The following is a 59503-nucleotide window of genomic DNA, read 5'->3' as shown; positions in this document are numbered from 1 at the left end:
TCAACATTAAAAAAAATACCGTGTGTTGCTGTTAGCAGTATGCAGCATGCTTTCAAAAACCCTCCACCTTCCACAGCTCCACCTGTATAGATCTGCTACGGGGGTTTATCAACATTGCCATTACCATGAGAGTTGCCATGACCGAACAATTTTAACAATGTCTTAACTACCTTTCTGGGCCTTGAAAGTTGCAATGACGTTGCTGCCTATGGCTGGTTCAGAAACCTCTCAGATTTCATTAAAAATAATCTGCAATCTTTACTGTCTTATAGATCGCTACGGGGGTTTATTAACATTGCCATTACCTTGTTAGTGCGCCCGCCTTCCATGCTGGCGACCCAAGTTACCCAAAATGAATGCAAGAACACTTTTGGAGCCAAATTAGCATTGAGTCCTAGGGTACACAATGAGGCATCTGACGAGGAACATGTAGATGTAAAAGCAGGCAAACACTTTGCATTCAGATCAACAGATTGGGCACACTCACCTTGCCAAAACCTGGGGCACAATCACATATAAATCAATTTTCCCCCACACGGACTTAATGGCCTGTCCACTCAACTATGATTAGTTAGAAACTTTAATGCTGCTATACCACTAATTACTTGTTGGTTAGGTTGCGTTTATTTATATCAGTCACTCGCCCATCATGTAATCCTGCAAAACATATGTCAGAAATTCTGTTCCAATGATGTTAATCCAATCTGAAAATTAGCTTTTCACTTCGTACTTATCAGCGCCACAACACAAGCAGCTTTAATGAGCCAAAATTAACTTAAACTGAAGCAGGACTGATATGGTATGACTTGATATCTGTGTCCCGTAAACAGTTCAATAGCGCGAGGCAGTAATAGATGAGTATCCGGAGGACCTTCCAAAGTTTATTCCTGTGTTGATTCGTTTATAGCTAAACTCATTCCGCTGGACAAAATACTTGTACAAAATACAAAATATATCAATATGAATCTTAGTGTATCACTGAAGTGTGTGTGTGGTCCAGGTAAACTCTACGTTAAGGGGACAAAAATGTCCCCACAAAGATGGAAAATTGGAAATATCTGAGATCCTTTTGGCCCCATAAGGTAAACGGCTTTTAAATCATACTAAATTATGTTTTTTGAAAATGTAAAAATACAGAAATTTTTCTTTGAGGGTTGTATGTAGGGGTAGAGGTAGTGTAGGGGGAGAGAATATACAGTCTGTACAGTATAGAAATGTGTATGTCTGTGTGTGAGAGTGAACATAAAAATATGCAGAGACCTATATTTAAAAAAAAAAAACCGATCATTTGGCAAACTAGTAGGATAGTATTTAAGGGTAGCCTATACACATTTATGGCAAGCGTCCCCTCTGGTAATTTAATCTGCATTCAAAACATGTTTGGAGTCATCAAATTATGAATTTATTTATTTGTTTATTAGGTTGATGGAATTACAGATTAAAGTATAGGCTAACTAAACATGTCAGGTGTATATTTCTATATAGTTTCCAAAGTCCTGTTACAAGTCATAAAAAGCTGTTGAATTGTGAGCTTCAGAATTATCTACACTTAAGTGAGACGCCCACAGACAAGAACTTTGTTTGATAACAGGCCATTTCAAAGATAGCACACATTTCTCAGCAAGGCGTGGCAAGAATTATACGATGTTTATTTGACAAAGTTCATTTGGAATAATTTGATTAAATCAAGTCATTTTATCATATTATACAAAATATAAAAAATACAAGATAATCGAAAGAAAGAAAGAAAGAACAAGAAAAACAACAGAACAAGCGTGCTATCATGAAAAAGTGTAATATTTAAATTGCTTGTATGTGGAAAGTTATATGTTTTGCTGTGGAGCTCCTCAATGTAAAACAAAACAAAATAAAATGGATTCAATAAAAAATGGATAAAAATACAGCTTTACAAAGTATAGCCTATAGTAAAATATAGTGTGGCATTCAAAAGTTGATAAGTCTTCCAAAGCTTGATAAGTCATCTTTGGGGGTGTGAGGAGGGTCTTGGGTGTTTCTTCCTGATGCCAGTATAAAACAGCCAGTCCTCTTGTCAGAAGTCTACAGAAGTTTTCTGCAAACTAAAGTCATCCTTCCACGATGAGTCTCACTGCCAAAGACAAAGCTGCCGTCACAGCCCTTTGGGCTAAGGTCTCAGGAAAAGCTGACGAGATCGGACATGATGCTCTTTCTAGGTAAGGTTTATTATGGTGTTTTGTAATATGCTAATAGTCATAGCTTAATGTTTTCTCTTGGCGTGTATCTGGAATTTAATTCAACGTGTCTGCCTATAGGATGCTGGCGGTCTACCCACAGACCAAAACCTATTTCTCTCACTGGAAAGACCTGAGCCCCGGCTCTGCTCCAGTGAAGAAGCACGGGAAGACTGTGATGGGTGGCGTTGGTGAGGCTGTCAGCAAAATCGATGATCTTACTTCTGGACTTCTGAACCTCAGCGAGCTTCATGCTTTCCAGCTGCGAGTTGATCCCGCCAATTTCAAGGTATATATAACCATGAAAGTTTGTATTAATTTTGTCATACTCTCGTAGTCGCGGTAACCTGAATTCGCTGTCTGTGTTTTCCCATAGATTCTGTCCCACAACATACTCGTGGTTCTGGCCATTCTGTTCCCCACCGATTTCACTCCTGAGGCCCATGTTGCTATGGACAAGTTCCTCTCTGCTTTGTCTCTGGCTCTGGCCGAGAAGTACAGATGAGCGCGCGTGGTTGTTCAAGACCAGACGGATGCCTGTATAAACATTCTGTCTTATTATGATGCAATAAACGAGTATGAAAAACTTTAACTAAATTTCTTTGCTGCATATTTTATCAAGTCATAAACCTGCCGCATTTGCATATTTAAACAACATTTCAGAAGTGTTTGCCGTTTTTAATGTAGGTAATCAATCAACCGGGGAAGTATGGTGATTATTTTTTATTATTAGCCTATTAGTTTTTAGTTGTTTTAGCTACCCTATTCACCTGAGGTGTCTTGCCTTTATCTGTCAGTGTCTGCTTGTCAGTAAATTAATGTTTTAAAACACCACTTTGTTGTCATGAAATGAAGACAATTAGCGAACGGAGAGAGACGAGATATGGCGCAGTCTCACATCAGAACACCAATATTGTTTATAACTGTTTAATACATTCTATAAGACTGCCATCATGAACATGAAAGTATAATGCTGTTTTAGCATGATACCCATTGTAAACCGTTTTACTGAAAAGTTTAAAATAAAATAAAACATAAAACAAATAAACTTAAGCAAATAAAGGTAAACAACTTTAAACTTTAAAACCTTCAAATTACCAAGCATTGCAAAACAATTTCTCTTATTGAGTAACATCGGTCTATAATTTTGGGGGGTTGCATAATTGTTACAATTTTATTTTCAGCGTATTTCACCGGTCATTATAACATAAATATATCCTCTTATTTAAAATAAATATATAAATACATATATAGGCTAAATGACTATATAATTTTGCCCGATGTCGTTCTGAGCTCGTGGCATTAAACTTTTATTAAAAATAAACGATTAAATCAATTTCAGTGTAAAATATAGTCACAGATGAACAGTTTATTTGAATTAAAACATATCCATCATTGAAACCTGTTCAATTTGAATTGTAATGTGAACACGGTCGAACGATTAGTATTTACAATAGTGTTCTAGTATCAAACAAAATCAGCCTTTGCTGAAATTAATATGCGCATATAACAATAGCTTACTAAAATCTCTCACACATTTATGTTATATTTGAATATTTCTGTAAATAGTTTCATAGGCTTCAGTTTAATGGTGTGTCCTGAATCTATACATATTCAACATTGAGAGAATTAAGTCTGAACAAAGTAGAATAATAAATAATACAAATATATATATTTTTTTATATTTTAATTCCTTTTTTCTTTTGAATACTTTAAGAACAAATAAACTAGCCAACTTTAAGTACAACATTAAATTAGTATTATTTGTTTGTGATACTTTGACATTTAATTAAAGAAATGATATTGACCAAAACTAATTGATAAACGTAAAAACAATTTCTCGGTAGGCCTACTTTTACACGAGACGGGTGGACTTTCAACGTAAAAATTGGATGAAGGACTTTTCCTTAAATCAAATTATAATTTTATTTCTAATTATTCTATTTGATGAAAATAACATCAACGATGAGTAAATTGTAGGCCTATTTGGTTATGTTTAGCATAGACGATTAAAACATCAAATACGGCAACGTGTATAGGCTATAAACATTGAAAAGCTGATACTTGTCTTCATGAATTTGTGTTAATATTTGTATCTATTTTTAATAAGCTCCTTGGACTATTTAGGCTAAAGGCTAAATTAACTGTAAACACTCAAACTCTATTATATCTCTGAAAATATATTTCAACATTCTGTATATAATTATAAATTAATTTTAGTTTGAGATGGCACAATGCAATGTTGAGGACATTATTCTTTTACAGAATGTGTATTACATCCTGTGCATTAAATGGTTCGTTTTATTTCGTCTGTTTGTTTAAATAGAACTTGAAATACAGCCTAGACCTAATCTGCATTTATTAAAGTTATTTCAAGTATTATTATGAGAGGTGTTCGGATTAGGTTATGCACGAACTTGCTGCCTATTTTAATATAAGAGATGATCTGTTAGAAACAGTTGTTACCAAGGTTTGTTTTATTTTCTAATCTAAGGTTGTCTGCAGCAGAAGCAATCTCAAAGACACAAAGAGTGAATTCATGCGAATATAAAAGAACACACAATGCACTGAATATTGCATTCTGAAATATTTATTTTCTTCAACTCAGAAGAACATATTCTAAACATCAGATGATCCTCTGTGCACAAGCAGGTTTAGTGATACTGTCTTCCAAGGGCGGAGACCACGACGGCGATGAATTTCTGAAAAGCGGCCTGGACGGCAGGTGTGAATCCAGCACCCAGTTGTGCAGCAACAACGATGGTTAAGCAGTCAGCCAAAAGCTGTGGGGGGACAGAGAGCAGTGATACACAGACGAGATGCGTGAATATTGAAGTCAGAACAAGACTTAGCCTATTAGTGAACGTTATTTGAGCGTCAACTTACCCTGAAGTTGTCAGGATCTACGTGGAGCTTCTCGGAGTGCAGCACACTTAGTTCAGCATAGGTGCCTTTAATGTCGTCCATGTTCTTCACAGCCCTGTCCAGGCCACCGAGCACAGTTTTACCGTGAGCAGCAACCATGGGGTTTCCCATGATGGCAGCGGCGTTGTAGAGGTTTCCAAAATTGCCGAAGTACCGCTGGGTCCAGGGGTACACGATGAGACATCTACGAAACACAATGAGAAGAAATCATTTTATCAGTGCACAGTTTCAAAAATTAGTCGCCTGCCTTAAAGTTAAAGTATTGCTAAGACTCAATACCTTGCCAGGGCTTGGGGACCAACGACGTCGTAGTTAATCTTGGAGAAGATGTCCTGGATGGTGGCCCTCTCAAAGTCTGTCCACTCAACCATGTTTCTGACTTTAGATGTTCAGACTAAACGCCTTTAACAGAAGCTGAAGAATCCTGTGAAGAGAGAGTTCCAGAGATGTACTTTTAAATGTGTTTCTTCACCACACCCCTTGGCAGGCTATTGGGTGATAAGTTTGTGGGTTGGTTCAACCACGTCCATCCAAGAGATGCATATCATAGCCTATTTTCTTTTCTAATATCTACAAATACTAAACTTAAACAGTTAATTCTAACAGTAGTTTGCCGAGAAATAAACTGAAACAACAAAAGGCCAAACGAGACTGGATTCTGTTCAAAAATTAATATAAATGTCATCAGTTTTTAAAGTACAATTATTGTAATCGGGTATGCACAGTTTTGTCCGGTCCGATTTGGCGGACTCGTTGACGACAGGCAAAAAGCGGCAAATGAGGCGTCTCTATGAGAGAAGAAGCAAATAATTTGTCTAATAAACACGTCAGAGGAAAACGAAGAGGCAGAGATCTGAGAAAACATACCCTCTTTTCATATAACATTCTGTTCAGAATTTATTCTTTCACAGGCTATAGCCTACATTTATGTCGCCTAACTGTAGAATAACATATCAATACAAATAGTAAATAAAGTAGTGATTATTACAATATCATAGGCTACTAGGCCTAAGTAATATATAGGAGGTACGTCCACGGACAGGCTCTCTTCAGCCTTCCTTGAGGTTTGTGTTGTCCTGCTTGCCACTGGATAAAGACAAAGATAAATGGCCACGATTTGATGACAAGCTAAAAAAATCGCATATTCTTTGGAGATGAGTTGGGTAACTGAAGACATGGTTTAGCCAACATCAGATCGGGCTGGGTTTAGCTCTGTCTCTAATTCTGACAGCCTGACCTGTCCTGTCAAAGTCACGTGCTCACTGCACTGCACGGAAGACTCACTTGCGATTTAGTTTAGATTCTAACATTATAAGCTGAGACTTCATAAGAATCATAAGCTCTATTTCTTTTAAAGTATCAGCTTTCTAACTAGCATTATCGCTAGCTATTAATAGTCTGACTGTGGTAGTCAAGCTGCCAACATGATGTTATGACCAACAACCAGAAACGACTATTCAGTCTTACCTGTGAAAGGTAATTCCCCGAAATATGTTTTGGATTGTGCCACGGTTTGTATAAACCCAAGGCTGCAAAGCATAGGCTACATCAGCCTGTTCTCACGTAAATGCGTCTCTATAGCACGCATTGTGTATTATCGTGCAATTTATACGCGAAAATGAGTTTTTACGTGCATATGATACGCAGTTTTCGCGTGCATTTGATACGCAGTTCATTTGCGTGTAATACACACGCACCCCACACCACTAATTCTACCCAAACGTATAATACACACGCACCCCACACCACTACTAAACCTACCCTAACCAACCCATGCGTATCCTTTACACGTAAAAACTCATTTTCGCGTATAAATTGCACGATAAACACACTGCGTGCTATAGAGACGCATTTAATGTGATCGGGTTGGCTACATTCTTCAGTCCTCCAAATCCCTGCCTTGTGGGTTTTTCTGAATTGTGTCTGAATTATTGTTTTAGCTGAACGATTCAGTCTTACCTGTGAAGGGTAATTCCCCGAAATATAAATAAAACCCAAGGCTGCAAGGCATAAGCTATATTCTTCGGTCTTCTAATCCCTGCTTTTCTGAATTGTGTCTGAATTATTGGTTTTATAAACACATCAAACTCCTGATCTGTAATATGTCCACATAATAATGTGTAGTGTGCGTGCATGTCTATCTTACACTCTTGTTTTTTTCTTGACCTGGTGTTGGTGGCGCCAGTGCTTGATGGTGATTATTAAATTTCCTTCAATTGGATGAATTGCTAGGTAATTGAATAAAAATGAATAAAAAATACAGCTTAAAGTGGGGCATTCAAAAGTTGATAAGTCTTCCAAAGCTTGATAAGTCATCTTTGGGGGTGTTGAGGAGGGTCTTGGGTGTTTCTTCCTGATGCCAGTATAAAACAGCCAGTCCTCTTGTCAGAAGTCTACAGAAGTTTTCTGCAAACTAAAGTCATCCTTCCACGATGAGTCTCACTGCCAAAGACAAAGCTGCCGTCACAGCCCTTTGGGCTAAGGTCTCAGGAAAAGCTGACGAGATCGGACATGATGCTCTTTCTAGGTAAGGTTTATTATGGTGTTTTGTAATATGCTAATAGTCATAGCTTAATGTTTTCTCTTGGCGTGTATCTGGAATTCAATTCAACGTGTCTGCCTATAGGATGCTGGCGGTCTACCCACAGACCAAAACCTATTTCTCTCACTGGAAAGACCTGAGCCCCGGCTCTGCTCCAGTGAAGAAGCACGGGAAGACTGTGATGGGTGGCGTTGGTGAGGCTGTCAGCAAAATCGATGATCTTACTTCTGGACTTCTGAACCTCAGCGAGCTTCATGCTTTCCAGCTGCGAGTTGATCCCGCCAATTTCAAGGTATATATAACCATGAAAGTTTGTATTAATTTTGTCATACTCTCGTAGTCGCGGTAACCTGAATTCGCTGTCTGTGTTTTCCCATAGATTCTGTCCCACAACATACTCGTGGTTCTGGCCATTCTGTTCCCCACCGAATTCACTCCTGAGGCCCATGTTGCTATGGACAAGTTCCTCTCTGCTTTGTCTCTGGCTCTGGCCGAGAAGTACAGATGAGCACGCGTGGTTGTTCAAGACCAGACGGATCCCTGTATTTAAACATTCTGTCTTATGATGCAATAAAGTATGAAAAACTTTACCTAAACGTCTTTGCTGCATATTTTTAAGTCATTAACCTGTATCTGCTTGTCAGTAAATTATGTTTTAAAACATCGCTTTTGTTGTCATAACTAGAAGACAATTAACGAATGAGGAGAGACGAAATATAATATCAGAACACCAATATTGTTTATAACTGTTTAATACTGCCATCATGAAAATGAAAGTGATGTTGTTTTATCTCTCATACTCATTATGAACAGTTTTGGCTACAAATCTGGCATTTAAAATACAATAAAACAACCAACCACAAAAATAAACGAGCAAATAAACAACTTTAAACTTTAAAACCTTAACATGAGACCAGACATTGCTTCATAATTTCTCAGCCTTCAGCATAGTTTGTGTATTTTAACATAGCCTAACACTGATCATTACAACATAAATCCTCTTATTAAAAAAATATTTTGACTGAGGCTACTTCCTAGACAGCAAGATGTCGTCCCAGATCCGGCCCACATCTGGTACATACACCGCACGGTCCAGATGTGGGCCGGATCTGGACCGACGCTATGTTGCTGTCTGGGTGACTTTTAATGGAGTAAATTAGATTGATTAAATGTAATTGATAAACAATTTCTCGGTACTTTTTACACAATTTACAAGACAGATGGACTTTTAAACTAATTTAAAAAGAGGATGAAGGCTGAAAACTAAATTCGTGATTAATATGATTTCAAACCCATGAAACAAATCTCTGTTTTGCGTCAATTGTGAACCATTTTTATATTAACAAATGGGGCGTCTCTCGCTCGGAAACAACATTTAAAGGTATTTTTCAACGTGCAATATGTAAATCTAATATTAATAATAGGGTTAAACCCCATCGAAACTGTTCATTTGGTGCATTCTATTATTTAATTTCCATTAAAATACATTCAAATGTCTTCTATTATTCTTATTATTATTATTATTGCCTTTGGTTATGAATCAGCACTTTTACCATCATAAACCTGAAGGGGGTGGATTGGAATCCACTGCTGCTTATATGTAATGATGAGTAATTATAATCAAGGTATTAATCAATATTTTTCCTTCTAAATATTAAATGAGTTGAATGACTTCTCTAGACTTGTGAGATTTTACTTTGTTATAGAAGTTACCAGTGTGATTACTGAAATGTTCTTTTCATGTATTCTTTAAGGTCTGTATTTGATATCTGAATGCAGTAACAGTGCTTGCTTATTTAGCCCGGCTTCCAGAGATGAAATAGGGACTTTTTTTGTGTTTGAGAAAGGTCTTCAACGTGTTAAAACATATAGGGGTCATTGAAGCCAATAGTTTAAGGGACCATTTCTTTGTTAAAGCCTTACTTTCCAGTTAGACTAAAGTTGAGAGAAAGAATGCATTATCTTGATGTTTTGAGAGGACTCTCCTGTTTATAGTTAGAGCCTGGCCAAATCCAACCTTGGAAAAGCTGTGTGTCGGTGTGTGTGTTAGTCTTCTTGGTTACAGGTTAAGGAACCACTGGCATTATTGGAGATTGAATGAATTGTTGTTCGAGACAGGCTAGCGCCCAGAAACCCAAATCTGCGACCATGACGTGCCTAACTTCAGGGTCTGAGTGTCAGCTGCATAATCGATGGAGATATTCTTCCGTCTATCTGTATATGTGTGGAAAATTACTGTGTTTATCTGTTTCTTAGCCAATGAGAATCATTCGACCTGTAAGCAATGACGTAGCTTAGACCTTGGAAATGGTATAACTGCTGTGATCTTTGTAACTGTAGAGGAGGCGGCCTACGAACTCCTGTGTGAGTCTTGAAGCTGACTTCTGTTGATGAAACTGCAAACTATCTTCAGTAAAACTTTTCTTTATTTTTTTTTATAATTCTGACTCCGGGTCTTCATTCTTCATCTGGTTCTGGGTCTTTAACTGTATACCCCTTACAAACCTCATTATTAAAATAACGGACTTTTTCCTGAAATCAAATTATTATTATAATTCGTATTATTCTATTTGAACAAAATAACATCATCAGTGAACTCTGCAACAACAAGCAAATTGTATTTGGTTATGTTTGTGGCGTAGACGATTAAAACATCTAATATTATAATGATTTTTCAATGAACATTGAAAGGATGATATTTGTCTTTGTGTTAATATTTGTATCTATTTCTAATGAGCTCCTTAACTATAGGCTAAATGCACTGTGAAACTCTCAAACTCTATTACCTCTCTGAAAATATATTTCAACACCCTGTATAAATATAAATGAATTTTAGTTTGAGATGGCACAATGCAATGTTGAAGACATTATTTGACTAAATGTATATTATATCCTGTAGGGCCTACATAAAGTGGTTCATTTTCTTGTGTGTGTTTGTTTAATTAGAGCTTGAAATAGGACTGATCTGCATTTATTACGGTTATTTGGTTCCACTTTATTTCGATAGTCCACTTTAGACATTCTACTAACTATAAGTAACTTTGCAACTACATGTCAAGTTACTCTCATTAGAGTATTAGTAGACTGTCAGTAGACTGTTAGGTTATGGTTAGGTGTTATGGTTTGGGTTAGTAGAACAAGTAGCTAATTGTAGTTGCCAAGTTACTTATAGTCAGTAGAAAATCTGTTGGTGGAGCATCAAAATAAAGTGTTAGATATTAGGCAGACATACTAATTCTCTAATGACAGTTAGTTGACATGTAGTTGCAAAGTTACTTAATTTAAAGAATGTCTAAAGTGGACTATCAAAATAAAGTGTTACTGGTTATTTCAACAGTATTATTAGAGAGGTCTTCATATTAGGTTATGCACAAACTTGCTGCCTATTTTAATATAAGATGATCTGTTAGAGACAGTTTTGGTTTTATTTTCAAATCAAAGGTTGTCTGCAGCAGAAGCAATCCCAAAGACACAAAGAGTGAATTCATGCGAATATGAAAGAACACACAATGCACTGAATATTGAATATTGAAATATTTATTTGCTTAAACTCAAAAGAACATAATCTAAACATCAGATGATCCTCTGTGCACAAGCAGGTTTAGTATCTAGTGATACTGTCTTCCAAGGGCGGAGACCACGACGGCGATGAATTTCTGAAAAGCGGCCTGGACTGCAGGTGTGAATCCAGCACCCAGTTGTGCAGCAACAACGATGGTTAAGCAGTCAGCCAAAAGCTGTGGGGGGACAGAGAGCAGTGATATATACACAGACGAGATGCGTGAATATTGAAGTCAGAACAAGACTTAGCCTATTAATGAACGTTATTTGAGCGTCAACTTACCCTGAAGTTGTCAGGATCTACGTGGAGCTTCTCGGAGTGCAGCACACTTAGTTCAGCATAGGTGCCTTTAATGTCGTCCATGTTCTTCACAGCCCTGTCCAGGCCACCGAGCACAGTTTTACCGTGAGCAGCAACCATGGGGTTTCCCATGATGGCAGCGGCGTTGTAGAGGTTTCCAAAATTGCCGAAGTACCGCTGGGTCCAGGGGTACACGATAAGACATCTACGAAACACAATGAGAAGAAATCGTTTTATCAGTGGACAGTTTCAAAAAGTCGCCTGCCTTAAAGTTAAAGTATTGCTAAGACTCAATACCTTGCCAGGGCTTGGGGACCAACAACGTCGTAGTTAATCTTGGAGAAGATGTCCTGGATGGTGGCCCTCTCAAAGTCTGTCCACTCAACCATGTTTCTGACTTTAGATGTTCAGACTAAACGCCTTTAACAGAAGCTGAAGAATCCTGTGAAGAGAGAGTTCCAGAGATGTACTTTTAAATGTGTTTCTTCACCACACCCCTTAGCAGGCTATTGGGTGATAAGTTTGTGGGTTGGTTCAACCACGTCCATCCAAGAGATGCATATCATAGCCTACTTTCTTTTCTAATTTCTACAAAGACTGAACTTAAACAGTTAATTTTAGCAATAGTTTGGCGGAAAAAACCCCTGAAACAACAATAGGCCAAATTACACTGGATTCTGTTCAAAACTTAATTTAATAAGTCAACATTTTTTTAAAGAACGATTATTGTAATCGGAGGATAGGCTATCGATTGCATATAGATATAAATGCATAGGCTTTGAACGAATATTTTTGTACATCTCTGCCTCTTCATTTCCGCTGACATGTTTGTTTATAGTAGGCTATAGAAGTATTGTAACAACTAATAATAACAGCAAATAGTATAGTTTTAACTGTAGAATAACATAGTCAATAAAAATAGTAACTAAAATAGTGAGCATTACAATAATATACTATAGCCCTAATTAAAATACAGGAGGTACACTCTTTTGGAAATTCAGAGAACAGTCCAATGACAGACTCTCTTCAGCCTTCCTTGCGGTCTGTGTTGTCCTGCTTGCCACTGGACAAAGACCAATATAAATGGAATAAAAATAACATTATATAAGCTGAGACTTCATAAGAATCATGCAAACTTATATAGTCTCACCTTTCTATCATTATCGCTAGCTATTAATAGTCTGACTGTGGTGGTCAACTAGCTGCCAACATAATGTTATAACCAAATGTATAATACAACCAGAAACAAGTCAGTCTTACCTGTGAAAGGTTATTCCTCGAAATATGTTTTGGATTGTGCCACGGTTTGTATAAATCCTAGGCCTATTTTCTTCAGTCCTCTAATCCCTGCTGTGTGTGTTTTTCTGAATTATGTCTGAATTATTGGTTTTATTCAACACACCAAACTCCTGATTTGTGTTATGTCCAAATAAGAATGTGTGTTTTAGTGCGCGTATCTATTTTACACTCTTGATTTTTTAAAGTCTTAAACCACCGGGTGTATTGGTGGCGCCAGTGCTTGGGCACGTCATGGCGGCTTGCAGCTATATGTAATTAATTATGATGTAATTAGTAATTAGTATTGATGGTATATTATTAAATTAACTTCAATTCAATTAATTGCTAATTAAAAAAATACAGCTTTACAAAGTATATTGTGAAATAAAGTGGGGCATTCAAAAGTTGATAAGCTTGATAAGTCATCTATGGGGGTGTGAGGAGGGTCTTGGGTGTTTCTTCCTGATGTCAGTATAAAACAGCCAGTCCTCTTGTCAGAAGTCTACAGAAGTTTTCTGCAAACTAAAGTCATCCTTCCACGATGAGTCTCACTGCCAAAGACAAAGCTGCCGTCACAGCCCTTTGGGCTAAGGTCTCAGGAAAAGCTGACGAGATCGGACATGATGCTCTTTCTAGGTAAGGTTTATTATGGTGTTTTGTAATATGCTGATAGTCATATAATGTTTTCTCTTGGCGTGTATCTGGAATTCAATTCAACGTGTCTGCCTATAGGATGCTGGCGGTCTACCCACAGACCAAAACCTATTTCTCTCACTGGAAAGACCTGAGCCCCGGCTCTGCTCCAGTGAAGAAGCACGGGAAGACTGTGATGGGTGGCGTTGGTGAGGCTGTCAGCAAAATCGATGATCTTACTTCTGGACTTCTGAACCTCAGCGAGCTTCATGCTTTCCGGCTGCGAGTTGATCCCGCCAATTTCAAGGTATATATAACCATGAAAGTTTGTATTAATTTTGTCATACTCTCGTAGTCGCGGTTACCTGAATTCGCTGTCTGTGTTTTCCCATAGATTCTGTCCCACAACATACTCGTGGTTCTGGCCATTCTGTTCCCCACCGAATTCACTCCTGAGGCCCATGTTGCTATGGACAAGTTCCTCTCTGCTTTGTCTCTGGCTCTGGCCGAGAAGTACAGATGAGCACGCGTGGTTGTTCAATACCAGACGGATGCCTGTATAAACATTCTGTCTTATGATGCAATAAAGTATGAAAAACTTTAACTAAACGCCTTTGCTCCATATTTTTAAGTCATTAACCTGTATCTGCTTGTCAGTAAATTATGTTTTAAAACATCGCTTTTGTTGTCATAACTAGAAGACAACTAGGCCTACGAATGAAGAGAGACGAACTATAATATCAGAATACAAATATTGTTTATAACTGTTTAATACATTCTATAAGACTGTCATCATGAACATGAAAGTGATGTTGTTTTATCTCTCATACTCATTATGAACAGTTTTGGCTACAAATCTGGCATTTAAAATACAATCAAACAACTAACCACAAAAATAAACGAGCAAATACATTTAAACAACTTTAAACTTTAAAACCTTAACATAAGACCAGACATTGCTTCATAATTTCTCAGCCTTAAGCATAGTTTGTGTATTTTAACATAGCCTAACATTGATCATTATAACATGAATCTATCCTCTTATTAAAAAATATTTTGCCTGTCGGTCTGAGCTCTTGTCGTTAAACTTGTATTATTAACAATACAATGAAATCAATATCATTGTAAAATATAGTCACATATATGGACGTCTCATGCAGTTTATTTTAATTATAACTTATAACCATAAATGAAATGATGGTCACGACCGAACGATTAGTATTTAATAGTATTCAAAATTTGAATATCAAAATAAAATCAGCTGTTGGTGAAATTATGCACATATAACAATAGCTTACTCAAATCTTTTCTTTTAATATACTTCAAGAACAAATAAACTAGTCAACTTTAAGTCCAAATGATAATTTTAATTTCCAGTATTATTTTTTTGAGATAGGCTACTTCCTAGACAGCAACATGTCGTCCCAGATCCGGCCCACATCTGGTACACGTGGATTCCACACGGTCCAGATGTGGGCCGGATCTGGACCGACACTATGTTGCTGTCTGGGTGACTTTTAATGGAGTAAATTAGATTGATTAAATTTAATTGATAAACAAGTTCTCGGAACTTTTTACACCATTTACAAGACAGATGGGCTATAAAATTAGTTTTAAATAAACTAATTTAAAAAGAGGATGAAGGCAAACTAAATTCGTGATTATGATTTCAAACCCATGAAACAAATCTGCTCTGTTTTGCGTCAATTGTGAACCATTTTTATATTTAACAAATGGGGTATTTTTCAACGTGCAATATGTAAATCTAATATTAATAATAGGGTTAAACCCCATCGAAACTTTTCATTTGGTGCATTCCATTATTTAATTTCCATCAAAATACATTAAAATTTCTTCTATTATTATTATTATTATTATTATTATTATGGCCTTTAGGTTATGAACCAGCACTTTTACCATCAAAGACCTCATTATTAAAATAACGGACCTTTCCTGAAATCAAATTATTATTATAATTCGAATTATTCTATTTGAACAAAATAACATCATCAGTGAACTCTGCAACAACGAGCAAATTGTATTTGGTTATGTTTGTGGCGTAGACGATTAAAACATCTAATATTATAATGATTTTTCAATGAACATTGAAAGGCTGATATTTGTATTTGTGTTAATAATAGTATTAGTAGACTGCCAGTAGACTGTGTTATGGTTAGGGACGGGTTAGTAGAACAAGTAGCTAATTGTAGTTGCCAAGTTACTTATAGTCAGTAGAAAATCTGTTGGTGGAGCATCAAAATAAAGTGTTAGATATTAGGCAGACATACTAATTGTCTAATGACAGTTAGTTGACATGTAGTTGCAAAGTTATAGTTAAAAGAATGTCTAAAGTGGACTATCAAAATAAAGTGTTACCGGTTATTTCAACAGTATTATTAGAGAGGTGTTCGTATTAGGTTATGCACGAACTTGCAGCCTATTTAATATAAGATGATCTGTTAGAGACAGTTTTTGTTTTATTTTCAAATCAAAGGTTGTCTGCAGCAGAAGCAATCCCAAAGACACAAAGAGTGAATTCATGGGAATATGAAAGAACACACAATGCACTGAATATTGAATATTGAAATATTTATTTGCTTAAACTCAGAAGAACATATTATAAACATCAGATGATCCTCTGTGCACAAGCAGGTTTAGTGATACTGTCTTCCAAGGGCGGAGACCACGACGGCGATGAATTTCTGAAAAGCGGCCTGGACTGCAGGTGTGAATCCAGCACCCAGTTGTGCAGCAACAACGATGGTTAAGCAGTCAGCCAAAAGCTGTGGGGGGACAGAGAGCAGTGATATATACACAGACGAGATGCGTGAATATTGAAGTCAGAACAAGACTTAGCCTATTAATGAACGTTATTTGAGCGTCAACTTACCCTGAAGTTGTCAGGATCTACGTGGAGCTTCTCGGAGTGCAGCACACTTAGTTCAGCATAGGTGCCTTTAATGTCGTCCATGTTCTTCACAGCCCTGTCCAGGCCACCGAGCACAGTTTTACCGTGAGCAGCAACCATGGGGTTTCCCATGATGGCAGCGGCGTTGTAGAGGTTTCCAAAATTGCCGAAGTACCGCTGGGTCCAGGGGTACACGATAAGACATCTACGAAACACAATGAGAACAAATCATTTTATCAGTGCACAGTTTCAAAAACTAGTCGCCTGCCTTAAAGTTAAAGTATTGCTAAGACTCAATACCTTGCCAGGGATTGGGGACCAACGACGTCGTAGTTAATCTTGGAGAAGATGTCCTGGATGGTGGCCCTCTCAAAGTCTGTCCACTCAACCATGTTTCCGACTTTAGATGTTCAGACTAAACGCCTTTAACAGAAGCTGAAGAATCCTGTGAAGAGAGAGTTCCAGAGATGTACTTTTAAATGTGTTTCTTGACCACACCCCTTGGCAGGCTATTGGGTGATAAGTTTGTGGGTTGGTTCAACCACGTCCATCCATCCAAGAGATGCATATCATAGCCTACTTTCTTTTCTAATATCTACAAAGACTAAACAATATTTTGCCGGGGAAAAAAATAGAAACAACAATAGGCCATATGGGACTACTGCACCATGTTTGTAGCCTAACATTTTAATATGTCAATGTTTTTTAAAGAAATATTATTGTTATCGGATGTCATAGATTGTATATGATAGAAATAAATAATACATGCATATAAATTAATATTTTTGTAATTTTATAAATGCAACTCCCATGAGAGTTGCAAACTACAGAATAATTACAAAATCGAACAGCATATAGCCTAGAGACGTATTTGACATTACAGTTTCCTAAATAAAAAAATAATTTGAATAACTGTTTATCAAAAAATCAATACTGAAATTAAAAGAGACTATCTCCTTCATTTACATTGAATATTATTTGCAAAGTTCGTAAAAAAGTTATTCAGTATAGGCTATATTAAATATGAACATAGGGAACTTTTGCTATATCATATTCTCATATCCTCGCACAGGCTCGCAAGTAACGTCATATTGTACAAGCCTATAGACATGTCTTGCATCACAGAACGAAGTCTTTTAGTGACCTCTGCTGTTCACATCTATTCATTTTGCTAATAATAAATACAAATTAAACAGAACTTGTTCATAACTTTAACCAGCAGGGGACGCCAATCTCTCTCTCTCTCTCTCTCTCTCTCTCTCTCTCTCTCTCTCTCTCTCTCTCTCTCTCTCTCTCTCTCTCTCTCTCTCTCTCTCTCTCTCTCTCTCTCTCTCTCTCTCTCTCTCTCTCTCTCTCTCTCTCCCCCTCTCTCTCTATCAATTCCATTTTTTTCCAATATACCCCATAATTTGAATTACTATATATTCATAACCTTTGTACATGTTACTTTTTATATTATTACAAGTAGGCATGTGCTATATAATACTATTCATATTTGAAATCTTTGCTATTCAGTCCACTATGTGCAGTACATCCACTGATTCCTTTCGAGAACATAATTGCCTAATGCCCAAAGGCTTTACATGCGGTCTCAAATGAATAGGCCTATGTTACTTATTTGTTTACCAAGCCACAGTCCGGCCACAATTGGCTTTTGAAATCTTGATAGAATAAAGTAATATACACTCACCTAAAGGATTATTAGGAACACCATGCTAATACTGTGTTTGACCCCGTTTCGCCTTCAGAACTGCCTTAATTCTACGTGGCATTGATTCAACATGGTGCTGAAAGCATTCTTTAGAAATGTTGGCCCATTTTGATAGGATAGCATCTTGCAGTTGATGGAGATTTGTGGGATGCACATCCAGGGCACGAAGCTCCCGTTCCACCACATCCCAATGATGCTCTATTGGGTTGAGATATGGTGACTGTGTAGGCCATTTTAGTACAGGGAACTCATTGTCATGTTCAAGAAACCAATTTGAAATGATTCGAGCTTTGTGACATGGTGCATTATCCTGCTGGAAGTAGCCATCAGAGGATGGGTACATGGTGGCCATAAAGGGATGGACATGGTTAGAAACAATGCTCAGGTAGGCCGTGGCATTTAAACCATGCCCAATTGGCACTAAGGGGCCTAAAGTGTGCCAAGAAAACATCCCCCACACCATTACACCACCACCACCAGCCTGCACAGTGGTAACAAGGCATGATGGATCCATGTTCTCATTCTGTTTATGCCAAATTCTGACTCTACCATCTGAATGTCTCAACAGAAATCGAGACTCATCAGACCAGGCAACATTTTTCCAGTCTTCAACTGACCAATTTTGGTGAGCTCTTGCAAATTGTAGCCTCTTTTTCCTATTTGTAGTGGAGATGAGTGGTACCCGTTGGGGTCTTCTGCTGTTGTAGCCCATCCGCCTCAAGGTTGTGCGTGTTCACAAATGCTTTGCTGCACACCTCGGTTGTAACGAGTGGTTATTTCAGTCAAAGTTGCTCTTCTATCAGCTTGAATCAACAATTCTCCTCTGACCTCTAGCATCAACAAGGCATTTTCGCCCACAGGACTGCCGCATACTGGATGTTTTTCCCTTTTCACACCATTCTTTGTAAACCCTAGAAATGGTTGTGCGTGAAAATCCCAGTAACTGAGCAGATTGTGAAATACTCAGACCGGTGGGCCGGCCCGGTACACACATATAAAAAAAAATGAATATGACGGAAATCATAATATTACATTTCTTTTCTACGCAAATGGATGAGGTAATTGATCGCGCGGGCGCGGCCGACAAGGAGTGTGTTTCGTGTGCATGCATGTGAGTGTATTGCCCTCCCTCCCTGTTAAGTTTGGTCTACTCCATTGCGTATCTTGAAACACGCCCTCTTTCACGTCCTGGAAACACACCAAGCCAACGCCGATGAACTAGCGCAGATGAAAGCCGACTGTGTTGTCGCCTCGCATCGCCGCGTCGCCTGTGTCGCGGGAAAAAAGCTGCACTTGAACACACCGAGAGAACTACAGCCGACTGTTAGCTAGAATGCGCATTCTGCGCCTGCATGTAAATGAGATAACTGTCTATTTCTGCAGATAAATTCGTCTATTTTCGTCATTCAAAAAGAGAAACCGACGCTGGCGGCTGCAGATACACACCGTAAACAAAGCAGTGCGTGCATACTAGCCTGGATGCCAGCCCGAACCCCGCCCACAACATTTTTTGATCGGGAAGTTCGGTCTGGACTCGCTCCATTGAGGAGTAATTATGATCGGTTCAGAAATCGTCGGGCCAATCAAATTGCCAGGGCGGGCTTTATACGATGATGGACAGATGATCTGCAGGGACGTAATCCTCACGTTATCAAAGAGCACTTGGGTTGAACTGGTTTCCCTCAGAGATCACTGCCGCTGGAGAACTGAGATGTAGAGATTCCGCTATCGCGTCCGTTGTAAAAGAAATCGACAGCGCATTCATTTTAAAAGACGAACATAGAACTGCAATCAAGGCATTTGTCGATCGTCAAGATGTGTTTGCCGTCCTTCCTATGGGATTCGGCAAAAGTTTAATTTATCAGCTGGTTCCGATGGTAACTAAGAAGATGGGACGCAATGAAAACCCTGTGGTCGTTGTGGTTTCTCCTTTGGTCGCACTCATAGAGGGCCAAGTAAAAGAAGCAACACTCGTTATTTAACTTCGTCCAGCGTGCGTGCATTTGAGTTCTGTAGTTGACAACTGTGCTATGCAAAGTAGTTGACTTACTGCGTTGCTCTCATTGGTTGTAGGTCTATCCAATTGAGTGCAGAGTTTTTTTTTTTCCTGGTTCGGTTAAGACACGCCTCATAATCAAAGCCCTATGAAGCAGTATCAAGGCTTGTTCGACTTCATGCAGCTCTGCGCAGACCGATCGGCGGCTGACTTGAAGCAGTGCATGCCGGTTAGAAATGTTGTCCGACTTGATCAAGGGGGTAATCCATCGACCGGAAGTTGAAGCCGGCCGGGTGCCGCCATCTTGTAGCAGAACTTCACTTGCGTTAGCATTTCCATTGACTACCATTCATTTTGGCGTCACTTTGACAGCGAATAACTTTACATCTGAGGCGTTCAAAGACTCCATTTGTCCATTATTTATTTCTAAAGAAACACGACAATGTATAAATGGCTCCATTACCTTCTATGTTACATTATGGCCCCGTAGAAACAGTTTTAGTAAAAATAGGCTAACGATTGCGTCATAACCACTCGACTCTCTGTCGCGCTGTACAGAAATTACCGTACAGACAGGAGGAGAAGCTCGCAGCCAATCGGGGGGACGTCCCGTCAAGAGAGAAGCCCATAGATAATGAGTCCATAAAAGCAACGGAATACTTACTCCTGCTCACTCACGATAAAGGACTCTTTGCTCAAGTTCCCCGTCTCTGCAAGATTAACGTTGGCAATTTTCACGCACAGCTACTAGAAGATTCACGTCTGTCAGACAGGTTGCTCACGTCATCAAGCTTAGTTTGAGTCGGTCTGAGTCTGCGCGTCAGGAACGGAAGTTCTCAAAAATCGCTAAAAGTGGGCTTCAACTGTCTCAACTGAGTTCCAATGAGATCGCTCTGTCCATTTCTTTTACTGTCTATGGACTTGATACAGCGCCGACGCCACGTGACTGTGACGTATGCCATCAAAATACCGCGAGAGCGATTCGAGAGCAGCCGGAGAACTCAGCCAGCGCATATTCTGAAGAGCGGCTGCTCGGGGCTGCACAAGCTCTGATGACGACAAAGCTGTTCCACGATTGGCCGGATTCACCGCATGACAACGATCACGTGCGTTTCGTGTTTATTCTCACACCTTTAGTTCCACTAAAGCTCACAAATCAGTTTTTTATAACAGTAAACACTCTTTTCATGTAGTCGTGATGTTAGCTATATTGTGTTATGTTTATCAAAATAAAAGTGATTAAAAACGTCGACTGCACTTCATTGATAGTGGCTATTTTGAACTTTATTCTTGTTCAAACAGATGCAGTATGAAGCAGTACATAAAGTAATGAATGAAAATGTGTCTGAAACATCTGTGCATTTGGCAAATATTGAATTTATTTCACTTCAGCTGTGGTAAAGTATACAAACACCACGTGAGCTGTCACTAGGGGAACCAGAAAGTGTCCGACTTCAGGTCTCCATTTGCAGCTCCTCCACCGCCTGCACGCGGCTACTCTCGCCGATCGGTTACATCCAGCCACAGCCGATGTCGAACACACCTTCAGACTCACATTCTGACTAGAATATGAGTATGACGAAGTCAGGCTACGTGCATACAGTTCTAAATATCAATCCTGCTAAACACTTTCTTTATTCTACTCCTCTCATGTTAATATTTAAATATTCGCCAAGGAACACTCAGGTAATATGACGTAACATTAGAACAGCCTTCTATCTGTGCTGTTTTGACTTATTTGCTCGCTGTTTTGCTATTATTCTCGTGCAGTGCACTGACTCGTTCACTAAGCTGAACAGCCAATAAGAGTTCCCTCTTTCACCGACATGTCGAATCGGCCGAAAAAAAAAGCCCAATTTCAGCCGACGGTTAAAAAAGCATTAGAGGTAGATGCTGTGAAATGCTTCAAATTAACAGATTATACATTTGGCGCGAAGAGTAGCAGTTCAACAGGCTCTGATGGCTCTTGCTCCCCCTGACTAGCTGATATGCTGTCTTGATTTTTATATTAATAATGTTGTGTCTTAATGTTCTTCTGTTTGTTTCCCTTTGATTTTACAAATATGACCTAATATATGTTGTGTTACTTAAAATAAATGTTTAAATAGCATTTATTTTTGTATTGTTATTTTTATGCTATAAGTGGTGTTAAAAAATATTCTGCACATTAATGGGCCAATGTGTTATGATTTGGGATGTAGTGGGCTGCTGTGGGCCAGAAAGTCCAGGGCCACTTTTTGGTCCCAGTCCGCCCCTGCGTCTGGCACCAACAACCATGCCACGCTCAAAATTGCTTAAATCACCTTTCTTTCCCATTCTGACATTCAGTTTGGAGTTCAGGAGATTTTCTTGACCAGGACCACACCCCTAAATGCATTGAAGCAACTGCCATGTGATTGGTTGATTAGATAATTGCATTAATGAGAAATTGAACAGGTGTTCCTAATAATCCTTTAGGTGAGTGTACAATATATTGACAAAAATTTTGGGATGTCTCCCTCACATGAACTTTAATCACATCCCATTCTTAATCCGCAGGGTTTAGTATGGAGTTGACCCACCCTTTGCAGCTATAACAGTTTCAGCTCTTCTGGGAAGGGTCCTAAGGTTTAGGAGTATGTTTATGGGAATTTTTGACCATTCTTCTAGAAGCGCATTTGTGAGGTCAGGCACTGATGTTGGACGAGAAGTCCTGTCTCCCAGTCTCCGCTCGAATTCATCCCAAAGGTGTTCTATCGGGTTGAGATCAGGACTCTGTGCAGACCAGTCAAGCTCCTCCACACCAAACTCGCTCATCCATGTCTTTACAGACCTTGCTTTGTGCACTGGTGTGCAGTCATGTTGGAACAGGAAGGGGCCATCCCCAAACTGTTACCACAAAGTTGGGAGCATGAAATTGTCCAAAATGTCTTGGTATGCTGAAGCATAAAGAATTTTTTCACTGGAACTAAGGAGCCAAGCCCAACCCCTGAAAAACAACCCCAAACCATAATCCCCCCCCCCCATCAAACTTTACACTTGGCACAATGCAGTCAGGCAAGTACCGTTCTCCTGGCAACCGTCAAACCCAGACTCGTCCATCGGATTGCCAGACAGAGAAGCGTGATTCGTCACTCCAGAGAACATGTCTCCACTGCCCTAGAGTCCAGTGGCGGCGTGCTTTACACCACTGCATCTGACGCTTTGCTTTACACTTGGTGATGTAAGGCTTGGATGCAGCAACTCGCCATGGAAACCCATTCCATGAAGCTCTCTACGCACTGTTCCTGAGCTAATCTGAAGGCCACACGAAGTTTGGAGGTTTGTAGCTATTGACTCAGCAGAAAGTTGGCAACTTCTGCGCACTGTGCGCCTCAGCCTGCGCTGACTCCACTCTGTGATTTTACGTGGCATACCACTTCGTGGCTGAGTTGCTGTTGTTCCCAATTGCTTCCACTTTGTTATAATACCACTAACAGTTGACCTTGGAATATTTAGAAGTGAGGACATTTTACGAATGGACTTATTGCACAGGTGGCAACCTATAAGGGTACCACGCTTGAATTCCCAGAGATCCTGAGAGCGATCCATTCTTTCACAAATGTTTGAAGAAGCAGTCTGCATGCCTAGGTACTTGATTGTATACAACTATGGCCATGGAAGTGATTGGAACACCTGAATTCAATGATTTGGAGGGTTGTCCCAATACTTTTGGCAATATAGTATATAACAATGTGATTTAAGCACTGAACTGGCCAGAAAGGGTTGGTAAATCCTACAATCCCCTGCGCAGGAATAATTTGGAGACACTCGCAGCTCCGCTTACATCGAGACAGGTTCTCTTATCACCCCCAATGAAGACGAAAACGTTACAATTAGGGTTAGCAAGTCAATGCAGACTTGTTTGAAAGGGCAGACTTGTTTGCAATTTGTTACAGCTCGCACACCTGTTTATTTTTTCCTTTGATTTGTCTACTATTTATGCTATCAATGTCTGCTCATAGTAACGTTACTTCCTGTATAGCCCGGACAAAATGGTGGATTCGGCGAATGCAGATTAGTCAGATCGCCTGTCAATCAAACTCGGTGAAGGGTGAACTATGAAAGAGCTCTCTAATTCAGCTCTTAATACTAACAATTATTATTATTAAAGAGCTCTCTAATTCAGTTTTATTGCTAGTAAGATTTGAATTGTAGAGCTCTCGAATTCGATTAGTAAAAAAAAGAAAAAAAAGTAGCCTAACGCTGGGAACATTATAAGATAAATGGCTTGCCATATGTGAGCGAAGAACGACATGATCTGGGCATATTTCTGACAATTTGATAATTTAATTAATAGTCTGTATTTTACTGATAACTTAAACTATGTTAAAATAAATTTCACTGGAATAATTTGAGGAATGTTTCATTTGCATAGAAGTGTTGTCTTTCGTAATGCACCCTCGCGTGAAGTGGAAAATCGATTCCTGAGCGCGCTAAGAGTGAGCGTTATCGGGAAACCGGGCCCTGATACATATTTTATCTGCAGGTTCAAAAAAAGTGTTTGTAATATACGTTCGTAGAGAGAAATGAGTGTTCACCGTCTGAATTCTGAGATAAATCTTGATAAAGCAGAAAATAAAATATCTCACGATCCCCAATGTGGGCATATTTCATTTGAAAACACGTATTTGGCCGTTTCGTAGAGAAAAGTCTTAATTGTTGTCGCCTTTGTTGTGTTAGAATTTGATTAGAGAAAAACTCAAAGTTGTGGAAATCATGTAGTGTTGAAACATTAGTAACTTTGTGGGCTATGTGTCTCAAACAAATGCATAATATTCCCATATTTGTCTGCTACAAATTAGTGTGTCTGCAACAAATTAAAGTATTTCAGAAAAAAATCCCAAAGTACAACCCCAAATCCACAGTTGGGACATTTTGTAAAACGCAATAAAATCAAGAATCTGTTATTTGTTAATTCTCTTAAACCTTTATTTAACTGCAAATTAATTGGTGATTGATTTCCAATGTTTTCACTGACCAACTTAATTGCATTTTGTAAATATACGCTTTTTTTTATTTTGATGGCTGCAACACACTCCAAAAAAGTTGGGACAGAGATTTACCACTGTGTCACATCACCTATAGTCTTTTAATTACACTTTTCGTTTGGGAATCGTTTGGGAATAGAGGAGGCTAATTGTTACAGTTTTACAAGTGGAATTGTTGCCCAATCTGGGGTGCGTTCCCTTCAACGACGTAACTCGATGCTTCAATACCATAGTACGATGCATCCTTGAAGAAATCAAGTCACGACTGTTTCCCGAAACCATATTGTCGCACAGTGGTCGTTTAACCACGTTGGTTTATGACATCACGCACATGTCATGGTGGAGTAGCCTAATAACCTATTTTAATGAAACTGTTTGAGATCGAATTAATGCTAGATATTTTGATATAAATTACAGTCATTGCATCTGAGGAACATTTCTAATTATTTCCAGATTCAATAATAGGCTCGTTCTTAGTCGAGCATGTTCGCACATGCGCAGTCTTCAAAAACGGTGCTTTAAATATCTTGACAAACTCAAATATGTACAACACATTTGTATGTATTCTAAATAAAAGACACAGGTTGTACTAAATGTCAGCTTGCTTATTTTGCTCAAGATACAGATTTATTAAGTCCACATATCATTAAATCTAGAAACTCTCTCTGCTTAACCACAGCTCGAGAGCTGTCTTTCCAACCACACAACTTTGCGATGCTATTTGCGAATGTTCGATGGTTTCGGGAAACACCGGCTCGTTGAACTATGCTGATAACGGCGGAACTTGCGACCATAGTTGGCTAACAATGCTTTCGGAAACGCACCCCTGATAACGACGGAACATAGTTGGCTAACGATGCTTTCGGGAAACGCACCCCAGTATCGGAAGGTCAGGACAGCTGTTGGTTTGAAGAAAAATGGAGCTTCGAGAGAATCGTCACCTTATCTGATGCATAAAAAGGGAAATGATCATCGAGGAGGCATTATTTAAATTATTTAACACTACACTTCCATATAACATTATTTATATTTTCTTAAAACAAAAAACACCTAAAATATATTTTTCAATTGCAATTAGCCTATATAATTATGATCACATACTTTAATACAACCAGATGTCACTAATGCACAATGTGTTAAAAGCCTCGAGTAATGAACCTTTTTTCGGCACAATTTGATGAAAGCCTCAAATGCTTCAGAAAGCCTCGATTTCCCATCAGTTATCGTTGTCTGATTCTCCTTTTCATGATGGACCATACATTTTTATTAGGAGACAGATCTGGAAAATGACTATTTCTCATTGTTCTGTCTATGGAAAACTCTCGGACACCTTAGTTATGTTCTACTGAAACCAATGAAAGTATCAGGAAACAGTCGATACTTTCAGCTAAAATTAGCAGCAGATGACATTTGAATATAGTGATAATGACATGAACATTCTTCAGAACAACTTTTGTGATGCACTGAAGTGAAAAGTCGTGCAGGTTTAGAATGACATATTTATGTTTTGATAAACTATTCGTAAAATAAAAGCTGACTTACACTAAAATACATTTCATTGGCTGTTTAAATAAAAAGAAAGTTGTATGATGTACTGTTAGTCACATTACAAAGAAAAATAATATTTTTTAATCACTGAGGAAAAGTGTCATGATGAAATTATATATAGTATAGCCTATGCATTTTTGAGTAAAAAGTATTTGATACATTATATCTGAACAAAACTCAATAGCCTAATATTATTATAGTGAAGTACTATTGTGATTCGCACATGTTCTTCATCTTTATTAGAATATCTCTGTAATTTCAACCTACAAGTTCTGGATTCTCTTGCTCAGTTGAGAATGTCAACCATGAACATTTTCTCATCTGAGTTGAATGAACTTATCCCGGCCGCGTTTTTGTAACCGAAGTTAACCCTGCTTTAACCCCCAGATAGAAAAAAACAACAACATTTTATCATCATCATCAATTGATTGATTGATTGATTGATTGATTGATGCCAAATTGAGCTTTTACCCTTCGGGGATACACGATCGACATGATCAAATACAGGTAAATGGATAAAAACAAGACTTGACTCATTCAGTTCTGTGCCGTTTATTGAGAAATGTTATTCAGACATCATGCATAAGTTGGTTAGGGGTGCCGCACAGTCTTGCCCATGGATGCCCACTGGAAGTTTAGCGGTACTTCTCAGCAAGAGCCAGGGCCAAGTTCTGAAAAAACTTGTCAACTGACACGTGAACATCTGGGGTGAATTCTCCAGGGAAGAGCATGGCGATGACCACTATGAGGTTGTGTGCGAGGATCTAGAAAAGGAACAAAGAGCTATTACTACATGTCAATGTTGAGTAGACTTGTAGTGCTATTGTTTTGGTGTAGCCTACCTTGAAGTTGGCCGGGTCGATACGCAGCTTGAAAGCATGAAGTTCGCTCAGGGCGGCCAGACCTCCCACAAGGTCGTCTATTTTTGTAACGGCTTCGCCGACGGCACCCATGATAACCTTGCCGTGCTTCCTCACTGGAGCAGAGCCGGGGCTCAGGTCAGCCCAGTGAGAGAAGTAGGTCTTGGTCTGAGGGTAGACGGTCAGCATTCTGAAGAAGAACATAATAACAATAATCATTTTGGGTAATCTAAACATTATGCTAATTAAATGTATAGAGATAAAAATACTAACGTTTCATGTAGTTTAGCAAAGTTATTTAACAAGTTTCTATAAAAATGCGTTAATAATCTTAATTTAAATAGAAAGACAATAGGTCAGTATTACGTACCTGGCCAGGGCTTCAGCGCCGATCTCATCGGCCTTAGGGCTGATCTTACCCCAGATGCCCTTCACCGTAGCCTTGTCCTTATCAGAGAGACTCATCTTTTTTTCTCAAGTTAGATCGTCTTCAGAAAAAACGGTGCTGGCGAAAATGGGATTTTGTTCCACTTTTTATATAAAACTAAAGACGGGCACACCCATGCAATCGATCCAAACCACACCTCTTCAACGCTTTTCTGCTGATCTCTAACCTGTGGTGTCCAATCAAAAACATGCCAATTTTGTGCTTCTTGTTTAATGAAGATAACGATTTTCTTTCTTTCATTCTTTATGCACTTAAAGTTCTATAGGCCTACGCATTTTTACAAAGATGTGTGTAAATTAAATGACAATTCAATGACAAATATGAAATTGATTTTTCATTATTTTTTCAATAGATCATAAATAAATATTAATTTTCATGTTTAAACTTATGAATCATAATTAACACGTTGTTAAAATGAACTGAACCCAAAATACCCAATTTGTGGATTTTTCTCCTAACGTTGAGAAATGGTTTCATTTCTAATCAAATTCATTCTAAATCATAAAGTTAATTTCAAAATCATCAACTAAATATGCTTGCAAAATAACTACATTAATCTTTTTATATATTGTAATCAAAATACCAATTTGGAAAGGTGCTGTTCCCTACACTCAAAAAAAAAATCAAGCCTTTTTTTAAGATTTACGAATTTCAATTGTAGGCTATAGTAAAACTCTCATCTAATTGAATTGAATAATGCTCACATATTATTCATATTATGGATTAAGAATTTGAAATGAGAAAACTAGATCTAGAGCTTAAAACATTTTGTATAAATATTAATGGAACAAGGGAATGGATTTAGTTTATGTAGCCTAGTTTTCGTATTCATACATTTTAAAAAAAACGTTATTTATTCGTTATTTACGAATACGAATCACATACGCTAAATGTGCTTCATTCCCTTGTTCCATTAAGATTTATACAAAATGTTTTATTAAGCTCGATTTTTACTCATTTAAAATTCTTAATCCATAATGTGAATAATATGTAAGTATTATTCGATTCAATTTTATGAAATTTTACTATACAATTGAAATTCGTAAATCTTAAAAATGCATATTTTTTGTGAGTGTAGGTATTTCAACTAAAACAACTACATTTTATTGAAATTTATGAACGTTTGTTTGTTTGTTTTGAAAACATAAACTATTTTTAACCCTATAAAAGTAGGGCATCTTTTGGGAAAGTAATGCATGATCATTATGGGCACGACCAAAATTCGTTATGCATTTGATTAAAAAAAGAAAGAAAAAAAAGCTTGTTCATGTTTACTTGCTACTTTTTGGACGGGGTCCGATCAGTGAGTTCCAGACACATTTGCGTCACCTGCTGAGAGAAATTATCCAATAAGACTTTGCATATTTTAATGGGCGGAGACATCCGACATCAATAAATTGTATTTCGGTTTCTGAATTTCTACTAGTGATTCCTGTTGGACTTAAGCAAGCACCTAAGGACATCCTAAAGCGTAAACATGGTTGAGTGGACAAACGCAGAGCGAAGTGCCATCCTTGGCCTGTGGGGAAAACTCAATATCGATGAAATCGGACCTCAGGCCTTGTCCAGGTAAAATAACCGCACCACATTCTTAATATTCTATCAGGACTCCCTCCGTTAGATGATGTCAGCTACGCAGTTTGTTTAATGCTTCTGTTCTTTTAAGGTGTCTGGTCGTGTATCCCTGGACTCAGAGGTATTTCTCGACTTTTGGCAACCTGTCAAGCCCCGCTGCAATCATGGGTAACGCCAAGGTGGCAGCTCACGGGAGGACTGTGATGGGAGGTTTGGAGAGAGCCATCAAGAACATGGACAACATCAAGGAAACCTATGCCGCGCTCAGTGTGATGCACTCTGAGAAACTGCATGTGGATCCAGACAACTTCAAGGTAGGTTTGCGCACGACATATACAAAACTGTTGTGCTCATATTATGTTGAATATGCCTATTCATCACCGAAAAAAACAGCCACTTAATAGATCTCTTGCTCTACAGCTTCTCGCTGATTGTATCACAGTGTGCGCTGCCATGAAGTTCGGCCCCGCTGGTTTCAGTGCTGACGTCCAGGAGGCTTGGCAGAAGTTTCTGAGCGTGGTCGTGTCCGCTCTGGGCAGACAGTACCACTAGAGTCTCATCACCAATGAACACCAGCTGTACTGCAGAACACAAAGATCTAACTCTTAAACAATAAGATCAATAAAATAATGCTAAAAGCACTTTAATGTTGTTTGCTCCCATTTATTCCACAAAACACACTGACCATATAGTCCATGACCAGAATTATAAACTCTTCAAAATAAAAAAAAATCTTTATGGCAAATTAAGAAAAGAATCTTGTTTTTCAACAACATTATATTGGGGTTTTAACCATTTCTTAGTGAGTTTTTCGACACGACCTAATGAGTCAGAAACTTCTTACAAATAAGCCTTTCAAAGACAGTTGGGATAGATTTGCAGACTGTGGGTGTTAACCACTTGAATTCATTGATAAAAGAAATTAAATTTATCGCAGCCTCCATAAGCTGACACTCTTATCTATTTTTATTAATATAATTATTTATTAGTCTGTTAGTTTCTCTGTTTGTAAATTTGTTTGCAATTTATTTTAGTAAGAGAAAGCAGCGAATTAGCTGCAATATTATGCTTGAATAATATGTTTAGGGAACGTGAGGAAGAACCTTCTTCTTAATATTATTATTATCATGAAATAGTAAAAACAACAATACAAGTTCCTGCAGGCCAAGTTCTATTATGAGCTATTTTGTCATAAGTTTACAAAAAATGGTAATTACAATATGCCAAATAACAAAGGTATAGCAGAACCTACAAGTAATTTTGCACCTCTTCTTCGACTTAACACGTTTAACTCTAAAACTCATCTAACTGAAATGTGGGCAACTCTGAATGTCTAAATTCTTTAAACTACTTTAACTACACTGTTAGCAATTGATGTAATTTTTACAATAAATTTTACAACAACATGTTGTATTCATGTTTTTATTGTAAATGCAAATGCATGATGGGAAATGTATGGACAGTCCTGTAATTTTATTGTAACTACACTGTAGAAGCATTATTTTACAGCCACCGCATAGCATTGTGGGATTGCTGCTGTTTGAATTTTGAAATTGCCCGGCGGCTGCCAACGGTACCAGAATCAAACATTTTAGGAAGAATCAGGTATGAAACATTACCATGAAATCTATTTTATAAGTCTATGGATATCCAGTCACAGCCTTAAAATCAGATAAAGATAAAAAGAAGACATTAAATCTCTGAAGATCTCAGCAGAGGAGGATTAAACAACTCCACAAACAGCATTACCAGCTTCACTTATTACTAACCAGACTGACTTTAATTCAGTCATAAGTCTATGAACGGAGGTTAGATGTCGATGTTTTAAAAGGTTTGCTCACCATTATGGTGATCAGTGTTTACTTTAGTTGGGCAGTTTGACTCTTAGCATTTTAAGTTAAATTTTGGTCTTTGTAACAGTGTTTACCAAAGCACATACTTTGTTACATAGGAAAACAAAACCAAAGGTGTTCAGGTGTTATAGTTTTCATTATCAAAAAAGGAGAATGAATCACTAATCTTATCCTGAACCCTGACCAAAAGTTGTAATTTGTTATTAATAAATAACTTTGACCTTACTTGACACAGGGTATTTTTGTATACATTTTTTTATTTAAAAAAAAAAAAAATCATTATAATTTTTTTTTTAAAACAAACAGACATCAAGAATCACCATATGAATCTCAACAATGGTGACATGCTTCATGCTACAATGCATGCTGGGAGTTTTAAACTATGTAGCCTCCCAGAATGCATTGCGGCACAAAGCATGTCACCGTTGTTGAGATTCATATGTAGATTCTTGATGTCTGTGTGTCTGCCCAAATATTACATTCCCAATTTTAGAAAAAATATCAGCTTGATGTCTGATCTGTATAAAAAAATGTATTAATGACAAATGACCACTTTCGGTTGTTTTTTGTATTTTATTATGTTGTAAACTATACGCCTATCACTAGACCACTTTTGTTTCTGACTTTCTTTGCAACAAATGATGTATGATGACCATAAATTCACATAAGAAGTCTAGAGTCAAATTGCCCAACTAAAGGCAACACTGTTCACCATAATGGTGGCAAAAATTGTACAATGGTAAATTTTTACCATCGTTGTGTTTTTAATTGGCTAATACGGAACTTAGTAAATGTACAGTAAATTGTAATAAATTACAGCATTTTACTGTAATAATGCTACTATAATCACAGTAGCACTGCTGTATAAATACAGTACTTTATTGTAACAGTAAACAGTAAAAATCCTGTATATTACTTGCTGTAAATTTACTGCAATTAGTTGCCAGGAATTTCCTGTAAAATTACAATAAATTGTTAACAGTGTACACCGGACATTTATGAGCCGAAAGCAAGCCGTGTAGATCTACCAAATAGGTCTCCTTGCAATGTCGAAAGTAAATTAATAGCCTGTAAGATATAATAGCTAAAATCGCATTACTTCTTGGCATGCCGATAACAAACAATGACATATTGACTGTAATGTGCCTGACAACACAGCTGGACAACCACATAAACAATAAACAGCAGCTGGAAATGTATGGAATATAACTTAACTGTCAAAATAACTGTCTGTCATTGACTCATTTCTGTTGCAAATTTAACACTTCACAAAAAGACAGGTGTGAAGAAGGAACGAAAGGCCCATACCATAAATTAATTTAGTTATAGGCCTAGATGTACAAAGCACAAAGTGTCCAAGATTTTATGTATTAATGGCAATTTATTGAAATGTCATCTTAACGTTTGCTTATTTTTGTATATTGTAATATCAATCAGTAATTAATCCGGAGATCGAGTCTAAAGTTTTCCTGAAATGAAAAAAAGAAAGAAAGAAAAAAAAAACCTAGCAGGTTGACAGTTGACAAAAATAATAATATAAATAAATGCACCTGTTTTTTGAATAGAGTATACCCCTTGTGTTCTGTTCGATTTCTGTGTACTCCCCTTATGGACCGGGTCAAATTGACCCTAATTGGATTCAATACAATTCCTCAAAAATCACACTATGAAAAACAACAAAGATTTAGATACAAACTGTAAACTTTTAATATCAACATTTGTCAAACATTACAAAAACATTATATCTGAAAATATGATTTATGAAAATGTTTTTAAAACATTTTTTAAAACAGTTTTGTTTTGACAAAATTGGAAAATAAACAGTATACTGATTTTTTTGCATGTATTTTTTTCCTTTTTTTCTTTTCTTTTTTTTACATTTTATGTTTTGAACATCGTAACTGAACAAAAAAAATTGCTGTATAATGAAAATTTTTCATTTTCCTAAGTTAACTTTCCCTAGTTTCCTATAAGACCTATTTTCATAGTTTCATTATTGACTCACTGGGAAGTGAGAAACCAAACATAACAAAATCATACATCAAATAAATGTTTTTTTATTTATTTATTGGCTCTGTAAAGCTGCCTTTGAAAATCCTACATAAAAGTTTTGGTTAAAAGCTAGGTATTTTAGATATTTTGAATATTGAAATGAGAGCTTATTTTACTATCTGTGTCTGACAAAGATTTTCATCTGTAATTTGCAAATAATTCTGAACACTGTAATTTTATCTTTATCAAGTGTGTTTGGTTAGGGTTAGAGCACTTTTAGATGCACTTGCACGTTAGAACTGGAGTTGAAGTGCCCTGACATACAGAAAATAAATGTTTTTATTTTGTGTCTGTACAGTTGCTTTTGAATGGCTGTCTATGAGGGTCAAATTGACCCGCGAACATCACAAACGTAACAGTAATTTTGTTTGTATATGTCAAAGGTTAACCAGTATTTCCAACAACTTGAAAATCGAAACGGGTCAAATTGACCCGCAACATAACACAAGGGATACTCTTTCCAGTGTTGACAGCTCCATTTAATAGCATATAGCTGCACTTTTGCTGTACCATATAGCCAAAACTGAAAAGTAAAATACATATTTTTAATAATAATTTATGTCATAAAATGACGACTCTGTTTTTTGTTTTTGTTTTTTGGTCAGAATTTATTCTAAATGACGAATAAAAAAAGTACAAACATTACATAATGCATAATTTAATGATGAAATATTTGAATAGGCCTTACCTGCAATGTGATTTCAAACGGATGGATGAGGAAAGTAGTTCTAGAATCGTTATCTGAGGCTAAACGACGAATGAGGCGGGCAGTATTGTTTTATTTAATTAGCCTAGCCTACATAGCACCTGTGAAATGCTTATAGATCATTAAATGTTTTACTTTTCTAGACCCCAATAAAACACATTTTTCAATTTGCCAGACTTAAATATACACTGTAAAAAAAAATCCTAATTTTACAGAAAATAACTGTGATTTTTTGACGATCATTTTCTTTCATTTTAAATTTTACTCAAAACACTGTAAAATTACTAATAATATCTGTAAAATAAAAATTCAGCTGTTATTTTAGGTATTGTGACATTAATGACAAATTGCAGTAATTCACATTTTTTATACAGGAAATTGATTGTATTTTTCATACAGTATTTTTTCTGTTTTCTTAAATTACATAAAAATGTATGTAAAATTACAAATATAATCTGTAATTAAACAGTAACAAAACAGTTAAATGATAAAACGGTCAAATGACTGGCAGCCCCCTAAAAACTGTAACATTAAAGTAAAAAATCCTAAATTAAATAAACTGAAAAACACTGTTATTTTACAGGTATATCCTGAATTATCACAATCATATACCTTCAGTGAAAAAAAAAATCGTAAAAAGAAGGTCAAATGACTGGCAGCTACGGCTGCCAAACAAAAACCATAAAATTAAAGTAAAATCTTATAATTCAAATAAAACAAAAAAACACTGTTATTTCACAGGTATTTCCTGCATTATTATGATCATATACCTTCATTTTAAAAAAAATCGTAAAAAAAAAAGGGTCAAATGACTGGCAGCTACGGCTGCCAAACAAAAACCATAAAATTAAAGTAAAATCTTCTAATTCAAATAAAACAAAAAAACACTGTTATTTCACAGGTATTTCCTGCATTATTATGATCATATACCTTCATTGTAAAAAAGTCGTAAAAAAAAGGGTCAAATGACTGGCAGCTATGGCTGCCAAACAAAAACCATATAATTAAAGTAAAATATCCTAATTTAAATAAAGTGTAAAAAACTTTAATAGAAATGTGATGTCACCATGATTGAGATCAGTGTTTGCTTTAGTAGGGCTCATGACTCTTGAGTTTCAACATAACTTTTTCTCTGGCTGCTTTAACTGTGTTTTGATGCACATTTATTATGGCAATATTTGCAAGAGAAAATATAAGATGATCTTGGTCATTTATTGATGATTTTATAGTCATGATATGATGATCTGATTCATTGATATGACAGTCAAATCTCTATTAGCTGTGAATACATTATATGTAGATAGACTTTAGTGTTAAACAAAGGCAATTATTATCATACTTTTTTCACGTAATTTGTTGAAATATTGTGGGATCAGTATTATTGCAATCTCAAATAATAAAAAATATATATATATTCTACATAATTTTTTTTTGAGTTGGTTTATTTTGTTAGGAGTATAGAGACATCAAGAATCAACATATGAATCTCAACAATGGTGACAATCAACAAAGCCTTTTTGTGACTTTATAATAGGTCAGATTTTTTTTTTCATTGTCACCATTGTTGAGATTCATATGCTAATTCTTGATGTCTGAGTGAGTCTGTATGATCCTGTCAAAACATTGTTTGCATAATGACTTCATAAAATCTTATATAACAGCATTGTAGGATGTTCTATAGCAATACTGCCATTCAAAATTAACAATTAACATTTTACAACTTAATCAGTCATTAAAAAGTCATACCAATCAGGTGGTATCAATACAGCAGACGACTGCTTGATGAATATTATCACTATTAAGTGACCAACATCATCTGATCTGAGTTTCTCTCGATTTCCTACAATAACAAATATGCATCAAAGACATGCACAGTTAAGAGAAAAACTAATGTTAATATCTTAAGGGTCAAGAGCCCAACTAAAGCCAACACTGACCTCTATCATGGTGACATCAAACTTTATTATTTTCAATAAAATATCAACTTCTAAACCTCTGTTATTTCTCAATAAGAATGTTAGTATGAAAGAAGGATTGTAATAAGTGAAGATGCTGAGATTTTGACAGATCTGTTAGTAATTAATGTTCTGTTGGGATGTAAAGTGTTTCTGTATGGTGTGTTTTGTGTCTGTCACCATTGTGTTGAAGAGTAGAGCCTGAGCTTCAGTCCAGGATGAGCAGAGTAACACTGATGACATGCTGTGTGTTGCTTTATTTAACCGACAGTAACTGTGTAGTTGCTGATGACGTATAATCACAGTAAATCATGCATGTAGTTTATCGCAAGATATTTACTTTTTACAGTGAATATGTTTTTTAGTAAAAATACAGTGAATATATATATCGATTTTTATATGTGAAATAACTGTGTTTCTGTTAAAAAGCTTAATGAAGAATTCTGCAATAGTATTTATTATTTAAATTAGGATATTTTACATTCATTTTATGGTTTTTTGTATGGCAGCCATTGCTGACAGTCATTTGACCTTTTTTTCACAGTGAAGGTGTTTGATCATAATAATTCAGGAAATAACTGTAAAATAACAGTGTTTTTCTGTAAAACATTTAAGGACAAAGTTTGGAAAAGTTTTTTGCACTCAATTTAAATTAGGATATTTTACTTTATTTTTACGGTTTTTGTTTGGCAGCCATAGCTGCCAGTCATTGACCGTTTTTTTACGATTTTATTTTTTACAGTGTATTGCTGTCGATTTTAAAATGGAGAGACACTTATACTTGACTTTTTTTTGAAGTTTTGAGAAGTTTGGATTTTGTGCCCACACGAAATAGACATAGCCAATAGTCATAATGGACCACAAACAGCCTAGAAAACAAATATAAAAAAATACAAAAAATTGTTGACAACAAACAAACAAATTTTAAATGTAATATTCTGTGAATTTAATTAACTGGGCTGCGTTTCCCGATAACATTGTCTCTTAGAGCACTACGAAGTCTCAAATGAAAACTAACTAATAGGCTACCATTTCTAGGCGTGATCCCCGAACCATAGGCTACCTTACATATTTTAAAATTGTATCATTGCTGCCAGAATAACGTTCCATTACAAATATTTACGTGCTTTCTTCTTTCTCCTTTCTCCTTTTTGTTCGCTGAGGTGGAGCTGTGATGAAATATTGTTCTTGTAAATACTTTCCAGCACTTCAGTAGCCTAATAGAAGTGTAGGCTACATCGTACGTACGGTGCTCGGCAGTGATCAAAAAGGATTTAAACAGTGAAGTTTGAAGTGATCTCTTCTTGTAAACTTAGGCCCCGTTTACACGAGAACGATTCCGGGTGAAAACGTAAAAATATTTTATCGGATGTGCCTTTCGTTTACACGGCAAGGCGTTTTGGGGGCTTAAAAACGCAAAAAAGTGAAACCACCCTCTAGAGTGGAAATCTTAAAAACGCTCCACCATCGCGTTCCCGTCTAAACGGTAGGGATGGCTGCCGCGAAACAGTCGTTTCGAAGCTTTGCGAGATTCCGAAGCGCAGATGTTTCGAAACACTGATTCGAAGCGTGATTCAAAACACCCATGTCACGTGACTATGGCCAAACGAAGCCTTTGAAGTGTTTCACTAATGCTGCGTCCCAATTCGCCTACTTATACTACGCCCTAAAAGTATGTACTCTTTTTGTGAAGAAAAAGTACATACTTTTGAGTGTGTAGCAAAAGAGTAGGCAAGCTTTGGGACATACTACTTCGTCATCATTAACGGACAGATCTGTCGTGTGCATCTGTCACCGTAAACTGCCCTGTCAATCATCTCGTCACAGTTAAAATCCTCCATTCAATCTAAGTTCATTTCTTACGGTTTCGGAGAGAATTGTTGTTGCACGTTCATCTGCCAGTCGTGGGTCTTTCATGCCGAGACTCTCCTCATGTGTTTGGATTTTGAATATAATAAAGCATTTAAAAGTTAATGGCTAAACGTATCTTTGTAAAAGTTCACAATGCTGCTGCAGATGCAATATAATGTGGACAACATTGAATAAATACATTTTCATTTAGAAACCCCAAATAAAGTGAGATGTGTGTATTGTGATCGGCAGCTCGCCTACTGCAACAATACATCATCCAGTAGAAACACAGGACAGTTTATGGGAACATTTTGATACTCGTATCCATCAAACCCAGATGATACACAATGCTACAGCTGATGCCACAGTGGAAGTGAAAAAATACATCAACGATGCGTATTTGCCCAGAACTCATGATCCACTAACTTACTGGAAAGAAAGAGCAGTAATCTTTCCTCATTTGCATGTATTAGCTAAAAAATATCTTTGCATGCCAGCAACAAGTGTCCCTTGTGAGAGGATTTTTTCAAAGGCTGGAGAAATTATCTGTAAAAAAAGAAGTAGGCTAAGTCCTTCCAGCAGAGAAATTAATATTTTTGAATAAAAATATGTAAAAAAGTGAGACATTGTGGCTTGATTTATTTTATTAATATTCATTTTGCAGGACCAAAATAACATTATGCACAGTGAGGAGCCTACAGGTTGCAAGATTCACATATTAGAAAAGTACAATAATAAAAAAACAACAAATTTTCATGGCTCATCAAGGTTGTTTCAGATCAGCACCTGCAAGTGACCACTAGGTGTCACCATGGAGACGGGTGTCGGATTCATTCGAAGCCTCGAAACAATATGGACCATTTGGTTCAACTGTTTCATTGCTTCACGAAGCCTCGATCTGCCCATCACTACTAAACGGTAAAAACGCAAATCTGCTCACTGTGGCTCTCGTCGCGTACGCGTTTACGTCACATGCATGCGCCAGTGCCAAGGAGGTCCATCGACCGGAAGTTGAAGCCGGCCGGGTGCCGCCATGTTATAGCAGAACTTCACCTGCGTTAGCATTTCCATTGACTCCCATTCATTTTGGCGTCACTTTGACAGCGAATAACTTTACATTTGAGGCGTTTAAAGACTCCGTTTGTTCATTATTTATTTCTAAAGAAACACGACAATGTATAAAGGGCTCCATTACCTTCTATGTTACATTATGGCCCCGTAGAAACAGATTTAGTAAAAATAGGCTAACGATTGCGTCATAACCACTCGACTCTCTGTCGCGCTGTACAGAAATTACCGTACAGCCAGGAGGAGAAGCTCGCAGGCAATCGGGGGGACGTCCCGTCAAGGGAGAAGCCCATAGATAATGAGTCCATAAAAGCAACGGAATACTTACTCCTGCTCACTCATGCCAAAGAACTCTTTGCTCAAGTTCCCCGTCTCTGCAAGATTAACGTTGGCAATTTGCACGCACAGCTACTAGAAGATTAACATCTGTCAGACAGGTTGCTCACGTCATCAAGCTTAGTTTGAGTCGGTTTGAGTCTGCGCGTCAGATCGCTAAAAATGGGCTTCAACTGTCTCAACTGAGTTCCAATGAGATGGCTCTGTCCACTTCTTATACTGTCTATGGCCAGTACAGGAAAATAACAACCAACATGTCAGATTATTTCCATACGTCGGACCTTCAAGTTGCCCTAGCAGCTCTGAAAAACATACAAAAGTCTTTTCAACAGTTGTTCAAAATATTCTAAGATATTGGTGTTGTTGTGTGGCAGTGCTTCACATTGCCACCTAGCCGCCTGGAGTGCATACTACATCAAATTTCACACACTTTTGCGTCACCATATGCATGCGGATTTCCCAACCATAACGCTCGTCTAAACGCAGAATAAAAAGTGATAACGCAACGCCACTTTTGCGTTTTCTCTTCAGATCGTTTCCGTGTAAACATAGCATCAGGCCCCGTCCACACCTTTTGCTACATTTGCACCTCCCGTCCACACTAAAACGGCAAAAACCGGGACCCAAAACGGAGGACTTTAGAAACTATGACGTAGTAGAGGCTCCTGCTCGGCTCTATGATTGGGTGTCATCAGTCATGGAGTATATCTTTGCTAGCAGCTGTTGTACAAGTAAATTCGGCATTTTACAACGCTATAACTGCCTATTTGCGCCGGAGTCAAGCTATTATTCGAGCGATCTGTGACAATTCCCGTGTGCAGCGGCTTCGTTGACCATACATGGAGCGTCGGTTTGGGGTTAGCCCAGAGCATGGTGGGATAATTTTATCAATGAAGTTGTGTTTTTACCCCGGCACGCGCATGCCCAGTGTTGGTGAATGGTCACGTGATCCGCGTTTTCAGTCGTTTTAATGTGGACGGAGATCAATTCTAATACGCAGCTAAAACGCTGTTGTGGACAGAGATCGTATTCGTTTTAATTATCCGTTTCTAAACTAAAACGCAGTAGTGTGGATGGAGCCTTAGAGATGTGGATTCGGACGGCAGTTAAATCACCACATGACATTGGTGTTCGTCAAAAAACAGTAGCCTAGGTAATTTGGCCGGAGATTTCTACGCGAGTGGTGGGAGAAAAACACTGCCATTCTGGATTCGAACGGCAATAAAATCACCGACTAACCCCTGTAAATGTTTAAAATACCGTACGACCCCATGAGAAACAATTAGCGTCCAAATAGGGCTAAACTGACAGTATGCTTTCACTGGCCTTTGAAAGCGCTCCGCGGACAGCGCTATCTTTCATTTAGCACATCTATTGTAGGAGACCGCCAGAGAAACAGGGCGGTTTGTGGCAGCCTTGGTGGCCACTGAGAGGCATTTATGGCTCAATCTAGCTGAAATCAAAGACAAAGAGAGAGCCTTTTTGCTAACATCTATTCGGCGTCTCTGTAAATACAGGTTGGATTGGTGTACACCTCAGTATACGGTGCCCACTCCACCTCAGGGTCCTCAGGGGGCTGTTCTGCCAACCCCGGCACCCTTGGTGCCTCGGGGCGCAGCGGTCTCCAGCGAGCACACAGCGCAGTGTCAACTCGACGCTGCGTCAAACTCGCACCCTCTGAGGGGGGTTCAAAAACAGTCACTTCGGTTGTTTCCTGCTAGTATGCTTCAGGTCAGTGCTGAACCAGTGCTTCAGTGGCTGTTCCAGTTACACCAGAGGCCAGTCTCGAGAGACTGGTACCCTTAGTAGATTATCTGGAAGAATCTACAGAATATATCTCAGTGGGTCCTGCAGATCGTAGAGAAAGGCTACAGAATCCAGTTCGGTTCTCATCCGCAACGCTACAACGGGGTGTTGCTCATGTTAGTGCATCCCGAGCAGGCTCTGGAAATGGAGCAAGAGGTGAAAGCTCTGTTAGCGAAGGAAGCTATAGAGCAGGTGTACTCGCGCGACAGAGGATCGGGTTTTTACAGCCGATACTTCATTGTTCCAAAAAAGGATGGGGGGTTGCGTCCTATACTAGATCTTCATCAGTTGAATTGTACAGTCAAGAATCTAAAGTTAAAGATGCTGACACTCAATCAGATCGTGACTCAAATCAGGTCCGAGGACTGGTTTGTCACAATAGACGCATACTTCCATGTCTCCATCCTCCCTCAGCACAGAAAGTTCCTGAGGTTTTCTTTCGGGGGCAAAGAATACCATTCGTTCTAGCTCTATCACGTTCACGAAGTGCGTAGATGCAGCTCTGGCCTCACTCAGGCTAGAGGGCATACGCATTCTGAACTATATCGACGACTGGCTCATTCTTGCGGAGTCGGAGCATGTGGCTGTTCGGCATCGAGATGTCGTCCTCGCACACATGCACTCAATGCCAAGAAGAGTGTGCTTTCTCCAGTACAGAGAACCACTTTCCTTGGTGTGGTCTGGGATTCGGTCACGATGCGGGCCGTCCTATCGCCCACTCGTGTAGCTGCTATCCTCACAGCCACGAAAGAGTTAAAGCTAGGCCAGTCACGCACTGCGAAACAGTTCGAGAAACTCATGGCAGTGGCATCCAATGTGATACCCTTTGGCCTGCTGTACATGAGACCTTTGCAGTGGTGGTTCAGGACCAAAGGGTTCTACCCGAGGGGAAACCCACTCCGTACGATCAAGATCACGCGGCGGTGTCTCTGCGCCTTGATTGTATGGAGGAAACCTTGGTTCCTATCCCAGGGTCCAGTGTTAGGAGCTCTTTGCCATCGAGTTGCGCTCTCGACAGATGCTTCCCTCACTGGGTGGGGAGCGGTAATTGAAGGCCTCTGTGTAGAAGTCATCATCTCTCTTGGCACATAAACTGCCTGGAGATGATGGCGGTCTTCAATGCGTTGAGACACTTCCTCCCAGATCTGAGAGGCCATCATGTACTTTTCCGGTCAGAGCTGCCCCGTGGAGAAAATCAGATCAGCTGTTTGTCTGCTTTGGATCACCTGAGAAGGGTCTTCCAGCATCTAAGCAGACAATCAGCAAGTGATAGTTGAGGCTATTTCTCTTGCTTATGAGTCCTCTGGCCAACCGTCACCCTTGGTGGTCAGGGCTCATTCTACTTGGAGTATGGCGGCCTCCAAAGCCTTACTCTCAGGGGTTTACCTACAGGAGGTGTGTGATGCGGTGGGCTGGTCTTTCTCGCTCACATTTGTGAGGTTTTATAGCCTGGACCTGGACGCTGCTTCAGGGTCTCGGGTTCTTTTGATTTAGTGCCACAGTTTCCCATATAGGCATTTGTAAGTCTGGCATTTGAGTATTGTCATTCCCAAAGCGTCGTCGACGCAGCGCAGCGCAGCGCGAGTTCCCTCGAAAGGTAAACGTCTCAGGTTATGACTGTAACCCTAGTTCCCTAAGAAGGGAACGAGATGCTGCGTCGCCCTGCCATACTTCCTGTATTCCTGTGATCGACTTGCTTTGGCTATATCGAAGCTAACGCCGGTCAGATCGGATGTGCTTTTATCCTTTCCTGGTCGTGACATCATCTGCCCATGATGTTCACTCTTGCCATTGAACTAGTTGACATATGTGCTTCAGACGAAATCACGTAGGGGCATTCCCAAAGCGTTGTCGACGCAGCATGAGTTCCCTTCTCAGGGAACTAGGGTTCCCTTTCGAGGAAAAAAAAAAGCGTCACTTGACGCTTTGGGAACGCCCCCAGCGTGAATGCGTCTGAGCATCAATGTCAACTAGTCCAATGGAAAGAATGAGCGTCACGGGCGGGTGACGTCATGACCAGGAAGGCATAAGAGCACATCCGGTGAAACGCGGCATTAGCTTCTGTGTCTCAGCAAGCGATCTGTGTTACTCTGTCTCTGTCTATTTATTGTTGTCTGTTCGATATTATTGGGAAGAGTTATGGCGAAACAACTTTACAAACTCTGTGCTTCTCCCTGCCCGCGTTATTTAACGGGTGGGGACACACACGAGCTTTGTGTAGTTTGTTTGGGAGTGGAGCATGCGGTATCAGCCTCCGAGGGGGCTGATTGCAACATTGTGAGAAGCTTTCGCTTCGCATGCTCCACTCCCGCCTGTCACTTTTCGAGGAAAGTGCCCAGGCTCGCGATCCTCGGGGTGCAGGACACGCGTCTGCCGAGGCAGCGCGGAGAATGCATTCCTGTGGATCGCGAATAGGATCTCGTTACGGGGTTGGAGACGGGTCCGCGGATCTTATCTCCTCCCTTTCCACGAGGGATCCAGTGCTCTCTCTCCGGTCTCGGAAGCCCGCACTGCGGTCTCTTCCGCCCGGGGAGAGAAATCAATGCTTCAGTGCTCTACCTCCAAGGAGGTAGATGTGCTGGGCATTGAAAGTGTACACAATCATGGGGGAAGTGGATTTGCCATCTCTTCCCCAGCGTATGAGAATTATATATAGCCTATATACACTCACTGGCCACTTTATTAGGTACCCCAAGCTAGTAACGGGTTGGACCCCCTTTTGCCTTCAGAACTGCCTCAATTCTTCGTGGCATAGATTCAACAAGGTGCTGGAAGCATTCCTCAGGGAGTTTGGTCCATATTGACATGATGGCATCACACAGTTGCCGCAGATTTGTCGGCTGCACATCCATGATGCGAATCTCCCGTTCCACCACATCCCAAAGATGCTCTATTGGGTTGAGATCTGGTGACTGTGGAGGCCATTTTAGTACATTGAACTCATTGTCATGTTCAAGAAACCAATTTGAAATGATTAGAGCTTTGTGACATGGTGGAAGTAGCCATCAGAGGATGGGTACATGGTGGCCATAAAGGGATGGACATGGTCAGAAACAATGCTCAGGTAGGCCGTGGCATTTAAACGATGCCCAATTGGCACTAAGGGGCCTAAAGTGTGCCAGGAAAACATCCCCCACACCATTACACCACCACCACCAGCCTGCACAGTGGTAACAAGGCATGATGGTTCCATGTTCTCATTCTGTTTACGCCAAATTCTGACTCTAACATCTGAATGTCTCAACAGAAATCGAGACTCATCAGACCAGGCAACATTTTTCCAGTCTTCAACTGTTCAATTTTGGTGAGCTCTTGCAAATTGTAGCCTCTTTTTCCTATTTGTAGTGGAGATGAGTGGTACCCGGTGGAGTCTTCTGCTGTTGTAGCCCATCCGCCTCAAGGTTGTGCGTGTTGTGGCTTCACAAATGCTTTGCTGCATACCTCGGTTGTAACGAGTGGTTATTTCAGTCACTGTTGCCCTTCTATCAGCTCGAACCAGTCTGGCCATTCTCCTCTGACCTCTGGCATCAACAAGGCATTTCCGCCCACAGAACTGCCGCTCACTGGATGTTTTTTCTTTTTCGGACCATTCTCTGTAAACCCTAGAGATGGTTGTGCGTGAAAATCCCAGTAGATTAGCAGTTTCTGAAATACTCAGACCAGCCCTTCTGGCACCAACAATCATGCCACGTTCAAAGTCACTCAAATCAACTTTCTTCCCCATACTGATGCTTGGTTTGAACTGCAGGAGATTGTCTTGACCATGTCTACATGCCTAAATGCACTGAGTTGCCGCCATGTGATTGGCTGCTTAGAAATTAAGTGTTAACGAGCAGTTGGACAGGTGTACCTAATAAAGTGGCCGGTGAGTGAATATATATATATATATATATGATAGTTTATATATTATATATAAAATAAAGTGTATATATATAAAGAATGTATATAAAAAAATATATATATATAATAATAAGCTGGTGGAGGTGTTTACTAAGGCTGTAGATAAATTAAATATTTAATGGCCAGCAGAAATAAGGGGGCACTCGTCCTTAAAATAAATTGAATGAGTTTCCTTCCCTCTATTTTTCCACCTCCATCACGGGGCCTTCCATTTTTCCCGATCTGCACAGCGAGCTGTCTAGATCATGGAAAAAGCCTTACTCATTTTTTAGCCCCACATTCATGTATATTCAGATATTTGGGGGTTAAGAGAGTATGGCTATGGGGCAATACCCCGGGTAGAACAGACACTTGCGAGCTATGTCTCCCGGTTCAGTATCGTCCCTGAAGGCGTCGGCTTCTCTCACTAAACCATTAAAGAAAACTATTTTTTAATCTAGTGGGAAAAGCATATATGGCAGTGGGTCTAGCACGAGCCTGCTTGCACACTATAGCAGTGCTGCAAGCATATCAGGCTGACCTGCTGTGGTATTTGGACAGAAGTGAGGGAGTTTGGCCCGATGGGGTTTGAGAACTCCGTCGGGCCTCAGATTTATCTCTCAGGGATGGCAGCCAAAGAAATGTGGTCACTGAGAGACACCTCTGGCTCAATTTGATGGGAATCATGGAGAAAGATACAAGATAATCTCTCCCTCGCTATGTCCAACCCACTGGGGCTGCTGGGCGTCAGCAGCTCCAGCCGGCTAGTTTCTCATACACAACACAGCAGCCAAAGCCTTCAAAGCAGAAGCCGGATCCGAGGACCGTTCTTCATGCTGAGAAGGCTGCGGCTTAAAAGAAAAGGTCTGGCGCCACGGCGTCAGACCGGTGAGGGCAGCCCCAACCGGGGTGGAATGGTGTACACCTCATTATACGGTGCCCTTTCCATCTCTGTGCCCTCAGGGGACCGTTCTGCCAACCCCGCCACCCTTGGTGCTTCGGGGCGCAGCGTTCTCCAGCGAGCTTCTGGCGCAGCGTCAACTCGACATTGCGTCGGACTCGCGCCCTCTGAGGGGGGTTCGAAAACAGTCAGTTCGGGTGGTTCCTGCCAGTATGTTTCAGGTCCCCGAACTGGCTGTCTTTATTACACCAGAGGCCAGCCTCGAGGGGCTGGTTCCCTTGGTAGATTTTCTGGCAGCGCGGAAGCTACTGCCAAATATATCTCTATGGGTAATGGTAATCTCTCTGGTAATGGAGCAAGGGGTAAAGGCCCTGTTAGCAAAGAAAGCTATAGAGCAGGTGTACTCACCCGACATTGTCGGGTCTTTACAGTCGTTATCTCATTGTTCCAAAAAAGGATGGAGAGCAGCGTCACATACTAGATCTTCGTCTGTTGGAGTGTTTGGTGCTGGAACTCAAGTCCAAGATGCTGACACTCAAACAGATCGTGACTCAAATCAGATCCGAGGACTGGTTTATCACGATAGATCTAAAAGACGTATACTTCCATATCTCCATCCTCCCTCAGCACAGGAGGTTCCTGAGGTTTTCTTTGGGGCAAAGAACACCAGTATCAGGCACTTCCTTTCGGTCTAGCTCTATCACCCCGCACATTCACGAAGTGTATAGACGCAGCTCTGGCCCCGCCAGGCTGCAGTGTATACGCATTCTGAATTGCATAGATGACTGGCTGATTCTAGCGGAATCAGAACAGTTAGCGGTTCGGCACCGAGGTGTCGTTCTCGCTCATATGCAGATGTTGGGGTTGAGGCTCAATGCCAAGAAGAGTGTGCTTTCTCCAGTACAGAGAACCACTTTCCTTGGTGTGGTATGGGATTCAGTGACGATGCGGGCCACTCTGTCGCCCGTTCGTGTAGCTGCTATCCTAACAGCCACAAAAGAGCTGAGGCTAGGCCAGTCACGCACTGTAAAACAGTTCGAGAGACTGTTGGGTCTTGTGGCAGCAGCGTCCAACGGGATACCTTTTGGCCTGCTGTACATGAGACCTTTGCAGTGGTGGCGCAGGACCAGAGGGTTCTCCCCGAGGGGAAACCCACTTCGTATGATCAAGATCACGCGGCCGTGCCTTCGTGCCTTGGTTATATGGAGGAAACACTGGTTCTTAACCCAGGGTTCGGTGTTGGGAGCTCTTTGCCATCGAGTTGCTATCTCGACAGATGCTTCCCTCACCGGCTGGGGAGCGGTATTGGAAGGCCGCTCAGCTCAGGGCTTGGGAGGAGTCATCATCTCGCTTGGCACATGAATTGCCTAGAGATGATGGTCGTCTTCAATGCGTTGAGACATCTCCTCCCAGACCTGAGGGGCCATCATGTGTTGTTCTGAAACAGTGACTGTTAGGCCTCAGGGCAGCAGCGTTCAATGTGATACCCTTTGACCTGCTGTACGTGAGACCTTTACAGTGGTGGCTCAGGACCAGAGGGTTCTCCCTGAGGGGAAACCCACTCCGTACGATCAAGATCACGCGGCAGTATCCCCGCGCCTTGGTTATATGGAGGAAACTTTGGTTCTTGACCCACAGACAACACGTTGGTGGCCTATTATTTTGGTCCCTCAGGAAATTACGCTGTCTGAGGGCAGTGTATATTCCAGGGGGGCCAGAATATTGGAGCAGACACCCTGTCGAGGCAGGGGCTGAGGCCAGGGGACTCCACCCCGAGGCGGTGGAGCAAATATGGGAGTTTTATGGCCAGGCAGAAGTGGATTTGTTCTCGTCTCAGCATCCGACGCACTGTCCACTCTGGTTATCCCTCACTCAACCAGTCCCCTCGGGGCTGGTTGCTATGGTGCAGACGTGGCTGAGGCTACGTCTGTACGCATTTCCCCCTGTTGCTCTGCTCCCAGGAGTTCTGGAGTGATTCCGCCAGGATGGAATAAGCCTATTTAGTAGCACCACCCTGGCCGAGCTGAATTTGGTTTGCGGACCTAATTTTTCTCCTCGACGGACCTCCCTTGGAGGTCCCGATCAGGAGAGACCTTCCATCTCAGGCAGGGGATGCAATATTGCACCCCCGGCAGGGGATTTGGAAACTGTGGGTTTGGCCTCTGAGGGGGCCCAACTCATAGAGAGTGGTCTCTCAACCGAGGTTGTTGAGACCATTCTAAGCTCCAGAGCTCCCGCTACGAGGAAACTATATTCACTATTTCGAGAGTTTTTCACTTCTTGGTGTTACCAGCGTCAGTGGGATCCGGTTAACTGTTCAGTAAACACAGTATTCGAGTTTCTGCAAGAACGCTTTGTATCAGGTCTATGTCCTTCCACGCTTAAGGTATACGTGGCGGCCATTGCGGCTTTCCACGCCCTGGTGGGTAGTACATTTTTGGGTCGAGACCCCCTGATCACTCGTTTCCTTCGTGGCACTTTGAGGCTGAGGCCTGCAACTTGCACTAGGGTGCTGGCTTGGGACCTTGCAATAGTTCTAGAAGGCCTATCTGGGGCTCCCTTCGAGCCCTTAGATTTGGTCTCAGAGAAGTTCCTTTCTTTTAAGACTATTTTATGCTAGCTATTTCGTCCCTATTAGAGTCAGACCTTCAGGCCCTTTCGGTCCCCACCTGCCTTGAGTGCACCGGGGATGGCCAAGGCATTCTTACCCGAAACATGGATATGTTCCAAAGGTGCCTACCATTATTCCGAGGCCTATTGTGCTGCAGGTTTCTGTCCTCCTTTTACATCTGCGGACCAGGAAAGGCTGAACCTCTTGTGTCCAGTGCGAGCACTGGATACTTATGTTCATCGGACATCTTCAATGAGGAAGTCCGACCAGTTATTTATTTGCTTTGGATCACCTAAGAAGGGTCTTCCTGCTTCTAAACAGACGGTTAGTAAGTGGATAGTCGAGGCTATTTCACTTGCATACGAGTACTCTGACCATCCGTGTCCCTTGGTGGTCAGAGCTCGCTCAACGAGGGGTATGGCGGCCTCTAAAGCCTTGTTATTTGGGGTTTCTCTCCAAGACGTTTGTGATGCGGCAGGCTGGTCTTCACCGCTCACATTCGTCAGGTTTTACAGTTTGGACCTGGATGCTGCCCCAGGTTCTCAGGTGCTTAGTGCTTAGTTCCAACAGACTGACACTCAGGTACTTGGAATTCTGGCGTTTTGGGTATTCTCGTTCCCAAAGCGTCAAGTGACGCATCGCGAGTTCCCTCGAAAGGGAACGTCTCAGGTTACTACTGTAACCATAGTTCCCTGAGAAAGGGAACGAGACGATGCGTCACCCTGCCATACTTCCTGCATCCCTGTGATCGGCTTGCTTCGACTTTTTGAAGCTAATGCCGCGTTTCACCGGATGTGGTCTTTTGCCTTCCTGGTCATGACGTCACCCGCCCGTGACGCTCATTCTTTCCATTGGACTAGTTGACATTGATGCTCAGACGCATTCACGCTGGGGGCGTTCCCAAAGCGTCAAGTGACGCATCGTCTCGTTCCCTTTCTCAGGGAACTATGGTTACAGTAGTAACCTGAGACGTTACAGTCGTAACCTGAGACAGTCTGTGGATGTCCTAAAATGTACAACGTACTACGGATAACGTCGCACGTAAGAAGGTATCCTAAGCAAAATTCAATTCAATTCACATTTATTTGTATAGCGCTTTTCACAATACACATCATTTCAAAGCAGCTTTACAGAAAATGAATGAGTCCACATTATAATTTAGAGTGATCTCTTATCAGAGCCAACTGTCTAAGTTATGTATTTCAGAAATGTACATGTACAAAATTACATTTAGCAAAAAAGGTATTAATTTAATCAATTTAATAAGTTAATGCAGAAACAATGAGCTCATTGAAGTAATGAATACTTTTTTGTTAACAAGTAGCCTATACTTGTTTGTTAACAAATTCCAAAACAGGAATTTTGCCATTTAGTATAGAAAAGTCTCAATTGTTGTCGCCTTTGTTGTCTTAGAATTTGATTAGAGAGAAAAAACTAAAATTGTAGAGATCATGGAGTGTTGCGACATTAGTAACTTTGATTTTTATGCTGTGCCTCAAACAAATGGTATAATATTCCCATATTTGTCTGATACATAATTTAAATACAACCCCAAACCCAGAACAGTTTAGATATTTTGCAAAATGCAATAAAATCAAAAATCAAGATTTGTTAATTCTCTTGAACCTTTATTTAACTGGCAAATGTACAAATAAAAGATTTCCAATGCTTTCACTGACCAACTTAATTGTATTTTGTAAATATAAGCATTTTTTTATATTGATGGCTGCAACACACTCCAAAAAAAGTAGGGACAGAGGCATGTTTACCACTGTGTCACATCACCTTTCCTTTTAATTACACTTTTTAATCGTTTGGGAATTGAGGATTAATTGTTGCAGTTTGCAAGTGGAATGTTTGCCCAATCTTTCCTGATACAACAAGACAAGAACATTCTTCAGAACAACTTTTGTGATGCACTGAAGTGAAAAGTCGTCCAGGTTTAGAATTACATATTTATGTTTTGATAAATTATTAGTAAAATAAAAGCTGGCTTACACTGAAATACATTTCATTGGCTGTTTAAATAAAAAGAAAGTTGCATGATTTATTGTTAGTCACATTATAAATAAATAAATAAAAAGAATTAATCACTGAGGAAAAGTGTCATGATGAAATGATATATGTAGCCTACTATGTATTTTTGAGTAAAAATATTTTTTCCACTTGTAAATGTAATTAAAAATACAACAATATTTGAACAAAACCCAAGTAAAATACAGATAATTTCATAATGTCAACCTACCAGTATTCTGGATTCTCTCGCTCAGTTGAGAATGTCGACCATGAACATTTTCTCATCTGAGTTGAATGAACTTATCCCGGCCGTGTTTTTATAACCGATAAAGGCAAGTTAACCATGCTTTACCCCCAGATTTAGGTCATTTTAAATAGAAAAAAAAAATCATAATCATCAATCGATTGATTGATTGATTGATTGATGTCATATTGAGTAGGCCTATATCATAGCTTTTACCCTTGGGGATACACGATCGACATGATCACATACAGGTTAATGGATAAAAACAAGACTTGACTCATTCAGTTCTGTGCCGTTTATTGAGAAATGTTATTCAGACATCATGCATAAGTTGGTTAGGGGTGCCGCACAGTCTTGCCCATGGATGCCCACTGGAAGTTTAGCGGTACTTCTCAGCAAGAGCCAGGGCCAAGTTCTGAAAAAACTTGTCAACTGACACGTGAACATCTGGGGTGAATTCTCCAGGGAAGAGCATGGCGATGACCACTATGAGGTTGTGTGCGAAGATCTAGAAAAGGAACAAAGAGCTATTACTACATGTCAATGTTGAGTAGACTTGTAGTGCTATTGTTTTGGTGTAGGCTACCTTGAAATTGGCTGGGTCGATACGCAGCTTGAAAGCATGAAGTTCGCTCAGGGCGGCCAGACCTCCCACAAGGTCGTCTATTTTTGTAACGGCTTCGCCGACGGCACCCATGATAACCTTGCCGTGCTTCCTCACTGGAGCAGAGCCGGGGCTCAGGTCAGCCCAGTGAGAGAAGTAGGTCTTGGTCTGAGGGTAGACGGTCAGCATTCTGAAGAAGAACATAACAACAATAATCATTTGGGTAATCTAAACATTAGGCTATTCTTGAATGTATAGAGATAAAAACATTAACGTTTTGTGTTGTTTAGCAAAGTTATTTAACAAGTTTCTATAAAACTCCGTTAATAATCTTAACTTAAATAGAAAGACAATAGGTCAGAATTACGTACCTGGCGAGGGCTTCAGCGCCGATCTCATCGGCCTTAGGGCTGATCTTACCCCAGATGCCCTTCACCGTAGCCTTGTCCTTATCAGAGAGACTCATCTTTTTTTTTTCTCAAGTTAGATCGTCTTCAGAAAAAACGGTGCTGGCGAAAATGGGATTTTGTTCCACTTTTTATATAAAACTTAAGACGGGCACACCCATGCAATCGATCCAAACCACACCTCTTCAACGCTTTTCTGCTGATCTCTAACCTGTGGTGTCCAATCAAAAACATGCCAATTTTGTGCTTCTTGTTTAATGAAGATAACGATTTTCTTTCTTTCATTCTTGATGCACTTAAAGTTCTATAGGCCTACGCATTTTTACAAAGATGTGTGTAAATTAAATGACAATTCAATGACAAATATGAAATGTTTTTTTCATTATTTTTTCAATTGATCATAAATAAATATTCATTTTCATGTTTAAACTTATGAATCATAATTAACACGTTGTTTAAATGAACTGAATCCAAAATACCCAATGTGTGGATTTTTCTGAGAAATGGTTTCATTTCTAATCAAATTCATTCTAAATCATAAAGTTAATTTCAAAATCATCAACTAAATATGCTTGCAAAATAACTACATTAATCTTTTTATACATTGTAATCAAAATAGCAATTTGGAAAGGTGCTGTTCCCTATACACACAAAAAATAAGCCTTTTTTTAAGATTTACGAATTTCAATTGTAGGTAAAACTCTCATCTAATTTAATTGAATAATCCTCAGTTCCTCACATATTATTCATATTATGGATTAAGAATTTGAAATGAGAAAACTAGAGCTAGAGCTTAATAAAACATTTTGTATACATATTAATGGAACAAGGGAATGGATTTAGTTTATGTAGTTTTCGTATTCATACGTAAAAAAACGTTATTTATTTGTTATTTACGAATACGTATCACATACGCTAAATGTGCTTCATTCCTTTGTTCCATTAAGATTTATACAAAATGTTTTATTAAGCTCGATTTTTACTTATTTAAAATTCTTAATCCATAATATGAATGATATTTAAGTATTATTCAATTCAATTTGATGAAATTTTACTATAGGCCTACAATTGAAATTCGTAAATCTTACAAATGCATATTTTTGTGTGTAGGTATTTCAACTAAAAACAACTAGCTACATTTTATTGAAATGTATGAACGTTTGTTTGTTTGTTTGTTTGTTTGTTTGTTTGTTTTGAAAACATAAACTATTTATTTTTAACCCTAAAAGTAGGGCGTATTTGGGGAAAGTAATGCATGATCATTATGGGCACGACCAAAATTCGTTATGCATATATTTGATTAAAAAAAAGCTTGTTCATGTTTACTTACTAACTTTTTGGACGGGGTCCGATCAGTGAGTTCCAGACACATATGCGTCACCTGCTGAGAGAAATCATCCAATAAGACTTTGCATATTTTAATGGGCGGAGACATCAGACATCAATAAATTGTACTTCGGTTTCTGAATTTCTACTAGTGATTCCTATTGGACTTAAGCAAGCACCTAAGGACATCCTAAAGCGTAAACATGGTTGAGTGGACAGACGCAGAGCGAAGTGCCATCCTTGGCCTGTGGGGGAAAATCAATATCGATGAAATCGGACCTCAGGCCTTGTCCAGGTAAAATAACCGCACCAGATTCTTAATATTCTATCAGGACTCCCTCTGTTAGATGATGTCAGCTACGCAGTTTGTTTAATGCTTCTGTTCTTTTAAGGTGTCTGGTCGTGTATCCCTGGACTCAGAGGTATTTCTCGACTTTTGGCAACCTGTCAAGCCCCGCTGCAATCATGGGTAACGCCAAGGTGGCAGCTCACGGGAGGACTGTGATGGGAGGTTTGGAGAGAGCCATCAAGAACATGGACAACATCAAGGAAACCTATGCCGCGCTCAGTGTGATGCACTCTGAGAAACTGCATGTGGATCCAGACAACTTCAAGGTAGGTTTGCGCACGACATATACAAAACTGTTGTGTGCTCATATTATGTTGAATATGCCTATTCATCACCGAAAAAAAACAGCCACTTAATAGATCTCTTGCTCTACAGCTTCTCGCTGATTGTATCACAGTGTGCGCTGCCATGAAGTTCGGCCCCGCTGGTTTCAGTGCTGACGTCCAGGAGGCTTGGCAGAAGTTTCTGAGCGTGGTCGTGTCCGCTCTGGGCAGACAGTACCACTAGAGTCTCATCACCAATGAACACCAGCTGTACTGCAGAACATCGCACCCCGCAGAGTTGTTCACACAAAGATCTAACTCTTATACAATAAGATCAATAAAATAATGCTAAAAGCACTTTAATGTTGTTTGCTCCCATTTATTCCACAAAACACACTGACCATATAGTCCATGACAAGAATTATAAACTCTTCAAAATAAAATAAAAAAATCTTTATGGCAAATTAAGAAAAGAATCTTGTTTTTCAACAACATTATATTGGGGTTTTAACCATTTCTTAGTGAGTTTTTCGACACGACCTAATGAGTCAGAAACTTCTTATAAATAAGCCTTTCAAAGACAGTTGCGATAGATTTGCAGACTGTGGGTGTTAACCACTTGAATTCATTGATAAAAGAAATTAAATTTATCGCAGCCTCCATAAGCTGACACTCTTATCTATTTCTAAACCTCTGGTAATTCTCAAGAATAACTTTTATGACAAATGGATTGTAATACAATATTTTTAAATTACAGACAACCACAGCTGTTTTTTTTTTTACCGTAGGCCTAATCTTTATCACTGCCGTAAAACCTAAAATATTACTACCATATTTTTAAACCGCTTGCATTCAGCTAACAGTTTTTACCTTAACCTTTAGTTCAATGCCGTAAAAGATAAATATTTTTACCGTATTTTTTTAGGTAAAGGACTGTCAACCACAGCTGCCAGTTTTTTTTACCATAAATTTTAGTTCAATGATGTAAAACATAAAAATTCCTACCGTATTTTTTACAGTAGGCCTAAGGTACGGTAAATGCAACGTTTTTTTTTTTACAGTGTACTTCCAAAATCCGTATATTTTAACAGTATTTTACTGTAAAATTACATGAAATGTCCCGTGAGAGCTATTACAGTTTTTCCACTGTATATAGTAAGGTTATACTGTTAAGCAATTAACATGTCTTTTCCGTTGCTTTTTTACAGTTTTTTTGCCGTTACAATTACGAACATTTTTACAGTGTACAGCATGTATAAACCTCTGAGGTTTGTATGCTTTTGTAGAAGTATATTTACATTTTTGACATTGAAATATCAACATTGTGAATGACAATAAAATCAGTGTTTTACTCACAGAGTTTATTTAAAATTAACATTATGTTAAAGTAAGTGTAAATCATGTTTAGTGATGTTATATGTGAATATTATCATATCATATTGTAATTATATATTGAGTAACAATTAGGTCTGTCAATCAATACATTTTTAATCGAAATAATATGGAGCGAATTATGTGCCAATATTAAACAAACAAATCCAGCATTTTGCAAACAAACTCGATCTGCTTTGCAAAGGAAAACTCGACTCGCAAACAAACAGAAAGCAGTTTGCAAACACAAAGGTCAATTTGAGCGAAAATGCAGTGGAATAACCAATATTGTGTTTTACAAATATAAATAAATGAGCCTAAATAATAGGCTATTTCACAAATAAATACAAACCATCCAACAAATTGCATGTAACCTTTGAACAAATACCAAATAAGTGCAAGTGGGGTCCTGAAAATGCAGCCTCCGGGACTGCAGGCAGATAATATTGGGGAGAAGCACCGATTTGAAACGCGCTTGCAGCTGAGGAAAAAGTTTCTGTCTTACTTTATTTATAATAAACATCTTGAGGTTTTCTTTTGCAAAATATTTATTACATATCTACAGAAATCCACATTAGCACTTACACTTCTCTCCAGGGCCGGCGCCAAGGGCATTCGCGGGCCATTCCAAACCTCCCTTCCCATCCCTCCCTTCCCGCTGAACGCGAACCATTACAAACGCGTGAATGGTTGAGCGCGGTAAAGTTAGGTTCGAATTTCACCGGACATTTGTTTTCCCTTTACACTGTTCTATGATCGGCAGTCTTACAAAGATATCAATAGCAGGATTAGTTTTAACAGTATGTAACCATATCGACATAAAATATTAATTCAAAATCCCCTACGGCTATAACTGCATATTTATACATGAGAATGCTTTGACGCGCTTCCACAGCGCATGGGAACGTCTGGCAATTCCACCAACTGCGGTAAACGTAGCCTATAATTTATTATTTAAAAGTAGGCCAGCCTACTTTTAACATTTAAAAACAGACATTTTCAAATTCCAAAGCTTGTAAAAGGTTACTATTGGTAAGACTGACTTACAGGTGAAATTGTGCCAATACCCCTCATGTATTTACAGTACGCAATTATTTTTATATTTTTAGGGTTTTTGGTGACTTACTACAGGTGAGATTTTGTATTATTGCAACACAGTCTCATCCCAAGGCGTCATCAGTCTCATCCCAAGGCGTCATCTAACTGACGCTTCTGACCATGCGTCAACATGCCGACGCACATGACACCCTTTAAACGTCAATATGAGACGCTCATCCTCGGGCGTCATCAAATGACGCGCACCCTTTAGCGTCAGTTAGATGACGCTTCCGTTATGGGTAGGTTTAGGTCTGGGGTAGGGTTAGGATTAGACCACTAGGAGGCGCGTCTCATATTGACGCTTAAGGGGTGCCATGTGCGTCGGCGTGTTGACGCATGGCCAAACATGGTCAAAAGCGTCAGTTAGAAGACGCCTTGGGTGTGAGACTGGGCTGATTATTCACCTGTAGTAAGTCAAGCCTGGTTCGGTAGGAACGTACTACAAGCATACTATGAGGTCACCAAGAGGTCTAGACCTCTTTATTTTTTAGAGGTGTGTATAATAAAGGTTGTGAAATTATTGCCTAATATAGTATTAACTCGACTTTAGTTATGCACAGAAAGATATGCATTTGTAGGCCTATGCACTAGATTTGGTATTTGTTCAAAGGTTACATTCCATTTGTTGGATGGTTTATATTTATTGTGAAATAGCCTATTATCTAGGCTCATTTATTTATATTTGTAAAAACACAATATTGGTTATTCCACTGCATTTTCGCTCAAATTGACCTTTGTTTTTGCAAATTGCTTTCTGTTTGTTTGCAAGTCGAGTTTTCCTTTGCAAAGCAGGTCGAGTTTGTTTGCAAAATGCTGGATTTGTTTGTTTAATATTGGCACGTCGCTCCATAAAATAATTACATGATTTATTAATCAAATTAAATTACATATTAATATTTTTCAGAGAAAGAAAATTTTAATTTTGTTGTTGTTGCAGACAGAGGCTGAGAGACAAAAAGTGGCTCCAGAAATCAGTGTTTTAATTATATCTCACTCAGCCTCAACATGTTCTTGCATTCTTTCTTAAACATGTTTATGGCCTCTGCATCACATCTATCTGTTTAAGGGCTATACTTTTGTGCTGGAAACTTTATTTTACAATAATATTATATCATTTATAGTTGTACTTTTTTAAAACTTTTTTTTAAGTAGCTAGGCCATACTGAGTAACATTTTCTGTAGGCTTTTACTTAAAGTCCCCCTGCAGTAAAAAGGTAACACTTTACTTGAAGGGGTGTGCATAAGACTGACATGACACCTTCATAACCATGCATGACATATGTCATGAATATGAAGTAGGGTTTATGCATGTTTATGACAACTGTCATTAAGTGTCTTTCGCTCAATAATGACATTTTGAATGCAAATATGACATTGTTTAAGATGTCTTTGTTATGACATCTTGACATAAACCATAACATCATAACCTGTGAGTGTACCGGTATTTGTCATGACAACTTGACATTAAATTACATTAAACTGTCATGTGGTTGGTTTTGACACTGGCTTTCATGAGGCCATTATAACTGTGTCATGAATATTTTTCGTGACCTCATCTACAGTGGTACAAATTGAATTTGTCATTAAAAAGTTATAATGGCTTCATGACAGCCACTGTCAAAACCAACCACCTGACAGTTTAATGTAATGTTAACCAATAAAGCTAAGTGGTTTCTTAAGTTTGATAATTAATCTGCTAGGTCATGTTTATGACATATTTATGACAGGTTGTGTTGTCTTAGTAATGTCAAGTTGTCATGACAAAGACACTGACATGTTATGATGTATTTGTTTATGTCAAGGTGTCATAACAAATATATCTCAAACAATGTCATATTTGCATTAAAAATGTCATAACTGAGCGAATGACACTTAATGACAGTTGTCATAAACATGCATACAACTTCCTTCATATTCATAACATGTGTCATGTCATGATTATGAAGGTGTCATGTTAGTCTTATGCACACCCCTTCAAGTAAAGTGTTACCAAAAGTATTCATGCCTTAAAATAGCTTGAATGTAACTCTACACTCATGCCTCATTTAGTAGGCCTATACGCGTTTCTATATGCACATTATAGCCCCGCCTCCACTCACTCACACCAGGGCTGCGTTCAGCCCAGACAAAACGTTGCACAACGTTTTTTAAACAGAAACGGTGATGCGTTTAACACACTGTTCTGATGACGCAAGAGTTGCAACTATGGCAGCTGAGAAAGGCCATTCTTTGTGTTCTTTGTGAAGAATTTTCGGAGCCTGATGAAGTCGGTATAAATATGTGTTTAATACCACAAAATATGCCCGATGTTACAGTTACTGCACTTGCCGCCCAGAACACAAGAGAACATCCCAATCGAGTGAAGGGATTTGTGGAAACTGAAATGGAAGCACACATCTTACCTAATTCAGACTAAAACACATCTATTCAGCCTCACATACTGACTTTATTTGTAGTTCATACCGTTTTAATACCCTGTATTTTCTTTCTCATTTTTAGGAAAAGCACTTAATTAGCTACCATTGTTTATTTCTATACCAATGTCATACACTTGCAATGAAGCTAAAAATATAAACAACTACATCATTATATCCTATATTTTTACAATAAAACTTACGACAAACATGTCTTCTAATATCCTCAGTTGTTGCGTATACCGAGCTGCATCGAACACATAATTACTTTCCTTGAACCCATTGTGCAGTTCACTTTAATACCGCTTGCTTTGTTGCTGCTGATTGGACTGCAGTTCTGACACACCCACCAAACAAGAGAAAACCCACCTCAAACCCCGTTGCACACATGGTTGCACACCGGTGCACGCCGTTTCCAGGAAACATGACGTTCAACCCGGAAACCGAAGCAAAACGTTGCGCACTGTTTTGAACTTGAACGTGCCCCAGGGCTGCGTTCAGCCCCGACAAAACGTTGCACACCGTTTTGAACTTGAACGTGCCCCAGCTCAGAGATCCACTCGTTGATGATCAATTGGTTACAAGGTAGTTTGTGACATCAGAAACACCAGTTACCGCGTTTTTTAGACGGTCTTTGGTTCATTGCAGTTTTAATGAGAAAATACTCAGCAACATGACTTGTGGTTTGTCTTAAAGCATATTAAAAACACCACATAGACATATAAACAACATTAAAAGCTTGACTTTCACCACATGGGGACTTTAAGTTTCTTAAGGCTACACCCCTGGATCTAAAGAATGTTTTTTTTAGAAATTAAATGACATCGATTAAATAGAACGAGCTTTGAAGTAATTGACGTTTGTTTTGCTCATCTCATTATTGTCATC

At 39.1% G+C, this 59503-nt stretch overlaps 10 protein-coding genes across 10 annotated transcripts; 5 read left to right on the top strand and 5 right to left on the bottom strand.

Moving 5' to 3' along the window:
* The first annotated feature begins 2039 nt into the window (after positions 1-2039).
* LOC130086984 (hemoglobin subunit alpha-1-like) lies at positions 2040-2807 on the top strand. The gene is made up of 3 exons (XM_056253189.1): positions 2040-2192; positions 2292-2499; positions 2587-2807. Exons 1-3 carry the CDS (start codon positions 2098-2100, stop codon positions 2713-2715), a joined length of 432 nt encoding a protein of 143 aa, XP_056109164.1. The 5' UTR covers positions 2040-2097; the 3' UTR covers positions 2716-2807.
* Positions 2808-4849: 2042 nt separating this feature from the next.
* Positions 4850-5560, bottom strand: LOC130086929 (hemoglobin subunit beta). Its single transcript, XM_056253173.1, has 3 exons — positions 5415-5560; positions 5097-5319; positions 4850-4993 (listed from the first exon to the last, which is right to left on the bottom strand). The coding sequence occupies exons 1-3, from the start codon at positions 5504-5506 to the stop codon at positions 4865-4867; spliced, it is 444 nt and encodes a 147-aa protein (XP_056109148.1). The 5' UTR covers positions 5507-5560; the 3' UTR covers positions 4850-4864.
* A 1944-nt stretch (positions 5561-7504) lies between these two features.
* On the top strand, positions 7505-8217 carry LOC130087001 (hemoglobin subunit alpha-1-like). Its single transcript, XM_056253207.1, has 3 exons — positions 7505-7662; positions 7762-7969; positions 8057-8217. Exons 1-3 carry the CDS (start codon positions 7568-7570, stop codon positions 8183-8185), a joined length of 432 nt encoding a protein of 143 aa, XP_056109182.1. The 5' UTR covers positions 7505-7567; the 3' UTR covers positions 8186-8217.
* Positions 8218-11198: 2981 nt separating this feature from the next.
* LOC130086921 (hemoglobin subunit beta) lies at positions 11199-11985 on the bottom strand. Its single transcript, XM_056253161.1, has 3 exons — positions 11837-11985; positions 11522-11744; positions 11199-11414 (listed from the first exon to the last, which is right to left on the bottom strand). The coding sequence occupies exons 1-3, from the start codon at positions 11926-11928 to the stop codon at positions 11286-11288; spliced, it is 444 nt and encodes a 147-aa protein (XP_056109136.1). The 5' UTR covers positions 11929-11985; the 3' UTR covers positions 11199-11285.
* A 1310-nt stretch (positions 11986-13295) lies between these two features.
* Positions 13296-14024, top strand: LOC130086992 (hemoglobin subunit alpha-1-like). Its single transcript, XM_056253198.1, has 3 exons — positions 13296-13453; positions 13550-13757; positions 13845-14024. Exons 1-3 carry the CDS (start codon positions 13359-13361, stop codon positions 13971-13973), a joined length of 432 nt encoding a protein of 143 aa, XP_056109173.1. The 5' UTR covers positions 13296-13358; the 3' UTR covers positions 13974-14024.
* Positions 14025-16088: 2064 nt separating this feature from the next.
* Positions 16089-16826, bottom strand: LOC130086915 (hemoglobin subunit beta-like). Its single transcript, XM_056253148.1, has 3 exons — positions 16659-16826; positions 16341-16563; positions 16089-16233 (listed from the first exon to the last, which is right to left on the bottom strand). The coding sequence occupies exons 1-3, from the start codon at positions 16748-16750 to the stop codon at positions 16105-16107; spliced, it is 444 nt and encodes a 147-aa protein (XP_056109123.1). The 5' UTR covers positions 16751-16826; the 3' UTR covers positions 16089-16104.
* A 10332-nt stretch (positions 16827-27158) lies between these two features.
* On the bottom strand, positions 27159-28007 carry si:ch211-5k11.8 (Hemoglobin subunit alpha-like). The gene is made up of 3 exons (XM_056253180.1): positions 27853-28007; positions 27465-27672; positions 27159-27386 (listed from the first exon to the last, which is right to left on the bottom strand). The coding sequence occupies exons 1-3, from the start codon at positions 27945-27947 to the stop codon at positions 27258-27260; spliced, it is 432 nt and encodes a 143-aa protein (XP_056109155.1). The 5' UTR covers positions 27948-28007; the 3' UTR covers positions 27159-27257.
* Positions 28008-29354: 1347 nt separating this feature from the next.
* On the top strand, positions 29355-30100 carry LOC130086888 (hemoglobin subunit beta-2-like). Its single transcript, XM_056253112.1, has 3 exons — positions 29355-29499; positions 29597-29819; positions 29926-30100. The coding sequence occupies exons 1-3, from the start codon at positions 29408-29410 to the stop codon at positions 30055-30057; spliced, it is 447 nt and encodes a 148-aa protein (XP_056109087.1). The 5' UTR covers positions 29355-29407; the 3' UTR covers positions 30058-30100.
* A 20963-nt stretch (positions 30101-51063) lies between these two features.
* Positions 51064-51891, bottom strand: LOC130086934 (hemoglobin subunit alpha-like). The gene is made up of 3 exons (XM_056253177.1): positions 51759-51891; positions 51370-51577; positions 51064-51291 (listed from the first exon to the last, which is right to left on the bottom strand). The coding sequence occupies exons 1-3, from the start codon at positions 51851-51853 to the stop codon at positions 51163-51165; spliced, it is 432 nt and encodes a 143-aa protein (XP_056109152.1). The 5' UTR covers positions 51854-51891; the 3' UTR covers positions 51064-51162.
* A 1415-nt stretch (positions 51892-53306) lies between these two features.
* LOC130086898 (hemoglobin subunit beta-2) lies at positions 53307-54089 on the top strand. Its single transcript, XM_056253123.1, has 3 exons — positions 53307-53415; positions 53513-53735; positions 53845-54089. The coding sequence occupies exons 1-3, from the start codon at positions 53324-53326 to the stop codon at positions 53974-53976; spliced, it is 447 nt and encodes a 148-aa protein (XP_056109098.1). The 5' UTR covers positions 53307-53323; the 3' UTR covers positions 53977-54089.
* The last annotated feature ends 5414 nt before the right edge of the window (positions 54090-59503 follow it).

This window comes from Rhinichthys klamathensis, unplaced genomic scaffold (assembly GCF_029890125.1).
Source record: "Rhinichthys klamathensis goyatoka isolate OS25496 unplaced genomic scaffold, OSU_Roscu_1.1 h1tg000004l_1, whole genome shotgun sequence".
Taxonomy (NCBI): Eukaryota; Metazoa; Chordata; class Actinopteri; order Cypriniformes; family Leuciscidae; genus Rhinichthys; species Rhinichthys klamathensis.
Note: the sequence above shows the minus strand (reverse complement) of the source record. Positions and strands in the feature narration are given on the sequence as shown.

Excerpts from the sequence above, each read along its gene's own strand:
- LOC130086984 (XM_056253189.1), top strand. The coding sequence starts at position 2,098 with ATGAGTCTCACTGCCAAAGACAAAGCTGCCGTCACAGCCCTTTGGGCT. Across the intron at positions 2,193-2,291 it reads GGACATGATGCTCTTTCTAG|GATGCTGGCGGTCTACCCAC; the intron begins GTAAGGTTTATT and ends GTCTGCCTATAG. Across the intron at positions 2,500-2,586 it reads TTGATCCCGCCAATTTCAAG|ATTCTGTCCCACAACATACT; the intron begins GTATATATAACC and ends GTTTTCCCATAG.
- LOC130086929 (XM_056253173.1), bottom strand. The coding sequence starts at position 5,506 with ATGGTTGAGTGGACAGACTTTGAGAGGGCCACCATCCAGGACATCTTC. Across the intron at positions 5,320-5,414 it reads GGTCCCCAAGCCCTGGCAAG|ATGTCTCATCGTGTACCCCT; the intron begins GTATTGAGTCTT and ends TGTGTTTCGTAG. Across the intron at positions 4,994-5,096 it reads TAGATCCTGACAACTTCAGG|CTTTTGGCTGACTGCTTAAC; the intron begins GTAAGTTGACGC and ends GTCCCCCCACAG.
- LOC130087001 (XM_056253207.1), top strand. The coding sequence starts at position 7,568 with ATGAGTCTCACTGCCAAAGACAAAGCTGCCGTCACAGCCCTTTGGGCT. Across the intron at positions 7,663-7,761 it reads GGACATGATGCTCTTTCTAG|GATGCTGGCGGTCTACCCAC; the intron begins GTAAGGTTTATT and ends GTCTGCCTATAG. Across the intron at positions 7,970-8,056 it reads TTGATCCCGCCAATTTCAAG|ATTCTGTCCCACAACATACT; the intron begins GTATATATAACC and ends GTTTTCCCATAG.
- LOC130086921 (XM_056253161.1), bottom strand. The coding sequence starts at position 11,928 with ATGGTTGAGTGGACAGACTTTGAGAGGGCCACCATCCAGGACATCTTC. Across the intron at positions 11,745-11,836 it reads GGTCCCCAAGCCCTGGCAAG|ATGTCTTATCGTGTACCCCT; the intron begins GTATTGAGTCTT and ends TGTGTTTCGTAG. Across the intron at positions 11,415-11,521 it reads TAGATCCTGACAACTTCAGG|CTTTTGGCTGACTGCTTAAC; the intron begins GTAAGTTGACGC and ends GTCCCCCCACAG.
- LOC130086992 (XM_056253198.1), top strand. The coding sequence starts at position 13,359 with ATGAGTCTCACTGCCAAAGACAAAGCTGCCGTCACAGCCCTTTGGGCT. Across the intron at positions 13,454-13,549 it reads GGACATGATGCTCTTTCTAG|GATGCTGGCGGTCTACCCAC; the intron begins GTAAGGTTTATT and ends GTCTGCCTATAG. Across the intron at positions 13,758-13,844 it reads TTGATCCCGCCAATTTCAAG|ATTCTGTCCCACAACATACT; the intron begins GTATATATAACC and ends GTTTTCCCATAG.
- LOC130086915 (XM_056253148.1), bottom strand. The coding sequence starts at position 16,750 with ATGGTTGAGTGGACAGACTTTGAGAGGGCCACCATCCAGGACATCTTC. Across the intron at positions 16,564-16,658 it reads GGTCCCCAATCCCTGGCAAG|ATGTCTTATCGTGTACCCCT; the intron begins GTATTGAGTCTT and ends TGTGTTTCGTAG. Across the intron at positions 16,234-16,340 it reads TAGATCCTGACAACTTCAGG|CTTTTGGCTGACTGCTTAAC; the intron begins GTAAGTTGACGC and ends GTCCCCCCACAG.
- si:ch211-5k11.8 (XM_056253180.1), bottom strand. The coding sequence starts at position 27,947 with ATGAGTCTCTCTGATAAGGACAAGGCTACGGTGAAGGGCATCTGGGGT. Across the intron at positions 27,673-27,852 it reads GGCGCTGAAGCCCTGGCCAG|AATGCTGACCGTCTACCCTC; the intron begins GTACGTAATACT and ends GTTCTTCTTCAG. Across the intron at positions 27,387-27,464 it reads TCGACCCGGCCAACTTCAAG|ATCCTCGCACACAACCTCAT; the intron begins GTAGGCTACACC and ends TTCCTTTTCTAG.
- LOC130086888 (XM_056253112.1), top strand. The coding sequence starts at position 29,408 with ATGGTTGAGTGGACAAACGCAGAGCGAAGTGCCATCCTTGGCCTGTGG. Across the intron at positions 29,500-29,596 it reads GGACCTCAGGCCTTGTCCAG|GTGTCTGGTCGTGTATCCCT; the intron begins GTAAAATAACCG and ends TGTTCTTTTAAG. Across the intron at positions 29,820-29,925 it reads TGGATCCAGACAACTTCAAG|CTTCTCGCTGATTGTATCAC; the intron begins GTAGGTTTGCGC and ends CTTGCTCTACAG.
- LOC130086934 (XM_056253177.1), bottom strand. The coding sequence starts at position 51,853 with ATGAGTCTCTCTGATAAGGACAAGGCTACGGTGAAGGGCATCTGGGGT. Across the intron at positions 51,578-51,758 it reads GGCGCTGAAGCCCTCGCCAG|AATGCTGACCGTCTACCCTC; the intron begins GTACGTAATTCT and ends GTTCTTCTTCAG. Across the intron at positions 51,292-51,369 it reads TCGACCCAGCCAATTTCAAG|ATCTTCGCACACAACCTCAT; the intron begins GTAGCCTACACC and ends TTCCTTTTCTAG.
- LOC130086898 (XM_056253123.1), top strand. The coding sequence starts at position 53,324 with ATGGTTGAGTGGACAGACGCAGAGCGAAGTGCCATCCTTGGCCTGTGG. Across the intron at positions 53,416-53,512 it reads GGACCTCAGGCCTTGTCCAG|GTGTCTGGTCGTGTATCCCT; the intron begins GTAAAATAACCG and ends TGTTCTTTTAAG. Across the intron at positions 53,736-53,844 it reads TGGATCCAGACAACTTCAAG|CTTCTCGCTGATTGTATCAC; the intron begins GTAGGTTTGCGC and ends CTTGCTCTACAG.